The 60,948-nt window shown below is 34.9% G+C and overlaps 2 protein-coding genes, 1 long non-coding RNA gene and 1 pseudogene across 6 annotated transcripts in view; 2 read left to right on the top strand and 2 right to left on the bottom strand.

Moving 5' to 3' along the window:
- Positions 1–8,222: 8,222 nt before the first annotated feature.
- Positions 8,223–22,599, bottom strand: LOC18445777 (V-type proton ATPase subunit H-like; annotated as a pseudogene). Its single transcript, XR_016049308.1, has 12 exons — positions 21,434–22,599; positions 18,243–18,368; positions 17,315–17,416; positions 17,151–17,208; positions 15,664–15,671; positions 15,430–15,502; positions 15,229–15,337; positions 14,057–14,218; positions 13,509–13,634; positions 13,280–13,405; positions 10,058–10,237; positions 8,223–8,708 (listed from the first exon to the last, which is right to left on the bottom strand). The product of XR_016049308.1 is annotated as a V-type proton ATPase subunit H-like (transcript).
- A 4,004-nt stretch (positions 22,600–26,603) lies between these two features.
- Positions 26,604–27,218, top strand: LOC148783128 (uncharacterized). Its single transcript, XR_016049306.1, has 2 exons — positions 26,604–26,945; positions 27,129–27,218. It is a non-coding gene; the product is annotated as an uncharacterized LOC148783128 (long non-coding RNA).
- Positions 27,219–27,522: 304 nt separating this feature from the next.
- Positions 27,523–37,706, bottom strand: LOC18445779 (uncharacterized). Of its 2 annotated transcripts, XM_088858180.1 has the most exons (11): positions 37,223–37,706; positions 32,156–32,285; positions 31,526–31,587; positions 30,778–30,916; positions 30,392–30,604; positions 30,163–30,301; positions 29,416–29,566; positions 29,096–29,205; positions 28,845–28,942; positions 28,641–28,710; positions 27,523–27,829 (listed from the first exon to the last, which is right to left on the bottom strand). In XM_088858180.1, exons 5-11 carry the CDS (start codon positions 30,481–30,483, stop codon positions 27,740–27,742), a joined length of 750 nt encoding a protein of 249 aa, XP_088714306.1. In that variant the 5' UTR covers positions 30,484–30,604; positions 30,778–30,916; positions 31,526–31,587; positions 32,156–32,285; positions 37,223–37,706; the 3' UTR covers positions 27,523–27,739. The 2 variants fall into 2 exon arrangements, with proteins under 2 accessions (XP_088714306.1, XP_006855971.1); XM_006855909.4 differs by lacking the exon at positions 31,526–31,587.
- Positions 37,707–54,379: 16,673 nt separating this feature from the next.
- Positions 54,380–60,948, top strand: part of LOC18445781 (Glycine cleavage T-protein family) — a 13,671-nt gene continuing 7,102 nt past the window's right edge. The window contains exons 1-4 of one of the 2 annotated variants that reach the window (XM_011629325.3): positions 54,380–54,561; positions 54,718–54,858; positions 55,347–55,939; positions 56,243–56,361. In XM_011629325.3, coding sequence (XP_011627627.2) covers positions 55,358–55,939; positions 56,243–56,361 — 701 coding nt within the window. In that variant the 5' untranslated portion in view covers positions 54,380–54,561; positions 54,718–54,858; positions 55,347–55,357. The remainder of the gene's footprint in view (positions 54,562–54,717; positions 54,859–55,346; positions 55,940–56,242; positions 56,362–60,948) is intronic. The other variant, XM_006855911.4, reaches the window with a different exon arrangement.

The raw sequence follows: 60,948 nt of genomic DNA, 5'->3' as shown, positions 1-60,948 counted from the left end.
ATATTGATCACATATACTTTTTCCATTTTAATAAGAAATACAATATATACTTTCCTTTCACATAAATACAATGTATATTTGGTAGTTAGTATAAAAGCAATGTATAAATAATTGATTAAGGAATTTTTTTCATATATAGATGTAGTTTGTATAATTGATTGGGGAATTATTTAGGACCCGATTTCTACGAGTCCATGTAGAAATGAGGTACCTCTTAAATGGATTTTTGGACTTCATTTTTAAGGACATGTAATCTATAACATGGAGATCATGAATATAAAAAAATAAATAAATTTTAAAAATTAAAAATAATAATTCTATCAAGAAAACATTTGGAGTGTTAGTTTCAATTGTTTTAGATGGACCACCTATTTTCATCCATCTTTAAGATGGATGCTTTATACCTCTAGACCGCATGTAAAAATGCAGTCCAACCCGTATGAAACAATTTTGCTTATCTTTAATGTAAGTTATTGGTATTGTCAAAAAATGTGAGATATTATCAATTTTACAAGTAAATACTGAAGACCTTACTATTTTTTTAGATGAAGTTAAAATTTTCATATTAGGATTGGTTACAATGAGACCATTTACCATTAGTACATGGAGGTTACAATTACTTATAACCATCCGATGTAAAATCTGATGTCTTGGGTGTGTCATAAAGTTCGAGAAAATTTATTTTGAACTTTGAGCTTGGTCAATGAAATAAATCCAAGTGACTAAATTCTTAAATCATATTTTTGAAATAAATTAGAGCTAAAATATGTGTTTGATATAGTTTTTCTTTTACCTAGTTTTGTATAACCTTGATTCCTTTAGATGCATTTAACTCATGATTTTGGAAAATGCCCTTTCGGCTGGCATATGTCCAAAAGGCGGTACATGGGAGTCATATTGTGCATGTAGTTTAATATATTGTAGATGCAGTTTAAGTTTATACAATATGCTATCTGCTTTTCAACTGTTGAAAAGTAAAAGTGCGTAAAAAAAGGGGTTGGGTCGTGGTGGTAGCATCCAACCTAGTTACCACATTGTGGTTTCCAGTCAGGCACCACCCATTGACACATTCAAAAAAAGCTAATTCCCTAATCTATATGAAAAAAGGGGTAGAGGTCTATCTTTCCCACTGAATTACCAAAAAAAAAAGTGTGTGTTTGATTTGTGTAAAATCAGTCATCCCGTAACTGTTTTCATATGAAAAATGTACCATGCATTTTTTGTGAAAAACACATCCATATGAAATTTTTAACCTCATGATACCCCATTCTATTTGAAAGAATTTCTTGACCTCAATAGATATATAGCAACTTCTCTTGAAACCAATTCCCAGCAGACTTGATTTTTAGCATTAAAATCCCCCAATCTTTGACGGGCCCACCCGAACAATTGATCATCCCCCTCTCTTTCAAACCGTCATGCAAATAGTCTCTCTCTCTCTCAAAACTGCCCCGAGCACTCTCCTAATTATCTCACTTATTTGTCACACCCAACCCCCTCTCTCTCTCTCTCTCTCTCTCTGTAGCAAAAAAAATTCCAGAAGCTTAAACCAACATATTCTTCATCCTCTTTGCCAAACCCAGTTCCTCCAAGCCCATCGCTCTCTCTCTCTCTTTGTCTGTTAGGCAATGTTTTGTTTTGGTTTTTTATTAAAAAATATGGTGTAATAATCCATGAATTGCTGAACAACTTATTTTCTTAAGGGAAAAATTTATATAGAGTTGAGGCTCTAAACAATAAACTTAGAGCAGACCTCAAAATTTTCACTATAAGAGATTGTTGATACCTAAACATTCTCAAATTGATCATCTCGACATCAAGATGCATGGATATAACTTACTTGATCTACACCATTAATTTATTTGATCTACACCATCTTTGAAGCTTTAAATTTTATAATTAAAGATGAAAATATATTTTAAGGCTATCACAAATATTTAAGTTTTGAAACCACATTTCTCCACACTATTTGAAGGTAGGCTCTTATTTGGTTGTTTAGAGCCTCGGCTCTATACAAACCGCACCCTTTTCTAAAACATCAACCTTTTCTCGTCGCAACATAGAATAATTGCCACTCCCAATAGGCAGATGTCCATCTATAATTTACAAATTTCATATATCAACAAATAAACTTTTTAATTATTTATCAATAATTGATATATAATCAAAAACAAATTTCATTCCAGGTTTTCAAAATACACTTTACCGCAAGTTACGAAACATTGGTTTTCTCGACATATTTTCTGAAAAAGGGAAAAAACAGGCATGAGAAACTCTTTTGAATATACCCGATTTCTATTTGAAAGTAAAATGGTAGCGTACTGTATATCGAATTGTGTATTTAAGACCAATTATCTTTTGTACAAGGAGGCCACAATTGCTCATAGATATTAGCTATCAAATTGGATGGCTTGGGTTGTGCCACGAAGTTCAAGAAAAAAAATTTGGAACTTTGAGTCTGGTCAATACCATGATCATAACCATTTGATTTGAAATCCAAAAAACAAGAGTGATTGTGACCTCATTGTGCTAAAAGTAAATGATCTCTTTATATGCTTTTCCACTATATATAAACATGCGCACAAAAATAAAATCCAAAGAATTATGTGTAAACAATGTGACATGAAAAGAAAGCAAAACCCTGATCTTTCTATTTTCTAAATAACAACACTTAGATTTTTTTCAGCATATAATATACTATGCATTTGTATCATAAAAACGTTTATGTAAGATGTTAACTTTATACTCTAAAAACAAAATACACCTCGAAAACCCACCGGAAAAGATTGTTTTGAAGCCAATAAACCCTCCAATCTATGAGCTCAACCTCAATATATATAAATATTTTAAAACAAAAAAGACAAAAAAAAAGATTTCAAGTTCCAAAAAAATTGAATCTTGTCACCCATTATCTGTATTGTTCATTTTCAAGAATTTCATAGTTAGATATGACAAAGATTTTCAAGTCATGTAGGGGTTTTCAACACTACAATTGCATCTTCTAACAAGATTTAGAAAGACACCTTTATTGTTAAGGTTGATTGTCTTGGGTTAACGCCTTAAGTAACCTAAACCGATTTTCTTAACCATATTCATGATGAGTGTGAATTTGATAGTTTGGTTTGAGGGTAAAAAGTAAAAGGTTATTTCCTTCTAAGAAGTGTCCCAAATAAAATCACTCCCTTAACCCTTTTTTTGAAGTACAAGGCCCAAACAGGAGCTACAAAAGAGTCTGGTTCAGTTCAAACAAGTCTGTCTCAACAATTAAAAAGATAATATTAAAAAAAATGTCAAATTATTTATCAAATTATTAATTGACTATTAAAATACCTAAATCAATTAAGAACTGTATAATCAATTTTTTTTAATATGTAAAATTGGTAAACTTAAAAGCAAAATTAGGAGATTATTCCCATTAGGACCATAGGGGCAGAGAGAGTTTGAGTTATGGAAAAAACCACTAAAGACAACGAAATTTCTTTGTGAATCTCAAAGAAAGAGGGTTAGATTTTAAAAACTAAAAGTGAACAATAGAAATAAAGGAGAAGGACGTGGAAGGATGTGATTTGTATTAAGCCTAGGCCTATACAAAAAAGTAAAGCCTCGCCTCAAAACCTCGTCCGCAAAATACTTCAACCTGAGAAATCCTTATGGTAGTTCTAAAATATATTCCTATCATCAATTATAAAATTTGTAGCTTAAAAAAATAGTACAGATCTATGAGATCTATAAGCACCTCAAATGGACAGTCTGGTTAATGCGTGACAACATACATTACTTTTCCCACTTAAAGTCCTTTTTCTTCTCACATCAATAATAGTCAAGGAAGTAAAGTCATTTTTCTTCTCACATCAACAATAGTCAAGGTCGAAATGATTGATTTTAGAAATTATAACGTTTTTGTAAGATTTAAGATGCAACTTTACCAGGCCTTTATCTTAAAAATTTCCTTTTTCATTTTCATTTCACTGGGTACTTCTCAAAAAATCTTAAAAGATTTCCAAATTATCCTTGTTCATAGTTGAGAAGCATGAACAATCAGGGAACCTCAATAATTTCATCCTCCAAAATGCCCCAACCAAATGATAAAAATGTCCTTGATTGTCCAAAATTTCAAATGAGAAACACACTATTGAGGATTCCTTATTAGGAACAATTAGGTGTTTTTGTCATTTGATACATGCAAGACATTTAGGTGCCAAACATTAAAAATACCCTTAATTGTTCCTCATTACTAACATTAAACAACTATGCTTTATTTATAGCACTAGACAAGCAACAGTATTTTTGTGATTCGGCTGGAACTTCTCAGTAGTTAAATTATTGAAATGCCTCCTATTGTTCAGGCTTACCAATCCTAAACATGATCTTTCTTTCGTCGTTTGAGGAAGTACCTAAATGAGAAAATAAACAAAATAGCCCCTTAACTATAAATCGAAATTATTTAACCCCTTAAATGATATTTTCCCTCAAAAGAAACAAAACTCCCCAAAACACAGGCTTGAGAAAATAGACGAATGAATAGATCACCAAATAAGCACTTCAAATTTCACCTAAAATGATGGTTGATCCAAAACCACAAAAACTAGGTGCTCCAACCACCGAGAAAATAGAAAAATGAATAGATCACCAAATAAACACTTAAAATTTCACCTAAAATGGAGGTTGATCCAAACCCAAAAAAACAAGGTGCTTCCACTGAGATAAGTCGATTACTAAAAATGGTCGGTTCTTGATCCAAACTAGTTGTGAGAATATATTGGCCTTAACTAGTCTAGGTCGGCCAAGCAAGATATAGTCTTAGGGCGTATTTGTTTTTTTAAAAGATATCTTTGAAAGTTGAATGTTTTTAAATCTTTTGAAAAGTTGAATGTTTTGTTTTGGAAGGTTTAAATAAGTTTTAAATATTATGTTTGATAACCTACTAGAATGTTAAGAATGTTTTGAATACTATGTTTGATAATATATATATATAAGGACCTGATTTCTATGCGGCCAAGCCCGCATATGTAGAAATGCAGGGCGATTAATAACTCTATCTTTTAGATGGATATTTTGACTTAATATTTAAGGAAATGTAATCTCTAACATGGAGATCATGGATATGAAAAAATGTGTAAATTTTAAAAACTAAAAATAACAATTCTAATAAGAAAACATTTGGACAGTTAGTTCCTATTGTATTTAGATGGAACACCTACTTGCATCAATCTTTAAGATAAATGCTTTACACATTTTGGACCGTAAATGTAGTCATGCAGTCCAACCCGCATGAAACAATTTTTCTAAATATAAATTTATAACATAATATAATATATTTTAGGAAAAATACCTCCTTATTCTCTATTTTTTACTTCTTTATCTATTGAGACCCAAAGTTTGAAAATAATACTTGGAAGCAAAAAGTGTCCATCTTTTCTATCTTATAACCCCCTAGATCTCTTTAACCACTAATATTTGACCCAAACAAAAACTAAAATGACACCATCGACACTTTCCTTTTCCTTAAACATTTCTCTCAAAACATCTCCCTCTCGCTCTCGTGACCGTCTCTCTCAAAATTTCATTTTTCTCTCTAATAACCAAAATTGCAGAAGTTCCATGTCTGCATCATCTCTCTCCTCTCTTTTTAAAAAAACCCACAGGTCTGAAGCCCTATTGCCCTGTTGCAGCCCCAACCCGTCGATCTAAAAACAGGTGTGAAGCCCTATTGCCTAGTTGCAACCCTAACCCACCGATCTAAAAACACCCATAGTTCTCCAAACATCAACCAGTTACTTTAGAGTTCGCTAGCTATTACCAAGGAAGGATTTGGCATTTCTCATAGTAGCAGGTTCCAAGGCTCACAGCCATGGGCAAATTAGTTGGAAAGCTCGCATACTGGCTTTTAGGTTGCAGAGGCCAAAACTCCCCAGGTGAAGTAATCACCAACTACAAGAACCAAAACCCTAATATTTGCAGGAACAGAGGTGCTAGTATCAAGCTTGAATGAAACCAACCACCTACTATGGAGATTATAGAATCAATAGGAATTGAGTCCATTTTGCCAGTGTCAAGACTCAAGCTCCTACCCCAACAAAGAACCCTTGAAGCAGAGGCCATTAAACCACTACAAACATGGAATCCACCTGCTGAAATGGTTCTAAACCTCAAATTCTTTGGAATCAAGCTTATAACCCCACTCCCAGTCTCATCTCCCCAACAAAAATCAGTCTTGTTCTCTCTAAAAATACCACAATTGAACACTGAACCAGCTACGATTGACCTCAAATCACCTTGAATAACATGAGTTGCAACCATGTTATAGCCCCAACAATCCGCTATAGAGCTCCTTTCCAACCTGTAACTGAAGCTTAAATTCAAATATTCGAAGCTTTGTAATCTTGAGATTGAGCTACCATTGAGAATAGGAGATGGGTTTTCTCTCAAAGCACATAAATGGTGGTCACTTGCACTGAGCAATGAGGAAGAAGATTAGTGAGAGAATACGAGAGTGGAAGGTGAAGGAAGAGGAAAGAGAGAGACAAGGTAGAGAGAGATACATAGATTGTGGATTTTTTAGATCGATGGGTTGGAACTGCAACAAGGTAATAAGGATTAAGAGGTTATCTAGAGAGAGAGGAGACAGACGATGCAGAGAGGAAACTTTAACTTTGGGCATTAGAGAGAGAAATAGAATTTTGAGAGAGAGAGGAAGGGTGATTTGAGAAAGAGAGAGAGAGAGAGGTGCTTTGAGAGAAACGTGAAAGGTGAAGAAGGTACCATTTTAGTTTTTGTTCGGGTCTAATATTCACGGTCAAAGAGGTTCAAGGGCTGTAAAATAGAAAAAATGGAAGCTTTTTGTTTACAAATAATATTTCAAACTTTGACTCTCAAAAGATATAAAAGTAAAAAATAGGGAATAAAGTGATATTTTCTCTACATTTTATTAATGTATTTTTGTATTATATATAACATATAACATAATATTTATTATAATATAAGATATTTATATATTATGTATGTAGTATTTATATTATTATTATTTATTATATTATATAATATATATTTAATATAATAACTATATATTATTATGTTCTATTATATATGATATATAATATAATATAATATATTTACATATTATATATGATATAATAATATAAATATTATATATGATATAATAATATAAATATTATATATGCTATAATAATATAAATATTATATAATATAATAAATATATATTATAAATGTTATATATAATATAAAATATTATATATTACATATATAGTATTTAATATAATATTATGTTATAATAATATATATAATATTATTATATCATTTTAATAATACTACTATTATATATTTATATTATGCATAGTGAATAGTGATCAACAAAAAAGTTATGAAAGATTAAATTCCTCCGTCTCTTTAAAAACTTAATCTTTCACTTTTTAATAAAAGAATCTTTCACGGTTTGTTGAAAGATTAGTTTTTGAACTCTTCATGAAAAGAGTGACTCACAACTTTTTCAAAATCTGAAATAATACTTTCTAAAAGAATATTTTCATATAAACTAACATGCCCTTAATAATGTAAACTCACGTAAAGGTGACTTAAAACTCACATGATTTATCTCAACGCACATGACATATGAAACACTTCATACTATTTATGATTCCATCATATTTCTATATAAGTGGCCTCACGAATACATTTTACATAATAAAGGGCACGGTTTAACACCATAGACATGAATTCACCATGTTTTCGAAGCTACACTTAAAAAATTTGTTTACTTGTGGAATTGAAGATTTAAAAACCATATAAACAAAATTGTTTTCTTATTGAATTTCAAGCTTGGGCATTGGGTTGCAAGCATCAAAACATTTGCCAATCAATGCCAATGCTGGAACACCAAAACATATGGTTTGGAAAAACTTCTCTCTTCAACCATTCCAACTTAACCCTTACCAGAAACCAGAAAGGAACAGAACAAAATGCCTCTATGTTGCACCTGAATTTCCTATGCATACTTGGCTATCAGATATTAGGGTTTCATCTGATGGGAACACTCCAAAATTATGATAATCCAACAAAAATATTGAGTTTCTTTTGGGTAGAAGCTACCTCATTCCACATTAAAGAGAATCCCGTGTTACACAAGTTATAGATCTTTTATATTTCCAACAAAGAATATTTAATAAAAACGGAGAGGGGATCCAAAGAGCAAGAAGAAGCCCACATTATTCTCAAGTAGAACTAAATAATCATTTTCCAGTTTTTGCAACAAAATAAATGATACAAATTGTGTTCTACATGGCTGAGCTTGCAAACCATTGAAAAAATAAGGACATCCATGGCAGTTTTGAAAAACACAAATAACTTAAGAAGTTATATTTATATATGGAACTAAGACCAGATATTATCAAAGACACAACATGATGAATACAAAAAGCTTGCATATTATTACAAAAAACACATCAAGCCTGCAAAAAGCTTGCATACTTAGCCCCAAGGAAGAGCCTTTGAATGCCCAGAAGAGCATTCTTTATTACCTCAGGGTTCTCATGGTTCATAAGCTTCATGACCCAGTCCTTTGCCTTGAGGTCCGAGAGTATGCCCCGTCCAGCCGGATGGTACTGAATGAATTGAGACAAGTCATAACAGGCGACAGCCAGTGCCCTTGGGTCAGTAGATGTGTCAAGAATCGTAAGCAACACACGCACAATCTGTGAAAACACGAATGTAAATTTCAATATTCCAAAAATTATCCCTGATAACTTGCATGCGCAACTAATTGGCTTACAAACATTGAATCTAATCAAGAGGCTTTTGACAAAGAATCCACAGTTTTTAAGCACAGAGAAGTATTTCCAAATTTCTAAAAATCTAAAAGTACATTCCTTCTTGTGTTTCCTTCCGACTCATGATATTCTAATCTAGATAATGACCAAAGCCCACAGCTCAAGTCAAATTCTGGAATGGTCATGGTAAACCCCAATAAAAGCTCCATTTTATTTTTCCAGTGGATAGGTCCAATACATGCTCTATGAAAGTTTGGGTGAATACTTCTACCACTTTCTTAGCCGAAACATAAAAATCTTTTGAAGAAGTGACCCGGACACTATTCAGTACAAAGATCATGCCACTCACACAACCACCTTCTTTGTTAGTTCATTCAAAACTTGACAAGAAAACACATCTTCATTTAATTCATCACAAAAAAATCTAAAATATGAATTGCACGGCCGAAATATCTCATACTATGCATTTTTTTCTTTTATTTAACTCTATTCTCATTGCATGCCTTCCATGCATGTTTCCAAAATTATTATTTTTTTAATATGTTAACTTTTCTATTGAGTAAGAAAAGAGATTACAGGTCACCAAAAATAGGCTTCCGACATGCGGGGAACTCTATACGAAAAATAGGCCTCCAGCTGAGCAGGAGCTCTTTACAAAAAGAAGAAAGGCTACTCACAGACAAGTAGCACTGTAGAAAAAAACACCGAGGGCTGAAATTATTTTTTTTCCCTTAGATTGCTCTTCTTAGCATTGTTTTCAAGAATTGCAGCATTTCTTACAAAAAAACCGACACAAAACACAGAAACTTTAAAACCAATAGGAGACAGGGAAATATGATCTCTTCATCATTACAGTTCAAATAAACTTCAAAGTTTGAACATCATTCTAAAATCAACAATGGTTTTTGTCAAATTCCTTAGATTTAAAATGAACATTTACAAAACATAGGGCTAAGTTCCACAATGTTTAAAGCCAGGAACAGGTTGAATTAGGATGACCAGCACATCCAGACTTTCAGACAAGAAAAATGAGGGATAACACCTAGGTTTTCTGGAAGTACACCACAATCCTAGGTTTTAATTAAAAAGAAAAGAGCAAGAAGGAAAAAGTAAAGGCAACAACCGAAAAGAGAAATAACCCAAAGTAGTACCACACCTTACAAACTTACACACTCTGAATGACAACTAATATTACATTCACTTTTCCCCCCTGCACTTAGTTAAAGTGATGAACAGAAAATACTGCAGTTCATCACCAAGGATGAAAACCATACCTGAAAATCATTTTCCTCAAAGTTTGTAATATTCTCACGCCAAAATACTGGGTCTCTGTGCATTGGTGACCAGTCAAGATGGCCGAGAAGTACTTCCTGTTCGTACTTGTCAAAAGAGCACAATTTCTTGATATTATCTTTCAACCCCTCCTCTAGTTGATTAAGAGCATCCAAAAGATCCTACAAAACAGAATTAGCAGAAACAATTTAAGAATAAATGTGCTGAAATAGTACATGGAGTTTCCAACACATGGTTCTACATCCTATATTACCTAGGGATAACAAATAGGGGTGTGAATTTTGAATTTCCCTCCATGACTCCTTCCCCTGGACGATTTTCCTAAAACCGCTCTCCATGGGAATAAGTAAGTTCATAATTCCTAGATCATCTCTCTCTCTCTCCTGATGCTCTATTCTCAATCTCTATTAAGCACATACAATATAAATTTAACTTTTCAACTATAACTAATTCCAAGATCATCTATTTGGAAGTGTTAGGGAAAGTAGGACTCCCATCTCATCTATAACCTAAAAGTTCAAATCTCTTATTTTATTTTGGCACTTCATAATTTTAAAAAAAATTATTATAAACAGATGTTATGACTTGGCAATAGACCTATGAGGGATCAGTTCCCCAACCTCTTTCGGGTTGCGCATGAAGCTCAGTCTATAGTAGCAAATAATTTTGTGCTTTCAGGCCATCTTAGACCCTGGTTTCCAAACTTAAGGCGACTCCTCAATGACAACGAGCTTGAAGAATTTGGGGCTTTGGCAAAACTCCTCCATTCTGTTTTCTTTCTGGCGAAGTTAAGATTATTTGGGGACATCACCATCGGGAGTTTTTCAGTCTCTTCTTTCTCCCTCACCCACACCATTGCAGATCCCAACCTCTCTAGGCTTCGAAAAGCTTGGAACTCTTTCTTGCCCTCCATGAAAGGGTGTTGACAGTAGATCTTTTTCAACGAAGAGGACTGCAATGCCCTAATGGATGCAGTTTGTGCATGGAGGCTGAAGACCCAATGCACACTTATTTGTCCATGGAAAATTCACCAGAGACTTATGCTCTTATCTGTAGGGTCTATTCCAGTGGACATGGGTCACTCCAAGCTCCATCCCACATTTGTACCAGGCTTTCTTCCATACTCCTTGGCCTAAGGCAGGTAGAGAACTTTGGATAGCATCTGTCTCGGCTACTCTCTGGGTTCTGTGGATTGAAAGGAACCACAGAATTTTTAGAGAGAGATCTTCGGTTGGGGCAATGGCCGACAAAGTCAGGAACTTAGTGGCTTTTTGGGCCACGAACCATAGCTTGTTCAAAGGCATCCCCTACTCTGATTTTCATAGGAATTGGCCCATCTTACTCCTTTGGGCTAAGCCAAAAATCTCAAGGTCTGCTCAATGGAGGCCACCTGTTTTAGGCTCTATCACTCAATTTTGATGGCTGCTCCCTTGGGAACCCCAACCCCTCCGGAGTAGGCGGGCTCTTTCGTTCATCCGATGGTCAGAAATTGCAAGCTTTTTCCTGCCCCATTGGCCATGTGGACTGAACTCTAGCCAAAGCCAGGGCTGTGTTAGAAGGTTTCCACGTTTTTCTCACCCCTTGGGGTCACACGCTGGAGGTGGAAGGGGATTCTAAGAATGTCATTGCCTGGGCATCAGGTCCCTCCCCTTGCCCATGGCATCTAGATGATATCTTTGACGAGATACCCCATTTGACATGAGGCATCTCAATCTCCTAGCGCCATATTTTTCGTGAGGCCAACTTTGAGGCTGACCATTTTGCTAGAGAGGGAGCTTACTCTAATGCCCCAGGGGTGCGTGGATCTTAGTAGATCTCTTTCTCTTCTCCTTGGAGTTATTATTTTGTTTTTGTATCATTTTTTAACCCTTCGGGGATGTATAGAGTGCCCTCTGAGAGGGTCCCATTTTGTGTACATTTTACTACCCAGTAATACAATTCTAGTCACCTTTTCTCAAAAAAAAAAAAAGGCATAATTACTGAAAAATAAAATGAACAAATGAATCATAATAAAAGAACTATGAATAACAGAATATGGTACGACCCCATCTCATATCTTTCCTAAAATACAAATCTCTTATTTAATTTGCTATTTATTATTTTTAAAGGAAAAATTGCTATTTATTATAAATAGGGCATATACTAAGAAATATTTGAAAACCAATTGTTTTATCATGCCATAAATTAATTAAAAAAATAGCTGAAAAATGAAAAAGTAGGATAAAAAGTTTGCAAATTACAGCTTCATTGCTTTTGCCATTAGCTAGTTTCATTGGAAGTGTCAAAAATTACAGAGGCTCTTTCAGAAATCGGTATGGTTGCCACTTTTTTCAAAATGGAAACTGGTCACACTTAGGATGAGAAGAAAACACTTTTCACTATAAGAAGGCAAAATAGAAAAACCAACAAAATGGCAAAACAATTTTCACCACTGTCCTGCTTCCATTTTTTTTTGAGAATATCATTTGGTCTTATTGGTATCTGTCAAAATTGTTTTACGTAAACAGTTCTTAATTAAAATCTGGTAGGAGTTGAATATTATAACACACCCTTCCAAGCGCCCTTGATCATTAATGATATTAAATGTATAAAAAGAAGCCTTCTTCATTATCATACTATAAACTTGTTTGACACTAGAATAGTTCACTATTTTTGCAATGGAAGTTGTAAAAATAGTTATTACGTGCACATCATGTGTACCTTCAAATGTACCCAAGGCAGCCACACATGTCCTTATGGAAAATTGAGAATGGAGATGATCCTACAAAATGTTGTCCAAGTTTTGCTAGGAGACATCTCAGTACATCTGTTCATCTCTAACGTATATTTTCTTGGGGGAGGATGCTGTACTGCATGTACCTTTCAAACTACAAATAATGTGCATGCAATATTTTACCTTTTCACAAAAGGTGCACCTATGGAACATTGCTTATGTATCAAACACACGATATTAACCAGTGATTTTAAAAAACACCGAGTCGGCACGGAATCACACAGTCAGACCTCGAAATCCGTCACCCCGTGCCAATGCTGTCAATATATAGGAAATCGTTCGGTCTAGAAGAGAACCGGCGATTTGCTACAGTAGAACGACATTTTACTACAGTAAAACTGCTGTTTTTCTATAGTAAAATGCCGATTCACCGATCCAGACCAGTTCTTGGCCGGTTTATCAAGAGCTAAGCCCAACATTTCCTTGTTACCTCATCGCTCCATGCTTGGGCTTTTAATATCTGAACTATTTATGGAAGACCAAGATCAACCATCTGTGCCCCAAATGTCCCGTTCGGAAGCAAAGTTTTTAGGGTTAGGACAACAACCTTGACAACCTGTGAGGCAAATGCACAAATCCAAAAAACCTCAATTAGCTATACAATTAAAGTTAATTTGTATAGGAGGTAGATTTTGATGAGATAGCGTATGCAATCATACCTTCTCCTTAATGGAAATTTTGACAACTTCTATTAATCGTGGCAGGGTATGAGTGGTGGCTAGATATTCCACAGCCGGCTCATAGTATGACAAGAACCATATACAAAGGCATGTCTCATAGTGAAGCTGCAAAACAGGATCCACCATCAGTCAAAAGACCATTGAGAGATAGCCACACAAGGCGGTAATTACAAGTAAAGAGACTAAGAACACACAAAAGAAAAAAGTAAAATTGTTTGAGTCTAGGGACGCATGCATTGCCTTACGCACCGACGTCCATCTTAATATGGAAATTAAAAGCAAAAAGGAACCCAAATAAACGATGAAAATATATTCAAAAAAAATACTTCTAAAATTTATTTTTATTTTTTTTTCATATTCAAGATCATCATGGCTTCGATTATGACTCTTTAAAAATTCAGAATTAAAATCCATCTTTAAGATGGAATTTAGAGTGGGGACATACATGCACATGTGAGTCTAGGGACTCATAGAAACCCACTCCAAAAAAAAAAAAATTTAATCAAACAAACAATAGATCATGTCACCTGGATAGATTGCTGGGTTGATGCAGGAGAAATCAAAGGAGTGAGTAATTTCACACCATCTGCTTTTACAAACAACGATCTAACTAAGGGTTCCCTGAGCAGAGTCGCAAGGCAACTGACAGCTGTTGGAACCCCACGATTAGGATGAGAAGGTTTCTTCAGCTGCATTCCCCAGTAGAAATACAGATTAGGCCAAACAAGTAGCAAAAATTACTACTTACTATATTTCCCTCGAAGAACAATTTAATCTAAGAGAATCTTTATCCATTTGCTCCCTTGATTCAGTAAAAGAGTTTCTAGGTTGAAGAAGCAACTATTATGATTAGGTGCCAGAAATTCCAAGACTTAACAAAATTCAAGTCGACAACCTGACGACTTGGGGTCTCAGATTAACTACAACAGCTCTCAAATGATAATAAGCAATGAAATTAGGGAAAAGTTTATATGGAGCTGAGGCTCTAAACAATCAAATTCGAGCCTACCTCAAAAATTTCATTAGAAGAGGTTGTTTTGATGCCCAAATATTCTCAAATTCATCATCTCGACATCAAGATGTAGGGACATGACAAAAAAATGGATTTCAAGTTTTGGACATAGTGTATTTTGTAACACATTTTTGGACCGTCAATTTTCAAGATTTTAAAGTTTTCATAGATCTCTCGATCTACACTATTTTTGAAGCTTTAAACTTTATAAATAAAGATGAAAATATATTTTAAGGCTATCAAAAAGATTTCCAGTATTGAAACCACATTTCTCGACACTATTTGAAGGTAGGCTCTAATTTGATTGTTTAGAGCCTAGGCTCTATACAAACCGCACCCATGAAATTACAGTATCCTGAACTGGAAAAATCAGAGGTCCCGTGTGATCCATGTCCACCAAAACAAGGAGTAGTAGTCCCTAGAATACAACATAAATTGCTTCTTGTTGCCGCAATTTGTAAATTGTAAGCTTTTGTGGGATTTATTCAAGGAAAGGCTTTTTGAATTTAACTTCATAATGTGAGAAGCAACATGGTCAATCTTTTTTCTTTTTTCTTTTTTCTTCTTTTGGTTGCTGCATTATCTTTTTTGAGTCGGTAAGTTCTGATATTTAAAACGTAGACTTCTCAACTACTATCCTTAAACTGTCTCTGACATCAACGAAGAATCAAACAAGAGAAGACTGACCTGAGAACAGAGCTGCTCTACTAAGCCCTTCAGTACATCATCAATTGTAGTGACCTTTTTTTTCGAGGTTTCTCCATTTGGAAGAATATTTTGGGACTTTGGCCTGGCACTGTACCAAGATAAGTATAAGGGAAAAAAAATCTCAATACAAAATTTCCAGGAATTTGCAAGTAAATGCAAAAAGAATTGGGATCGTAATACCTTATTATTAAAGTCAGTATTTTGCAACTTTTCTCTTGTATAAACCAGTTTCCTTTCCAAAGCAACCTGATAACAATGATAATGTCTTTACAACATCGTATGATCCAAGGGAACATATCATAATTATGGTTTCTATTCCACATTATTACACAGATTATAGACAATGTGGGAGACCAAAAGACTAAAGGACTTACAATTACAGTCTTGATTTCGCATTAACAAGGTAATGATGTTAAGGCTCGCTCATGAATGAAAAAGAAAAGCCAGCCATTTTCCATATGCCAAAAGAAACCCCTTATTTGAGGAAAAAAACATTATCATTGATCATAACGTTTGCAATTATTCAGATATCTGCAATTTGTGTGCAGTTTCATTTGGATGTCTGAAAGTTCCAGAGCAGAAATACCTAACATAGTAGCATTGCCTAGTAGTATGAGCATAATTTAATTGTAAAAGGAAAAAAAAAGGACAATACTAGAACCCACCCATGTGGTAATAACAGTGTTTCAAAACATGGACCGCCCAATGCCTGGGCAGCCGCCTACGCAGTCAAAAGGGCCTGGGGGATGCGCCCAGGCCCAGGGGCCAAAAATAGGCGGAAAACCCTAGGCGCCCACCTGAACCCACCTGGGTGCCTGCCCAGGGGCGGAAATGCGGCCCCTTAAGGGGACCGGACGGAAATGCGGCTCCTTGAGGGTATTTTGGGTCATTTTTTTAATACTAAAAAGGTAAAATTGTGGGTTTTAGGTTCATTTGAAACCTAAAACCCATTAGAGGTTATTTTAAAGAGAGAAAACCCAAAAAAAAAAAAAGAATTCTACTGGGCCACCCAGGTTTTGAGCGCCTGCCTAGGCGCTGGGCGGCTTGGACCCCCGACCGCTTAGGGGCCACCTAGCGCTTTTTGAAACACTGGATAATAAACAACAAAGACAAGAATACTCTTATATCATACAAGCCTTCTTATGGAAAAGTTTAGCAACAGCAACGGGCCTTCTCATGGAAAACAAATCAACTTGTTTTCATTGTTTATGTACAAGGTTGCCGTTGTGACATGATATTAGCCTACGCTATGTTCTAATTGTCTTCTGTGAGATGCACACAACAATCCCGGCCTTCAAATTTTTTAAAAAAAAAAGTTTGTTTAATGATAATCCCATCCCTTGATTTTATGTTAGAGAAAGTTGTGGTTAAGCCAAGACCCTACGTAGAAAGAGAAGGAATGAGAAGTTTCCTGATATTTTTCCCCCAATTTCAAGGAAGAATGCCACTGAGTAACCCATAACCAATCACAGTCTTCCATTATCTCTTTATGGATATTCATTCACATAGACTCCTCAAAGAAACAAAATGTTAGCAAAAAAGGTTTCATTATCTCTTATGAATTGATGCCATTTATTTCTATAAAGCCTAAATCGCACAAGAAAAGTTTCCCTTCATCTTTTTTAAAACTATCACTCTTTCTACTCTTTTATGGAAATCCATTCACAGACTTCCAAATAAAACAGATTAGGCAAAAAAGGGATTTATTACACTCGCTCCCTCACTCTCTTGCATAGCATGGGCCATGGACCAGTGCAGCAAATTTCCAAAACCTAAGTAAGAAAGTACTCTATTGTAGAAGCAGCAATAACAAGATAATAAAAGTAATAACAAACTTAACAGCCAGTTTTTGTTCATATCAGACAGTGTGACATGGGAAAGGAACTTAACTTAAGAAAGGCTAAGTATCCTCATTTGCAAAGGAAGGATCATAAAAAAGCCTTGCACATTTAGGATTAGCTGCAAGAAGAGAGAGAGAGAAACAGAGGCAGAGACAGAGAGAGAGAACAATATAAGAAAAATATGAGGCAGAACAGGCAGTTTAAAAAGAGCTTAAGGTTGTTACCTGTCAACATTTCATCAAGAAGAGCAAGGACATAGTCTACTGTTCCGTCCTCGGTAATGTCCCGCAAATGCTGACAAATACCCTTATATAGGCGGGTCCATCCTGTCCCAGTTCACACCATTCAGTATTTCATAATAGAGATACTTTTGAAATTAACTAGTATTGCTAAAGAAATGACAAAATAATCTCCTGCATTGATGCCCCATAACCCATTGCTAGCAAAAAACATGACTATTTCATTGACATTGCAATACACTTTCTGAGATGGATATCTAGAAAGCTACAGACATATTCATTAGGCATAACATAAGATATTCAGAGGCTATATAAGAGGAATGCAAATTCAAGATCAAATAGTAGGTGAACTTGTTAAAAAAAAATGCGGCCATGGGAAAGGAGATGGTACAATAAGCGGTGGGAAAATAAGTGACGTATTCAAGATCCCAAACAAAGCCAATGCTTGAATATCAAACTTCGTGATTTCAAAATTTTGAGTGATAAGTTCCAGATAATAATGAAACTGTCTTTTAACCAGGAAATAATGTATCATACACAAAGTGAGGAAACTGACTTGAAATGCACATTTAAGGATACAACTAATTCCTTCATAAACTTCAGGCAGCAGGATGTAGAATGTTTGGTAGGAAAGCTGGTACGCCTAAATTCTTAAGAGGCCATGATGAAGGAGCAACATTCAATCATAACCATCGGAAACAAAAAGACACCATAATTATATCACAAGAAAGGCATAAAAGAAACAAATATTACGGCATGAGTGTGAAACAGAAATACATACGAAAGAGGACCAGGAAATTTCAAGTTTAACCACATCACATCCAGGAAAAGCAAACAAGATGACAAACACCGAAAGAACCTAACCCAAGCACAAAAGAATCTATATCGGAGTGCTAGGAAGTCATTTACTTACATCATCAAGCAACTGTGCACGGTAGCTCTCAGACCTGTTGTCATATCTTCTCAACAACTGAAGAGACTTTCCACTAATCAATTTGGTTGCCATGTAAGCTTCCCATGGAATGTCCCTTGTTAGAACCTTAGAACAAAATAACATGTTAGATGATTAGCACCATACTTATGAATCACAACCAGTAGCCATCTAATATACCTTCCAAACTTTCATGCTTTACCATAGTACTAAGATATGAGGTGTACTTAGTTTCTCAAGAGTAAGAGCCCCAAGTAACGGAAACATTTGATGTGCACTAGCCATAACAGCCTTCATGATTGGTTCTTAATAATTCTCAAGAGTAAGAGCCCCACGTAACGGATTGATCTTATATTGTGGGAAGAATAGTGCATCTCCAGAGATCACACTAGAAATGTAGTCCCCCGGGCATAAACGGTATCTCCAACTTAAGATTGTAGGGTCAGATCTCTAAAAATAGGATAAATAAGATTTTGAAGTCCTAAAAACATAAATATATCCAACTAAACGATTGGACTTCTTAAAATGTTGTTTTATCATATAAAGTGATTATATTCTTTTTTTCTTTTTTCTCCCTTCTTTATTTTGAAGTTATTTGCAGAATTAGCGACTATAGTATATCAAACAAAAAAGACAATAAATTGGTTTTGATCCAAAAAATCAGATCCAGAAAATTAAGGCAAAATATAGATCGCCAAAAGTTATATAAGTTAAAAAATATGGAATAATTTGGATTTCACTCAAAAAATAGAGTTAATATATAGATAGCATAAAAAAACTAAAATTTGCAGTTATTATGAGAATCCAATAAAGTCATTAAACAATACTTTTATGTCATGACTCGATAGCATTAAGTCCTATGTGACCTTTTTTTTTTCTTCTAAAGTATCATTAAGCACAACAATATTATGGCACAAATTTTATAATGATTCTACTAGGAGCATACAATAAACAACAGTAACAATGCTAAACAAAAAAATTCCACTAGCAAATAGCAAGAACAACCCAAGGTATAGGATTGCTATTAGAAAAGAAAAGAAGCTTTGTATAGAATTGCAGTTAACAAAAGCACAAAAACCAAAAATACATATTCCATACCCCACTGAAATAACAAAAATTCCCCAAAAAGGGGAAATCAATCAAACTTTTGTGTACATAGAGAATGTAACAAGACTTGTATCAAGCAGTATGCGTATAAGCAAGAAAAAATATTAGAGCCAATTTCCGGCCCCATGAATCTTAAGTTGTTGTTGAATCAATGACCCTTCCTCTTTCCATGGATTAGTGAAAAATAAGATTTTTCTTCAAGAAACTCTTTCTGTACCTCTATTATTTTTCAGCGTATATAAAACTTCTATATAGTATTTTTCTAGAATACTTTGATGATTATTTTTGGGGGGAACACAATTTTTTGGGGCAATATATATATTTTGGAATATATTGGTGAATATTGAAGAATTTTTTTATTAACTGGAGATTAATAAACCAAAACTCAAAGATTTCAAATCAATAAAGATGATGGAAGTTTCATAAGAGCTAAGGGCATGAAAATAGGGAAGAAGCTTTTTTTTAAAAAAAAAGAGGTAAAATTATTTTTTATAATTGTCCCCTAAAAAATGTTAAATCTTTGAAAAGTTTATTTTTTGAAAACTTTGAATTCTTAATAAATTTTAAAAAATTGAAGACTTTTTGACAAATTATGTTTTCCAGATACTTAATATGGTTGGTCCCAAGGTTAGATAATGAGGTTACATCCCTGAAATTGAGAGTCCTAAAAATACTATTCTAGCGATTGAACATAAAATATGCTCCAGTGGGAACATATAATCTTTTGGAAAATTAAGATCCTAAAGGGAATAAGAGATATGTTATGTATTCTTTTGGAAAGAGAACGAAAAGCATTTGGGCACTATAAATAATTAGAGAAAAAATTAACCACTAGACTAAAAGAAACACCTTTTGAGAAATCTCTTATTTTTTAAATTCTGAACAGAAAGCATAAAGCTTCTAAATTTATCTTACTCTTTCTTAAGAACATCTTTTTTTGGAGACCCTACAATCTCCCTTTTGTCTATCATATCTTGGTAGGTAGATTCTCTCTTTAAAGAACATCTTTTCTTGGAAGTGGGACGAATTCTGTCTCTTTTCTCACTCATCTTTTGCTTGCATATCCATGTATTTTACAGCAATATTCCCTCTCTCTCTCTCTCTCTCTCTCTCTCTCTCTCTCTCTCTCTCTCTCTCTCTCTCCTCCATGGTTAAATATCACTCTCTTCAATGGTTAAATAAAATATAAGAGGGCCCCTACCAGAAAATAATGCACTCCCCTAACTCCTACCAGAAATTAGACTTTTCCTAACAGTTACATAGAACCTCCACCCTAATAAAGTAACAGATATAAACAAAATGGCCTCAGAATTAATTAGAACATTCACACTAGTGAGTGAGAGGCCATCACAAATAGGTGAATAACAATGAGTTTAGGTGCAGGAATCAGCATAATATTAGGCATTAAAGAAAATAACAATTTTAGGAAATAAATTGGTACATAAAGGGGACAGAAGCCATTTACAAGGCCATAAGCCATGAGTCATAGATTGATTTCAAAAATCCTAAAGTTAAGTTCTTTGTTTCTCATGAAGAATGATTAATATAATAACAAAGATACTGTGAAATCTAGCATCTACGAGTCTAGACTCTCTTTCTTTGACACTCATTACTACCTTTATGCGTGGAATGATCACCACTTTCAAGCAAGGATTTTTTTCCCCCAAAAAATATAGGATTCAAAAGTCCATTAAAAAAGAAAAACAGAGCACACAAATAATCCAATGAAACTGATTAAAGACACAAACAACAAGAAATAAGCGGCCTCCGTAAAGTGAATAAACTTAAACATTACATATTTCACTTATGAGTTACTATATCTCAAGGACCACCATTATATTCAATCTATGCATGTTTAACTATGTATATATCTCCACATCCAATTAACCACCGGTAAAAGTATCATGGTAGAAAATTTGAAGGGTCATTTATAATTAATATAGCATGGTGATAGATAATAATATCCAGTCATATTATCACTTCTCTTAGTCTAAAAACCCTTAATAACAAAAAAGAACAAATGAATCATTGAAATTTTTCAATTGACTCCCAAAAGGTTCACTTACCTTTGGAATTTCCTCCCTCGCATTGATCGGTGCGCCATCAGCCATCTTTCTATCCACTTCAACCAGTTTAATAAATCCTAACCATCATAAATATATAACCACCATAAAGGAATTTCAATCATAACCACCGTTTCAAAAAGCGGACCACCCAACGCCTAGGCGGCTGCCTAAGCGAATATTCCTGGGTGCCTGCCTAAACCTGCCTAGGCGGCCGCCCGGGCTTGCTCCCCACCCAAGCACAGATGCAGGTATTTTTGGGTCTTTTTCTAATACTAAATGGGCAAAATTACAGGTTTTAGGTTCATTTGAAACCTAAAACCCATTAGAGCCCATTTGGCTATTTTAGAGAGGAAAAACCCAAAAAAAAAAATAGTTTTTCACTGGGCCGTCCAAGTTCTGGGCACCCGCTTAAGCGCCAGGCGGCCAGGACCCCGACCGCCTAGGTTCCGCCTAGAGCTTTTTGAAACACCTGTCATAAGTGCAAATAATACAGCCATTCGATTCTTTACCTAAGTAATATAAAGTTAACTACTTCATACACATGAAGCAAAAGGAAACAATGACGATGAATTCCCGTATAATTAGATTAAGAAAACAAACGGAAAAAAAATCCAGATGCTTACAAAGATGTAGTTAGCCTGTAAAATATCGGATTTTTACTTATCAGTACCGTTTTGTTTTTTTTTTTAATATACCTTATCAGTACTTTTAAGCCAGTAAAATATTAATCTCAAGCAAATTATCAAATCATGAATCTATTCTCTCAGAGAAACCCCAAACCAGTTGTTGACAATATCAAATCCAACAATCACTAAAATAAAGCCATTGATGACTGGTTTTATCATCAATGGTACTGAATACTACTCCATGGTAATACTGGTTTAAATCATCGAGATCTGGCCCTATAAAATATCCAATGGCCAATTTTGAATAAGTTTTGAAAATAGCAACAGATTATGGAACTCCAAGAAAAATAAAATAAATGACACAAAGGCAACCCTAGACCTCAGATGATTAAACGTAACAGATTCTGTATGGTCAATAAAAAATAGCAAGCATCGTGCCTATCGATAAATGAATATCTACAACAACAACAAAAGAAAAAAAAAGGGAAAAACATATCAAGCAATCTACTGCTACCGTTACAAGATTGAGGCTCATACCTTGAGAGAGAAAAAATACAGGGTTTTTATTTCCAGCAAGAGGGGGGTGTAGAGAGAGACAGTTGGCGCTTTTGATTTACTGCAATTCAGATCATCGTGTTGGGATCTAAAATTCGGATTTTGACACGAAACCTGGATTCAAATAGTAATTAAGATCGGATTTGGGTAATCCAACCCTCTCTTAAAAATAATAAATATATTTATCTATTTATTAATTTATATATATAATTTAAAACAAATTAAAAGCCTAATCTCGATGTTTACAAATCCTGATCCAGATCTTAATATTCTGGATTTGAACGGATCCAAATCTCATATGCACCACTAGGATCTACATCTGAATCTAGTGGATCTGGAACCCGATATGAAAAATTCCCACCCCTATATGCATCCAATTCAAAATTCGTGTAGGGGTGGTAATAGGCCCGTTGAATAATCCGCCCAGCCTTAAAAAAAACTAAGGCCTGGGAAAAAATAAGTGGCCTGAGGGCCAGGTCAAGATCTGCCAAGCCCTCCCTAGCCTTTTATTGCTGCTTTTTTTTTATATATTATGTTTTTTTTTTTTATCTTGTTATCAGCCCTAATTCATTGTTTTAAATTGAAAATAGTAGGAGCTAACCTGATTCCCAATTGGAATGGGAATGTGTATCTAAATCGCCCATATTGCCTGTTTCCCACCCATTTTAGTTTCAATTTTTAATTAAATTGGTCAACAAAAATTAACAATTTAAGACTTTACCTAATTTTTTAAATTCAATTTCAAAACACCTAAAGAAAATCATATAATATTGAGTTTGAATAGTTTAAAAAAGTGAAAATATTGATTAGTTATAGAGGTATTTTGATAAGGGTAAAATGGATGTTTCTATAAAAAAAATAGTGACATTCTATTAATCATTAAAAAAAAATTAATTCATTTTGTGGATAATGTCACACACCATGTTGGTGATGTTATTGTTCACTATTATTAATAAATTTTTTATTTCTATTACAATTTTTTACTTTACTCTTGACTAATTACTTAAAATACCTGTAGTCAAAAAGTTACTACACTATAAAATAAAGGTATCTACATGTCCAAAAATGTTAAGGATACGAGAATACACTACTAAGTAGTGTAGCCTAACAAAACCCTTTCTAAAAATTTTAAAATCAAATTTATTAATAAATCTTTTGGAACCAAAATCTTATATATAAAACTTGTTCAATTCACTAACCATAATTACCCAACGTTTGAAAATTCAGCGATGTAGATTAGAATTGCCTTATCCAGATCGAAGATCGTCGACACTACTCCAAATCTTTAATATATTGGGATCCGGCTAGGTCCCCTTAAACCGGCCACATCTCGGACATCCTAGAACCAATTTGAGTGAAGAAACTTAGTAAGTACATTTTTTTTAAAAAAAAAAAAATCTATCAAAATGAAAAGTTTGTGTTACTTCACATGTTGTACTCGTGTGAGCCTAACGCGTTTATACAAAGCTTGTGCTACGCCCGATGTGAGACACTTGGGAGCAATAACACGGCGCTCTGTTGCGCGCCCTCTCTCTCTCTCTTCGCGTGCTGTACTCTCTCTCTCTCTCAAGTTTTGAATAAATTTCATTTTTACTTTAAAGAATTTGGTTCATTTATTCCACCTTAATTTCAAGTTTTTAAAAGAATCCGACAAATGTGTCTATGATATTGTGATACATCATTACATTATTTTCTTTCACTCAAGTCTCCGAATAAATATAGGGCATGGTATGTTTAATAAAATAAAAAAGATCACTAGTTTATAGGGCATCTTTAGTTCATATGCTCACTTCAAAACATCTATTTTCAAGTAGCTCTATCTAATTTCCTTATTGCAAGCATAAATGTCTTTATTTATCTTTTTAATTTCATTAAAATAGGATTGTAAATTCATGTTTCCAAGTACTATATTTATGTTTATAGTAATTATTACACCTTAGATCTGCTTATTTGGCAACATATTTTTTTTATTAGCTGAATCTCATGTAATGGAGCTGATTTTTTTCCTTCGTAATTGTAACCATTTGATGAAACTTTAGACAAAATTTAACAAATATGAAATTTGAGGTTTTTTATAAAAAAAAAATAGAATAGGAAAATAATGTGTTCTAAGAAAGCAAAAATCAACTGTCATAGCTAGCCTTTTTCCCGATTGCCATTTTAATTTAATAAAAACGCAATAGCTCATTGTGAGGGTCATAGCTTCTTTTTTTTATCTATCAAATCAAAAGGTGTGCAGCCATCGTATAATTTCTTCTTTTTTTTTTTACTCTAAAAATTTGAGTTAGAGAGATCTTTATCTAACAAATCAAAAGGTGTTAAGCCATGGTATAATTTCTTCTTTTTTGTTTTACTCTAAAACTTTGAGTTAGAAAGAGCTTATTTATTGTAATGAGTTGCATTTTAAATACCATTTTGACCATAGAATGAATGTAATGGATAATAAATTCTAAGACACATGAGATGTTCTTAATACTTACGTATTTTACTAAAAGAAAAAGTTTATATAAGGTTGCAATCTTAAAATGTAGAATTATAGATGTACCTTAAAAATCCATTGAAAAAGTTTTAATGTTAAAAAACCATCTAATTGATCATCTCAATAACGAGATGTATGAATATGAAAAAACAAAAAGATTTTGAGTGCAATACATTAACTAGAACGTTCATGTTCAAAATTATCATATGTTTATAGATCTACTTGATTTTAACCATTTTTTGAGTTTAAAATTTATAATTAGATATAAATATAGATTATCTCAATAATCGTAAGAATTTTTTTCACCAAAATTACATGTTATGATCAAATTTGGAGGTGCGCCTTAATTGGATTGTTTAAGGTTCCAACCTTGTAGAAACCACACCCTTTACTAAAATAATGAAAAATTAAGATGCAATACCAATTTTCTTTTTGAAAACCTTAAAAACTAGATTTTTAAGAAATTCTATTAATTTTTAAAAAAAATTTAAATGCCGGCTCCTACTGGTTCGATCGATTCTCCAATTCAAATTGCCGATCTATCGATCTAACACGATTTTTTGGGTAGCTAATCTGATCACCGATCCGTTTTTTTAAACCTTGTGATTGCCCTTTCACACACTGATTTTCCAGAAGGCGTTCTCGCCCAGCTATACATACTCATAAATGAATAATATACTCATAAATGAATAACTTGAGTAATTTGTAGTACACCCAGGAAGAAAAATGGATTTCCAAACCATCGTAATCCTACATTAGATCTACATCTTCCAAGAAAATTAGATTTACATCTTCCAAAAAAAATGTAGAGGTTTGCCTTACTTGTACAAAATGAGGTGGGCATCTCATACGAATTTTACGATGTGTGAAAAAGTTTATAATATAAAAGCAAGACGCACCTCAAAAACCCTCCCACAAAAAAGACAATTATGATGTTGGAAAATACTTTGATTGATCATCTCAACTTCGTGATGTACAAGTACAAAAAAATTAAAATTAAAATTGACTTATGTCACATTATCTAAACCGTGCCATGCCCCCAACTCCAGTACTCACAATCGGGCCACATGGCATCATGTCATTGTCCAGATTGCTGAGCGTGTCACCAATGTGTCAATGGAAACTGATGTTCAAGGGAGCAAGTACACCACTTGTCCTGTCATAACAAGCATCAAATGCTCGCAATGTTCCGACCTCTCACAGCAAAAAGAACCAGAACTCAAGGGGCCCAACTATCCTTCAGATCCTCAATCTTGACATGGAAGGCCGTCTCTCTGAACAGATGATGTCCCGCCCCTCTGCAATTTACTGAGCCTGAATGACCACAGCACTTCGAGAATGGTGAAGCATGAAGTCATCGATCCAATGACTACCACAACGTCCCTCTCGAGTTGTTGACACGCGCTCCACCGAATCTCGCCTCTCGAGTTGTTGACACGCGCTTCACGAAATCTCCGCCTCTCGAGTTGTTAGACACACTATCCCGTGGGAAAACAACCAGTACAACTATGTAGGCGGTAGAAGAAGAAGCACTCACATCCTCATCTAGCACCCCTCGCCCACCATGAAGAACCCCCCATCATGAACATACCCCTCGCCCATCATGAAAACCCCCATTATAACACCCCACCCTCACCGCCCATCATGAACGCCCCCCCCCCACCCCTACCCTGAGGTGCACCTACTGAGGAATAAATGGAACCACCTGAACTAACGAAGATGCGAGGAAGCTGTAAAAACCCCATGGAAGACAAGGAAGGTCATCCCCGAACAGGCTCCAAATGATATGGAAGGAGGAAGCGCACAAATGTCAGATTCATCCTAAGAAGGATCCCAAGGACGCAAGCTGAAGGTAAGGGCAATAGACTCACCTCTCTCTCCTCAATAGCAGTAGATGGGTATGATTTGTCTTCAAATACTGTGTCAAGTATTTACCAGCTGTGTAGGCCTGTAAATTGGTCAGGCCGACATCTAGCTGCATTTGGCATGGTAGTTTAACACTTAGTTTCTGCGGTGTCAAATTTGCCCCCAACAGAGAGAAGCGTTTGTATGGCACGGAGGATTTTAAGTCGGTCCCTCTTACAAATGAAGCAAATATATCCAATAAGTAAAAGATTTAAAGAAATAGTACAAAGATCGTCTCTTGAGATTCAATGCTGATGGTCGTGAGGAATGTATCTGAGAATGCAAGCCCAATCACCTTAAAGAGTTGCAATGAAAAAGTTGTTTATATCCAAGTATACAAAGCAGGAGCTTTGATGATCTTTCCATTTACTTTGGTTTGATCAATGTATGCTGGAAATAATAATCCAACATAAAATAGAAGGTGATCTCGCTCTAACAGAGTAACGTAGACAAGAAATAACAATCCAATATAGGGAGTGCTCTCTCTCTCTCTCTCTCTCTCTCTCTCTCTCTACCAATGCATGTAAACCAGTCATGAAGGAGATAGATTTGATCACCCAATATGTGTACAATGAACACAGGCAGCAAAAACAAATGCCAAAGCGCACTCCTCACGTATCAAATTTAGTTCACCAAATTCCCTCACATCAAAACCTCTACATCCATTGGCAAAATTGATTAAAATTTTACTCTCCAAAAGGTCAAAAACCTGTGTTAAAAGGGTACATTGGCAAAAAATGCCTAACGATCAACACCTTGTAGAGCGTGAGGAACTACTTCGCCTGATGCCCTCGCAGCTTGAATAGTCCTCACAACATTTGCAACATTTTCCTGAATAACAAAACAGATCTATCATTGACAAAAAGGAAAGTATCCTTAAAACCAGTAAAGCCCCTCAAACCATGGCCAAACCCAATTACCACAGTCCAAAGGTGACCCTAATCTCAAACTTCAATCCCTAAGAAAACATTTGAATAGTCCTCAAAAGTTTCCTAATAACAAAATAGCATGTACCACTGCACAAAAAGAAACAATCCTTAAAACCCATTTGACCCCATCACAACATTTTTGCAGTGTTTTCCTGAATAACAAAAGAGCATGTAGCAATCACAAAAGGAGGCAATCCTATAAAATCTAAAGCTCCTTGAAACATATTCAAACCCTATTATCAAAGTTCTAAAGATACCCTAATCTCAAACTAAATATCCTCGGAACCAATTTGACCTAATCCAGAAAATCCTAATAAACCTATCCCTCTTCACATCCACAATTAGAAAAACACATCGACTACAGGGAGGAGCACTTTTGTCCATTGTGAAGGATTGCTAAATTTTGCAGGTTTCTGGTGATATCATGACACACAATGGTTTTTCTCTCTTTCCCAAACCAGAAAAGTCCCAAAAACAGGTTAGAAAATTTTCTCGTTGAATGATTTCCCAAACCAGAAATCCCAAAACAGGTTAGACAATTTTGTCACTAAGACATTCATATATACTTCACTTTCTCAAAAAGAGCTTTACAGAAACTTCAGAAATTTACCTTCAGATGAGAGCCACAGATCACATCAAGGGAAACCAGAATTAAAATAAATAAAAGAAAGACGGGCTAATAAAGAAGGGCAGAGTAAGAAGTGCTTACTCACCCTCCAAAGGCCAAGTTTATAACGAAGGCCTTCCCACTGCTGCAATCCGAATGTGCGTTCAGTACAACGGCTGCACACAGGCTTATGGTCAGAATCAAAGCAAGGAAAAGGTCTAAGAAAACAATCATCATCTATGAAATACGGCTTAGTAAGCTTGAGTTAACCGTAAGACATATGTAAACAAATACGGTTGTACCAAGTTACCTGACTATTACAATTTGGTTCATCTGGTCCATTTTGCAGTCGAGTAGCTTTGCACTTATTGCCCGAACTACCCAGTACTCCACTTCCCCATCATTCACCTGCAAAAAGAATCATTGCTCGAAACTCTGAAGAGAAAATTTTACTCTACAAACAACAACCACCATAAATAAATAAAATAATAAAATAAAATGAAAACAAAGTCGAGTCAATATTTTAACCAAGTATTTACTGAAGACGGGTTGAAAAATTACCCTTAAGGTGTCCTTGACAAGAGTATAAGGGATCTCACCAAAACCATTCGAACCCAGATCCACCAGAGACATCAACCGCATCTTTGTTATACAGTCTTCATGGACAAGACCTGTAGATTCAGGGTATTCAGTTCTGAGGATGAAATGCTAGGCATTTGAGACCCATTGAATCTCTCTCTCTCTCTCTCTCTCTCTCTCTCTCTCTCTCTCTCTCTCACACACACACACACACACATGCACGCATACATAAACTTACCCAAGTTTTAAGCAAAGACGAATTTGCAGCATGGAAATCCACACACACACACATGTAAACTTACCCCAGCTTTTAAGCAAAGCAGAATTTGCAGCATGGAAGTCCAAGTAGGCATCCAGCCTTTGTGTGACAAATATCTTCAACAGCTGATATACCAGTGCATATTTCCCATCCTTCTCCAACTGAGCAACAGCTGGCATATCCAATAGATCACACTGCAGGAACAATCACACAGGAACACTTTAATGCGGAACAAATTGTCAGCCAACCCAGTAATCAGAAAAAGAATTGAGGAAAATAAGCAAAAAAAATTCAGCATGAAATATATTGTATCCAGGATATAGAATTTGACACAGGCCAATTAGTTCCCATAACCTATCTTTTGCTATTTCTGAAAATTCAAAGTGCACTGAGTCTAATCAGATGGGAAAAAACCACAGCACATCCTCCTTATTAAACATGACGGATTAGGATTTTAAAGTGTACAATTAAAATATAAACTTGAACCAAAAACCGTAGCACATTGGGTAATCATAGCCCCAATAGAATAACAGATGGTGATGGAGAGAATGTGGAATCCACCAAAGAAAAACATGAACCCAATGGTGTGGTGGGTCCGTCTCCATCACATTCCATCGTTTCTTCAAACGGTAACGATCAATCACATCAGAGTTTTTCCAAGTCCATGATTCATAGCATATTTTCACATTTCAACCAAATACAGATAAATGTGCATCAAAAAACCCAAAGTATTACATGAAACAAAGAAATGATGAAAATTAAAGGTCATAAGACCTTACAAGGAGCATACCTGAAACATGTCAGGTGCCTTAACAAACTCTTTAATTGCCCGTTCAGCTTCCTCTTTCGCTTCACCAAGGGTATGTGCATCTTCACCAGAAAAGGTTGCTAAATACTTGGTTAAAAAGGAGAATGAATCCTTTGCTGAGCTGCAAAATAGAATGAAGAGATGCAAATGATTTATGAATGCGACAAAAACCCATAAACAATACTCCTCATCCAAGGCCTTAAAAGTATACCTCTTGTTCTCCTTCAGAATGTTCGAGATGGTGAGGAAAAGTTTTCTTTGATCCACGACTCCAATATTCCACTCTCTCAAGAGGTTGTCCATCTTTTTGAAAGAAGGTATGATGCTCTCTGTAACTTTTCCAGCAACTGCCAGCTTAAGCGCTTCCTGGTAGACCTCGAAACGGCTGAAGGGCTGCTCTAGAAGGTTGTATAGATTGAACAGTCTGGAGGAGAGATATTCATATGGGTATAATATAGTAGCTTATAAAGAACCAGAAGCTTGTCTTGTAATGTATCAGTAACCTATGGTGTCATTTTTAATATGAATAAAATGTTCATTATAGAGAAAAGAAAAAAAATAAAAGAAAAGGAAAATGGCAAAGTTGAGGATTATTACATCTTTAAGCGCAAAGCAGGCTTTTCATTTGGTTGTTCAGTGACTTTCTGATATATCCTTTGTGCTATCTCTCCGGCTTCATCGGGACTTCTGGCTTTTGTGACAAGGTTGCAAATAACAGTATAGATGCAATCTAAATCTGTATGCACAGATATGAAACCGGATGAGACAAGTTTTTTAGTGATAATTAGCCAAAATTACAACAATCAAAGAATCAGTGTGACATTTTAGAAAAGTGAATAAATCTAGGTGTAGGATAAGTCAGCATCATCTAGATCATTGGGCAGTTCTGACTTCACAGCTTCACAATCTATGTTTGACATGACAGGATATTTCAGTCCTGAGAGTAGGTTCAATGCCACTGGGGCCTCCTACTCTTTATTTTTATATTTTTATTTTACCAGGTCCAATGCCACTAGGTCCAATTTCTAACCTTTTTTCTTTATTTTACTCCCTACCTGTGAATGGGAGCTCCCAAAAGTTTATGGACACTCCAACAAGGATACAGAAACACGACTCAAGCAATCTAACCATAGCCTGTAGGTGATTGCCTGCTTTGGAAGTCATGAAAGAGACCGCCAGCTTTAGAGGATGTGAAAGCTGCTAATTCTTAGGGCTATCGACATGGTTAAGAGGTCTCTACCCCAAGAATGAACTCCAACAAGGGCTTGTCACATAAACATTATGATTAACTTCCAGGACAATTCAGATCTGGTGCCATTTAGTATGGAGGAGAGGGAGATATTACCAAGTTTTGTATAGTCTTCTAGGTAAGGCGAATTCCTGATGGACAAAAGACCAAACTTGCTTCTGCAGGACCCAGATTACGTAGGTTAGTTCTTTGAATCCTTTGAGTATGAAGTGATTTTCTAATTAGAGAATGACATGATCGTGGATTTTGGCACAAATTCTGCAGAGCCATGGCATGTTTGGACATAAAATCAAGAGATTAGGGATGCAAAGGGAGCACATTAGAGCACCAAAGCTTCTAGCAAACGTCCCTAGAAAGAATCACAATAATATAAGAAAAAAGGATTCATGAAACGAAACCCCGCAGAAAGACTTCCCTGTCAAAACATGAAGCCTCGCGTGTGGGAAACCAATACGGCAGTGCACAAAAACATTACTTTTTTCTTATTTCTTTTCAAAAAATTTGAGTGTGCGTGCCAGCATATGAGAGAGAGAGAGATATTAGGTTTCGAAGACTTCAGAATAATGTCTGATGACCTGAGATCATTCAAAAGCAATATTTTAGAATGATATCCAATGACCTGAGATCATGCAAAAGCAAAACTCCAATGTTTGTTTATACAGCATGTTAGCTTTCCAAGATTCCAAATGTGTACACGAGAGTGCTACTGCAATTGTATGATTGTACCTTTTTCAGCTACTCGGGAAAAAATGAGTTCAGCTAATGTGAGCATTTGAGATGCCAAATCTAACCATCGACCAGTCACCATATGTTCTTGGGCCTCAAAAAGTAAGCTAGCCACCTGACTCTCCGCGAGCTATCAACACAATGAAATATGTCAACCATTAAGATGTAGAAGACAAAATATAACTAAAGAAGAAAAACAACCAAATGAAATAACTTGACAAAAAACAACTCAATCAATTACTGAAAATGGTTCAACTCAGGTTAAGAAAACTGTTCCAGCCACAATGCTTGGATCATGCAGAATCCAAACCGCATAAAGAAACAACAAATACAACTAGAATCAAATTTATTCATACGTTAATAATACTTCCCAAACCAACAAAAAGACGCTTCCCTAGTGCGCATCATGCAATCAAACACAATCATTGATATCACTCAAATGGAGTCAGAAGTATCATGCCACCACTCTGACACTAGAATAATTTCCAGCATCATCATCATCATCAGAACCTTTTCCCAACAGTTTCCTACATACACTTTCATATTAATAAGCCACAAAACTATGGCAATTAGATTCATTTGAAGTGTTCAATGGACTAGTATTAAAGGGGCAATATGAAAAATTTCACATATGAAATTTCAAGTAACTTTACTTTCTTTTAGCAGCTATCCATACTCAACATTAAATATAGATATGGTAATATAGAAATGTACGCATTTACTGCGAAGAAAATATAGAGAGAATTTCTGCTCATTCAATTAGGAATCGAACACCCATGTAAAACTAGAAAGGGGGAAACTTCAAATCAAACAGAGCATATAAATGCACTTGAAATTAATCTATAATAGTCAAGAATTAATAAAATATGATCAAATTTCTTCATTACCCTTTGTTAACATTCTCAAAAAAAATAAAAAATGATCAGAGGTCAGAATCATAAAGTGGAACCAGTGCATTAATCAAGAAAAGAAGACTATCAAAAGTTCTGAACCATTTATTTAAAACACAGAGAGTAAGCAACCAAAGAAAATGCTGCTCTATAAACCAAAAAACAAAGTGAAAGGATAACTAAAAAGTTCTCCTACAATTTAAATTTAAAACAACACAAAAGATACAGAAATAGAAAATCATCTCGATCCAATAGAAAGGATAGATTCCTCTCACTATACCCTTCGCGCAGCAGTCAAATAGTTGTTAGAAACACCTGAGATTCCAAATCGATTTAGGAATCGAAATCAATGAATCGTGGGAGGCTGGAAGATTCATGTTGTCTAAATCGCTATCCATACATGCATAATGGCAGAAAACGAGACTACTACTTTATCAGAGTCCAGTTTCAACCCAAGAATCGAAATTCCTACCTCTACGGGATTGAGTTTCAAACTGAATGGAATCGAGCTTCACACCAACTGGAATAAAGTTTCAATCCACTTGGAATCAAGATTCCTACCTCTAAGGGATTTGAGTTCCAATCTAGCTGGAATTGAGATTCCAACATCTATGGGATCACACACCCAACTTAGAACCACATCAAAAATCATCAGGAAATTTGCTTCATAAGGCAAAAGTTTCAAGGTTCTCCAGTAATCTTTATGCGAGAATCCCAAAGTATTGGAATTGATGTTTGAGTATGCTTACCCTATGGTTCCAATGGTGCATTGCAATTGAACTCCTCAAAAATCATAAAGACCTGAAAAAGAGTTTCCTTGTATTGAAATTGATGTATTGAGCTTTATTCGTAGTATTAGAATTAAGGTTGAGTGGCCGCAACACTAGATTTGAGTTAAGAACAATTAATAGACATCCACAATCCACTAGGGGATTTGTGATGGTGTTTACAAAACATATAAATATTATCTCATGTATAATTCAGATTTTGATCTCATAGTTATAGTTGAAAATGGAAATTTCTTTGTACCATTGTGTTGCTCTGTGTTGTAAACTGAATCAAACCCAATTCTCTTTCCCAATTATCAATGTTAAAAAGTCGGCCGCCCGAACGCCTAGGCCAATTAGGTGGTCAATAAGGCGGAACTAGGCACCCGCCTAGGCGGCACACAAGGCTTTGGCGGAAATATTTTTCGGGTGGGGGCAAAAAAATACAGTTTACCCCCTTAAAGGGGGGATAAGGGTTTGAGGGGTCATTCTTTTCCCCCAAAACAAATGTAGTGAACTTTAGAGAGAGAAATAACTTGAAAAAAACTAGATTTGAAGATTTTTTGCGAGATCAAATTTTTTTTCGAAATCCTCAAAAGGTCACGATATTAATGGATATTCAACCCCAATATTTTTTAGGCTTATAGGGGTTGTAAAAGAGGAGATTTGGAATCCCAAATGTTTCCCCGAAATCAAGTCCACTTCAAGAAGGTTGGTATATTTCAATAGTTTTCATTAGGTTTTGTATTTTTTTCCCTTAATGTCTAATGATGTTACTTTTTGCTATTTGTATTTGTTCTTTGATACTTTGTGATATATATATTTGATATGTTATTGTCTATTTGTAGTGATGATGAAACTCAAGCTCATAATTGAGTTCATCATAGTGGGCTGAATAAGACTTTTTGTAGTTTATGGCCTTCGTTGTTCGGATATGCGTTCATATGAATATTTGCTAATGAATTTTAAAACTTATGTGACTTGTGATTTGCGAGATTTAAATGACATCTCGAGTTCATTTTATCTTTTAATATTCATTTTGAGTTATAATTATTTCATTTACAATCTAAAGTTGTAAATGTTTAGGTTTGATCTAAGCTTCCGGCAACTTAACAATATATTACATACAAAACTTACTTATTAAATAATAAATTAGACAATTTTACATATATCATAAAATGGGGGAAGGTGTGGGGATCCAAATTTTAAAAAAAAAATCACCGATTTTTTTGGGTATGAGCGCCCGCCTCCGTCTTATTGAACAATGCCAACTATCTTTAAAAGATAGCCGCTAGATCTAGGACTATTAGAAATGTAACCAAAATCAAACCCAAATCTTTTTCCCAGTTACAAAAGCATGTAAGAATTCCTAACCTTATTTTCAAATACCATTTACTTAAAAGATGAAATGAAAGTGAGTACATATAATTAGACAAAAAATAAAATAATATTTTTTTAGTTCGCATTCACATTGTGTTGTAGCATACACCTATGAACATTAGTATTTGACTCTATGGAATCTAGATTCTAAAAAAATCGGATCGAGAATTTATGAAGGTGGAGGCAAGATTCCATGTTGATTGAATCACGGTTTTGCACCTAAGAACCGTGATAGTTGATGCTGTGAAATCTGGATTCCAAAAAAAATCGAATCAAGATTCAATGAATGTAAAACCAAGATTCAATAAATGTTGAAACCGATATTCAAAAAAAGTAGAACCGAGATACCCAAAATATGGAATCAAGATTCCCAAATTATGGAATCGAGATTATTGACTTCAAAGAAACAGGTTCCATGATGATTCCTCGATGGAATCACTGAGTTGGGATCCTGAAGCACAATCACGACCCTAGGGTAAGAGATTTTGTTAACTATGGATTGAACACATATTAGAATGGAGTCTGATCCCAACCCAATACTATTGTAGTTTGAGGTCTCCCCAATGAAACTCACTAAAAATAAGTAACTTGACAGTGAAGTTTGGAGCTAAGAAGTATGTTAAGGATAGCTCCCCCCCAAAACCTGTTATTTTAATACTAGATATAGTCCAGCTTCCATGTTGCTCATTAAAATTCATCAGATGCCATTGCACTGCAGCTCTTTCTTGCAAGACAATATTCAAGTCAATGTTAGAAGAGCAGGCAACACCAAACTATACCTCTTGCAACTCTGTCTGAGCTACTCTCATGCCTTCATAAAACATTATTCACATGGTGAAATGAGTTTTGTGCCAACAACCCACAAAGCAATGCCATCATACATGAACAAGCTCTCTTACCACACGAACTTCTTTATCAACATCATTGGCACATGAACTAACCAGAACTGCACATCAGGGGATCAATTTAAATATATTTTTTTTGTTACAAGTTCTAATCATAATTTCACAGAGCAAAGGACCCAATACCAATACAAGGGATGGAATACCATAAAACTACCAAAAACCACAAACCCCACACTTCTCTAGGTCAATCACTGCATCAATTATTCTGAAATAGCTTACATTGTCTACGAATGCCCCAAAGGTGGGTTTTTCTTTTCTTTCAGGTTTAGGGACATTTAGCTTGCACCAGACGCACAATCTCAGATAAATATCAGAAAGGCATCATGAATAAAATTCATCTGAAATAGGATACCCCCATGCGAGAAATCAACAGTCCAGTACACGATGAGTATGAGTTCCTTATCACTCTTTCAAGGATGGTAACTGAAAAGAGTAGGGATTTAAATATACGTAACGAAGTCAGTTTTCATCTTCCTAATGCATATAACATGACTGGGTTACTCAACTCCTGGAGCATATCTAAGCAGCTTACAAATTACCCATGACCATAATCTCCTTCAACTTACTTCAATGTCAATTCTTCTTGAAACTATAGAGGATGTCGCATTTTTAAGTGTACATCGCCAAGCAATTGATTCAGATCACTATCAAATCAAAGCTCAACAAATGGTGAAAAAGACACGAGCTTTAATGATAAGCCCCAAGTTTACATTGTACCTGAGTAAAACAGTGGCCCAAAATCCAGTAAACTCAGTTCCACCAAAGGGAATAATATATGCAATTCACACAAATCATTCATTCCATTGTTAGAAAACGAAAATTAATCATGAGTTCCCATTTCCATATAAATGCATCAGAAACGATCAAAATGCCATTGATATAAACAATCTTTTTACTCAAAAATAAAAAATCCAATCTACCACTCAGCAGATTGTGTACAAATTATAGTATTCCAAAAAATAATAATACAAACGAAGAGGAAAGAAGTTACAGTAACAAAAAAAGTTTGGTACTAAAGGTTTTGGTATCAATAAATATGGAGAAAAAATCGAATAATTCAGAAATTTGCACACATTTGACCATAAATAGCTATAAAAATAAACGGATGAAAGAGAAAAAAAGTACCTCTGGTCCTGCATCTTGCCAAGCCATCTCTGCAGTAAATCGAACCACGACGAAAGCTGAATCCTCCTCTGAAGTCTCAACAATAGTCGTCATACTTACAGGAGATCTTTTTACCAAAAGGATTTTGCAGAGAAGGTGCAAAACGTCGAGAACAAACCCTAGTTTCCGTGAACAAGATAAAAGAAAGAGAGCGCTTCACTGAAAAACCCTAAAAATGTAAACACAGAGATCGATATGATGGTTCGCGCGAACGGCCCAAACTTCTCCTTTAAATGACAAAACAATCTCTCTCTCGCCTTCTTTTCCCTGAGGTTTGTTACCGAAACACTCCCAAACATATATTTAAGATGACAAAAGGATTCCCTTCGCTCTTCGTTCGTATTGTGTTGCCTCCTGAAGGACCCTAAGACCGCCCAAACTGAAGACCGATGTTGTCGGAACTACATTCGTGACCGAACCGTGAGGCCACCGATCCACTTGGGATGCTCAAATCGGACTGGTTCACTGGTCTCAATTAAATACTTAATAAAAATATCAAAATAAAAAAAAATAAAAAAAAGTAGAGAAAATTTTAAGAAATAAATAAATAATAATAATAATAATAATAATAAAGCACATAATTTCTTATATTCATCCATACTTTTTTTTTTTTTTTTTTTTTTTTTTTTTATCAAAATTGCTTTCACAATAGTCGTATGACCATGAAGCGTCACGGTACTTAAAATACCGTAATGACTACAGGATGTATCAAGTATTTTAACCGTGATAATTTCAATGTTTTGAGGTATCATTGAGATAATGGTTTCAAGGTATTTTATCACGCTAGTTTAACTACCATAATGGTCTCAAGTCTTGGTTTCTATAATGAAACATATGTATAACTTGGGAGCTTTGGATGAAAAAAAGGCTCTTATGAAATTGGGGAGGAAGACGCTTGAGTTTCCTCTGAACCCACCTCATTCGAAGATGCTTCTTGCTAGTGTGGATATTGATTGTACTTTTTTTTTTTCTAATTATCAAGTGATTGGCGCTTCTTATTCACCTAATTTTTTTTTAATCTTTTAGATGTCAAATCCTTTTCACTTTGTTGCGTTGCCATATCTGGTTAAATGTTTTATTCTTGTTGTTGATTTGTGACTAATATCTTGCACATGTATGAATTGGATGATGGAAGTGCTGCAAAAAATTCCACCGAGAGAAGGAAGGCGATTTGTGCGGGGTTCTTGTTGAAAGAAAGGCTAAGGTGATATTGTCAGGGATTTTTTTTTTTCTTCTTTTTCACCCATTTTTTTCATTTTCTTTTCTTTTAACAAATATAAATTACAAGTAGTTCTATTACAATAAATTCTTGCTTCATAAAAAATAAAACTAGCAAATCTAAGATGTTAAAAAAAAATTGATGCACTAAACCAATTTTCTTTAAACAAAGAAAATAACCACAATTCTTATGCTTGAGAATATAAAGATAATATAATTAAATATGACAATAAACAAAAAGAGAATGCCAGAGATTATCTCAATCGGGTTTATTACACCTCACAACGAGTCACCACCAGCCGATGGTGCGGATCAATGATCTACCCTCAATATCAACGGGGAAAGCAAAGCTTAAGTCCCTCAAATGAAACTTTGAACTCCTCTCGATCACAAATCTCAAACTTAGATACAAACCATAAAACCTAGTTCAATAGAGATAACACCTACTTACTGTCACACAACCCTTAGGATCTACATAACACAATATACACGAGAGAGAGAGAGAGAGAGAGAGAGAGAGAGAGAGAGAGAGAGAGAGAGAGAGAGAGAGAGAGAGAGAGAGAGAGAGAGAGAGAGAGAGAGAGAGAGAGAGAGAGAGAGAGAGAGAGAGATCAATACCAACTGGGGTTCAAGCGTGCCCCTTAAGATAGTTTTAGCGAGAGAGAGAGATGATACAAGTGGGGCGTACCCCTTACCAAAAACTAGAGAGAGAGACTTTCTAGGTTGGGGCGTTCCCCCTAGATTTACTAAAAGAGAGAGAAATATTTAGATAGAGAAGAAAGATTTTAGTGTAGAGATTTATGGGCATGGGTCATCTATTTATAGTGCAAAAATAAGATTAGGGTTTCTTAGGGCTTTCCGTGACTTGCCTCTTTTTGTGAGATTGATTATATACCATTGATATTGGATGACTTATGGATGAGAGATTTGAGCTGTCCATTCCATAGATAGGCCATCAAGATCGTATAAAATGTGCTAGAACATTTATCTCCCATTTTTTAAACCATTTTCTCATCAATAGAAATTAAATAAATTAATTTCAATCATAATATTGTGCTTACCAAAATTATGCACAAGCCTTTTCATGTTTTCCAAAAAATCCATTCAATGCTTCCTCAAGGGAAAGGCTTTTTTAAAACATCACTTAACTTTGTCTTCAAGCCAAAGCTTTATCTCACAAAATGGAAAGCTCCTTGGAGTGGGGCGTGTCACCCTAGGTGGCACTCATGGGCCACACCCACATTGCAATGGTGGGCTCATATGCTTATTGGGCTTCCCATGCAAAAATAAATAAATAAATTTATATAATCTTTAGAAATTCATAAAATCCAATTTGAATAATTAAATCAATCTAAAATCAATATATCTGTTTTTATAAATCCAAATTTGATAAATAAAACATCCAAAGATCTAAAAAAATTTAAATAACAATTCTAAAAATCATGTATCATTAAAACAAACATAATTAAATTCATTAGATGGGAAAAAGATCTATATAGTCTATGAATTAAATAAATAAACACTAGGGTACTCCACCTTCAATTGTGGATTACAGTCTACATTTGCTTTCTCAACCGACCCAGTATTGCCCATGACACACAGTCAATGCAGGGGTTCAAAGTCTAACCACGGGGTCGTAATCCCAATTTGTAGATTTCAGGTTCTCCCCTAGACACATACCGATGCCACCTAGACGTGATGTGACGCATAAGCGTCACCCTGAAAGGTTGTTCTCTTTCTTGAAACGACTATTATATATGCATGTCGTGTGATGGCAAGCGGATGAGGCTTTGGCCCCCATCTCTGAAGGCCACCATCATATACAAAAGCCATACAATCACTCGACTTGCTCATCCAGACATATTCCGACCTCATCAATGGATCACTCATTAAAACCCTTATCGATTAGGTTTTTATGCCTAGATAACATGGGTTTTTTCCAACCATCCTGTCTTGGTTCGTAAAGCTAAGTTTGGTGTCAGCAAACGTTATTCGTTTAGTATGGTTCATGAAAGACCACACTTTCATTGGGTCTATGTTTCATTATTCCAAAATATTTATTACAACCACTCATAAGGCCGGCCACACTCACCCATCACTTTTTCCATGATGCTCAAAAAGATCTAAGAGGGCTACAAGACTTTGGTTGAGAGCAAAGCAGTTTAAGTCATCCAAGCAATGTGTTGTTCCAGAGGCAGCCAGATTGGGTCATCTACAATGAGCTTGTGATGACCACAAAGGACTAAGGAAAAAAGGCAACAAACATTTTTCATTTATTTTTGTAATAAATAACTAAATATTAAAGTATCTAAAAAACCCTTACCTGGTATAATCTCTCACCGAAATGTCACCAAAGACATTGCTCTAGACCCTTAGGTGGAGAAGAGTGAAAGCATCTAATTCTCTCTCTATCGTAAACTATTTTAGCATAAAACCCTAAACATTCATTTTTCTATTTTACCCTTTGGTTAAACGAAAAAGACCATTGCAGCCATTTCTTTCCTCGAGAAAAACAAAAAAAATTAGAGGGCAAAAAAATGTTTTTTCTACCTCCTAACTGAACCCTCATTCAAGGGCAGGACTAGACCAAAAAAATGCACAGGTTCACAGGTTTTCGGTTCGGACCAGCTGATCCAACCCTGACAAGATTCAAAAACTACTCTCACATACAATTGACAAAGGGCAAGCTTCTATGCTTCCCCTAAGGCATAAAACTTATATACTTTCTCCTACCTAACCGTTCATTTTGAATGGACGGCTAAGATGGCCCCAATCACAATGTCACGCCTCTACATTATATTATCTTTAATATTTTTTATGCAAAACATTTTCGCACCAAAATTTGGATGTCTCTCCTCTCTTAAAAATAATATTACCAATAAAATAAAATGACTAAAATGCCCTTAAAAGCTTCGTAGGGTATTTTTGTCGTCTTATTTTATCGAGAATACTATTTAATGGTATTTTTAGGTGTGCCCCATTAAGATAATGATACATACTAAATTTCACATTCATATAATTAGTTAGAAAAAGTATTACAAATAAAATTCTCTGAAGCATTGGATCGAGATCAAATGGTCATTTGATCAGAATTGGATGGCTAGATGGGAGGGGGGAGTATATATCTTCCATATAGTAGGGAAGTATAGAAACGTTTCACATGACAAAAAGCCCTCTCCCTCTGGCTCATGACCCAAAGAACATGTAACTTATCCTGAAATATAGTTAGCAAAAACTCACTTTAAAACATGATATTTCAAATAACTTTGCATTTTAGAATTTTTTTGAAAATCATGATTATAAACTAGTGATATGAAAATGCATTCCATATGATATTAAATGTAAATTATCTAAATAACTTTTCATTCTTGCAATAAATTTTAAAAAATAAAATTGGCTGTAGAGAGAGAAATAAAGAATTTGCGAGTTTTGTCTTTATATAAGGGATTCTATTAGATCATAATTATTTAAACATATTTTGTAAATTAGGTTTAGATTTTGTAAAGTATAAAAATAGAGAATAAATATAATAAAAAAGAAAAAGAAGAGAAAAAACAATAATGAATAAAGAAAAATAGAAGGATTTACTTTTGTATTTTCAAGTTTTGTTTTTTAAATGAGTTTTCAAGAATTTTAAAGTAATTATTTATCAAAAAGATAATTCTTTTAATTATATTATTTACCAACCATAATTTGTATTTTCAGTGAATTTTTTCCTTTCTTTTCTTTTTTGAATATTCAGTTTTATTATTTAATAGCATAATTGAAATTATTTTTATTTATATTAATGAATATATTATTTAATTATTTAATTTTATTTAGAAAATAATTAAAAAAGAAATATAAAAATAAAAAACATAGATAATATTATTTTCTCTTATAGTCTCCATAACATGTCCCATAAATATAAACATATGAGTACTATTAATACTAATTATTGTTAAATACAATGACAATGTCATAATTCTATTTATCATATTAATATTTTTTATATTATTAACCATATAACTATAAAATTCAAGAAGTTTATTCATCAATGTTGCGTAGGTAATATCAAAATTTAACTTTGATAATTGATACTTGCTGAGAATTCTTTTAAACGAATTGATTTTGTATAGTCTGGATTTATGGCTTTTAATTTTGCGTAATATGGGATTTTTTATATCAATGATTCATATCTAATTTGGCTTGGAATTTTATTACTTTCGATGCTTTGCATGTGGTTGAGCTATTCATGATTGGCGTTTAACGCCACATTCTCTATCTTTTTCTTTCTATAAGTTTAGAACTTTCTATACTTTTGGATAACTAGCAAATTAATCACACATTTGTTTCCTTGAATTGAATGTTTACAGTTACTATGGATTCTTCCGAGTCTTTAATGCTAGCATCTGGCTCTGGGTCTATTGAAAAAAATATGAAACTGATACTGGTCTTAGCTTTGGATTTCTAGTGAGCTTTGGATTATTCCACAATGCAGACACTGCCACTAATTTGAAAGAGAAAATTATGAATATATCCGCTATTTTTAGCATTATTATGGATATGCTAAAAAGTTTATGTTATTACATCTATATCTTTTTTCCTTCATAACAATCTTTTAAAAATGACAGAACTGTCTTTTTCGGTTTTTCAATAACTTGATAGTATAAAATGTTCGAGTTTGAATAACTAAATTAATTATATTTTTGGTATTTCAATAATTGAAAGCATTTTTTTTTTGGTTTTTGAAGATCCAAAATTCAGGATTTCTGTTACTAAAAATCCAAATTATCGGTAATTGAATTTTCGAAATTTTCCATGCTAAACTTCGTGCAAAATAACAACACATCATTCAATCATTCCTCTATCTTTTTTAGAGTTCCCACTAGCATATATATATATATATATATATATATATATATCCTACTCCACTCATCCTCTCACAGTTTCTCTCTCTTGCCCATGAACTTGAACGGATTTGCTCTCTATCTTGCTCTCACACAGGCAGGCAATCTAGGCTTCTTTCTCTAATTGAACTTTCTATGTGATTGATACGTTTCTTACTCAAGCTCTATTGAATAAATTTGAGTGAATTAATGCAATACATTGTGTTTCTATTGATAGTTTGTTATTTGTTTATGAAGTGAATAATTTTTTGGGTAAACATTGGATTTAATAGTTGATTTACTTTGAATATTGGATTGATCTACTAGTACACAATATTACTCCATCTTGCCCTATGGGCGATGCGAACTTGCCAGATCTTGTATGTAAAACTCATATTTTATGATCCCTTAATGAATGTTCATTATATTCAGTTATGTATTAAACATACCCCATATTTTTTTGATGACTTGTTTTATTTATAAGATCAAAACAGAATGTTGTGAAAATGAATGAAAGGAGTAAAAATCAAATATTTTAAATGAATGAAAGGAGTAAATATCAAATATTTTTTGCATGATGGCTATATCCATTGTAGTAATACAGAGGACAAATACACAACATATTCATAAGTGGAAAAGAAAAAAAATATGTCTTTGATCTTTTTTCATATTACTCTTCATAAAGGTATTGGCACACTGGACATGAATTTTTCTGCTCGAGCCACTTAAATATGTAACTCTCATGGTACCTGTGACAACAAGGGAGTACCCTCGCACGACCATTGACCATTGATCTTGGACATGCAGATAGTGCAAAGAACCTCTTCTTTCACCCTGATAAACCACCCTCACCAAAGACTTAACCGCTAGCCTAACCGCTAATCTCAATGGACAATCCTCCCATGAAGAAGCCTCAAGCACTCTAAGAAACTCCATATCATCTTTCTTTTCTTTGAACCTGCCTTCGAAAATATATGAAGGACCCTCATTCAATCCAAAAACCTCATGTGGAAAGGCCTCTTCGTCCAACTCTCCATCTAGATTAGCTGCCACAAACACACGCAGGTGTAGCTTTACGTGGGTCTCGCATAAGCAGTAGGCCTCTTCACTCACACGATCAGCAATTTCCAAACAGAGGCTCCGCATGATCTGTGAGAGTATGTGTGAGCATTGCAACTTGTCCAAGATGAAGAGAATGTGCTTTCGATGGTTCGTATGTCTTGGGTGAAGGAGGCCGCGGTAACGATACTTGATAAATCAATGCGAGTTGGTAAATAAAAATCCCTTGGTTCTGAAGCGTTTGTGAATGTCATCCTCTATCTGATAAAAAAATCTAAAGTCTCAGTTCTTATGGTGTTGCAAAGGGTTCGAAACTAAATTTGCCAGGATTGAAGTTTTGTAATTATTAAATCCCATTGCTAGATTTTTAAGAACTTGCATAAGGACGATAACAAGAGTTTGCAGAACAAAGAGAGAGAGAAGAAGGAGAAGATGTAATCGTCACTAGAGAGAGTGTATAGGAGAGAGGAGAGGGAGAAGAAAGTCGAGAGAGAGAGAGATGCAAAACAGAAAAGGAGAGGTGAACGAAAAGACTATCACATACCTAGAGAGAGATAGAACAAAAATATGATTGAGCAATAAGACGATCAGGATGAGAGAGAGAGAGAGAGAGAGTTTGCATAATATAAAGAGAGGGAGAAGAGACGAAGAAGAACAGATGTAGTCCTAGGCCTTAGAGAATAATCAAGGTGTAATCATAGGCATCCATTTTAATTTAGGAGATGGAACTAAATGACACAAATTTAAATGTAAATATATCTATGCATAGCTGTTATGTTTATTTCTTGAAGAAAAATAACATTTAAAATAAAAAAAAAATTGAGGAGGAAAAAAAAGTAAGCGTGGTGCTTTTATTTTTATTTTTGAAGAAAATGCATAATAAAAATTGAAAAAAAAAGCATGGAGAAATAAATGAAAGAACAAATAATAAAAAAAATAAATGAAAGAAAACGCGAAGTGCAACATAGAAAAGACTATATATATATATATATATATATATATATATATATATATATATATATATATATATATATATATATATATATATATATATATATATATATATATATATATATCTTCCCAACGCCTATAGGTGAAAATAAACAATGATTTCGTCTACTCTCATCACCGTCCAAAATTCATTGCACAGTCACGATTGTCCGGTAGTACTTTATTTTTCATTTTTCATTTTTTTTTCTATAAATTAGAATGATCTGAAATTTGAAGCGTGTGGTCATAAAAAATAGGCGAATCTATGAAAAAATATCAAAAAATATTTTACATGAAAAATATTGACAAAAATACCCCCAAAAAGTTTTGGGGGTATATTGGTCAAATTTTTTCAGAGATTATTTTTTTTTATATTCTTATTTTGGGCGTATAATATATATATATATATATATATATATAAAGATACTACAAAATGCCTATAGGTGAAAATGGACAATGATTTCGCCTACCCTCATCACCGTCCAAAGTTCATCGCATTGTCACGATTGTCCGGTAGTGTTTCATTTTTCATTTTTTACAAATCGGAATAATCTGAAATTTGGAGTGCGTGTTCATCAAAAATAGGCTAATATGCGAAAAATATCAAAAAAATATTTTACACGAAAAATTTGAACAAAATACTCTCGAAAAGTTTGGAGGATATTTTGGTCAATTTGTTTCTCAAATTATTATTTTTTATATTTTTATTAGGTGTACCTCACTAAGATATACACATGATCCAAATTTCTGATTATTCTGATTTGTAAAAAAAATAAAAAATGAAATATTACAGGACATTCGTGACCATACGATGAACTTTGGATGATGATGAGGTTAGGCGAAATGACAACTAAAGTGTCAGCCAACGGCCCGGATTGAATCTGGGTCCAATCTAATGATCACGATCTCATTTCGTATTTGAATTTTCATTTTTTTTCTACAAATCCAAATCACTTGAAATTTTGAATGTTTATTCTTTAAAATTTTGAATGTTTATTTATTTTTATTCTTTAAATCACGAAATCGATTACACACAGTGATAGGTGAAAAATCTATTACGAGAGTGACGAGTAATTTTGATTAGGCAATAGTCTTAAATTGGGGTTTTATCAGAGATACTGAATAGAGAAAATGTGCTCCAACGGATGCATAAGATCGTTTCAGAAAAGCAAAAAGCAACTCAGTGGTGAATTACTATAGAACTTGGTAATGCAATAAGGGGCCATTTGGGTACTTGGAAATCTAGTAGATTACAAGGAAATATGACATTTCTACTACAGTAAATGGAAAGAGATTACAGAAGATTTTTTCAAAAAATCAGGAAATCCATTAAAGTGATGATAGGTGAAAAATCTATTACGGGAGTGACGGTAATTTTGGGAAATCTTTCACGTGCATTTTTGGCTACCCTATACCAGATTAAAAAAATCTTCTAAGCCCTCTCTCTTCATAACTAGGCATTTTTAAGCTCGTCCCCTTATATGAAGGCATCAGCTGTCATATAAAAACAAAAATAATAAAAATAAAAATCAGTAATCAATGATAAATTACACAACACAGTCATAATAAAAAATTTCACACAACATAATGTGATCCCTCACTTTTTAAGCTCGTCCCTTCATCTGAAGGCATCAGTCTCATATAAAAATAAAAATAATAAAAATAAAAATTAGTAATCAATGATAAATTACACAACACAATCATAATAAAAAATTTCACATAACATAATCCTCATAAAATATTGCTAAAATTTCAATTGAAATAACATAGCTCTTTAGTCTCCTCCAATACCTCAAAATTTTATATTGCAATTACCAAACATTCTAATTTACTAATCAAACTTCTTCCCATTTTTTAACTCGTACCTACCGATTTTGAATTTAGTATCATAAATTTATTGCTTATTTGAAATTATATAGAGAGACATTTGAAAGACTTCTACAAAAAATAAATAAAAATAAGGCTTATTGTAATAAAATCATGTTATTCCAATCACATTGTTCCAATGACATATCATGTTGAAACCAAAGTCATGTTAGAAAACATGTGATTGCATATAAGTACCAAAGGCATTTAAAATAAGTAGGAAATAGTGTTATGACTGTAAAATGGTACAAGTTATTATTAGAAAATATTTTTGGAATGGTGATAATGTTATTATTAGAAATTTTTTTGGAATGGTGTGATGATTATTTTAATTCAGTATTTTAGTGGAATTTTGTGATAAGAAAGAAGGAAATGATAATTCTGCATTTTAGTGAAATTTTGTGACAAAAAAGAAAGAAATGATAGTTTATAGGCATGTGCTGGTAAAATGTTGGAAATGCACTTCCTATATTTCTTCTAGACATAGCCAAACAATAACAATATATTTCCCGGGTTGCATCTAAATACTGCCCAAACAGTAACAATCCATTTACAGGTAAGTTATTATGCCAGTAATATATTTCACAGACAATATATTTCAAGGAATCCAAACGGCCCCTTAAAGTTTATGAACTATGTTGATTGTCTCATTGCATAGTTTCTTTTGATTCTCATTTTAAAAATTCTTAATTCCCCTGGCTTGAACAAATCATTTTACTTTTGTTTCCATCTTCTTGTTGTCCTTTAGAACTTGTGCGACTTCCTTGGTCGCCTTCTTTTTGTCCATTGTTCTTTATTGCATAGGATATCGAAAGTAAATTTAATTTTGTATCTTGACTTTTTGATAGTTGCATCTAAACTTTGCTTAGGGAGTTGTATATTGAGGTGCGAACTTTCCTTAGTGAATTGTATATTGAGGTGCATATGTGTTTTAGATAGATCATGCATTTACAATGATTTTAATATAGGAAGAATGTTTATTATAAAGTTGCAACTTTATAGTGTAGAAAAAAGGCACGCCCAAAATATCCATTGAAAAAAATTGTTTTAATATGAAAAACCTTCCAATATATCATCTTGACCTCAATACATAAGGATGTGAAGAAAGAAAATTTAACCAAAAAAGGTAGACTATCCATTCTTCAAGATTTTCACTTGTTTCTAGATCTACTTGATCTGTATAACTTTTTGAGTTTTAAATTTCATAATTAGATGTGACATAGACTTTCACATCATCGTTGAAACTTCTAAGACCAAAAGTACATCTATTGACAAGCTTTAGAGGTGAGCCTTACTTGGATTGTTTAAGGTAGACACCTTATATAAACCACACCTTTAAATAAACATATTATGATATGAAATTAATGGATCATTCATTAAAGTTGCCAGGCATTCAAATACACAAGCTCATATGGTTTTTCAAAGACCCCTTTTAAGTCTTAAGTACTCAAATTTTTCCTTTTCCTTTTTATATATATTATTTCTTGGGGAACTTTACTTGTAGCTCATGACGGACACTTTATTTTCCCACATTAATACCAATCGATGTTGCTAATATGTAATAACTTTCTGATATAAGGGACTATTGACTTTGATTGATTTGGTAGATTGTATCAATCTTTGTATCAAATTTGGAGTGGAAAGTTATAAGAATTTTAGTACTTATATTTTATCTAATAATGATATTTGTTACCACTATTTTGTATGGCTTTTCTTAATCTTTTCCAATCTTTTTAATTTTCCTGTCATGTTATGCTAATATTGAATTTATGCTATTGTGTTTACTTAAAGGGATGAAGTTTATATAAGGACGAGGCCCTAAGCAATCAAATTAAAGCGCACTTTATAAATTCACGAGAATAGGTTGTTTCAATGCTGAAAAGCTTTCAATTCGATTATCTCAACCTCAAGATTTATGGACATGAGAAAAAATATATTTCATTAGAAATAATGCAACTTATAATGTATTATTTAGAATGTCAATTTTCATGTTTTCCAAATATTCACAAATCTGCTCGATCTACACTATTTTTTAATATTTAAATTTTATAATTAGAGATGAAAATAATTTTTTAGGTCGTCATATTTATGATATTAAAACAACATATTTCAACACTATTGAAAGGTGCACTGTACTTTGATTGTTTTGGGCCTCAGCCTTATACAAACCACACCCTTAATTAAATACTATATATTATTTTGCTAGATCATTTTCTTGGTGAAATTCTTCTTATGAGTTAGTACAAGTAGATCACATGACAATATTGAGAGAAGTTATTACTAGACATCCAAAAGTACCAAATAAGAAAACCTCACATCTCAAATTATGGGCGGCACCTCCCCTCCTCCCCCTCTCGGGTTTTTTTTTTCCTAGTTACCCCCTGTCTTGTGAATCGAATACTGGACAAGTGAGTTTTTTACATTTAAACGAAAAGTAACTGTCCGATGTTCGAATTACCAGACAGCTCTTTAAGTTTTTTTTTTTATCAGGAATTTTTTTAGGGTACCTCCCTTCTGCTTGCTACCCTCTATCTCCCCCCCCCCCCCCTCTCTCTCTCTCTCTTCAATATTTTCATTCTCTAACAATCAGCACTCATCCTTCATCACATCTCTCTCAATCGCTATTTTGCTTCTCTCTCTCTCTCGAAGATCTAGAAATCGCATATCGAGATGGGAAAGGTTGAGCAATCTTCGGCCCGGCGACTACGAATACATCGATGTTATCCCTTTCAATGACAACATCGCAAGGTACATAATCTACCTTGACCTGGTCGCAAATTTTGACATTGCGCGAACCATGAGCCACTTTATCGGAAACCGGCAACTTATTCCCACTATCTTCATCGGAAAACCACAAACCCTAAAACCATCGTCAAGCTCCTCTGTGACGAAACACAAAGGTCGATTAGGGCACAAGATATGCACCTTCTGTTGAATCCGGCACGAACCGCCTCTTTTGGACTCTTTTAGAGTGAGAAGGAAAAGTCTTGTTGGCTTCTAGTCTTTTGGATCATAATATTATTGCTTTCTGGTTTTACATTAGAGAGAGAGGAAAGAGAGAGAAAAGCAAAGGATTCAAAAGAGGGTTAATGTGCCCTCAAGCCGAACCCTTCTCCATGAAACCACCTTGAAACCTTAAACCTAAACCCCTGAATTATCTGTTGTTATCCAACCCCTCAATTGACCACAACAAATAAAATGCAGCAAAATCTTGACCCTAGAGAGGGAAAGAACGCATGGAGCTTAAAGAGCGAGAAGGAAGAGATTCCCCATTCTGCAAACCGGGGTTCTTGAGTTAGAGAGAAAATGTTGACGAGAAAGAGGGGGAGAGAGGGTTGCAAGCAAAAGGGAGATGCCGAAAAAAATTATTAAAAAACGAAAAAAACTTAAAGAGCTGTCTGGTAATTGGAACACTTCACAACTGTTTTTTTGTTTAGACGCAAAAAAAACCTCCTGTCTAGTATTCAGTTTACCGAACAAGGGGTAACTAGGAAAAAAAAGGTTGAGAGGGGGATGCCGCCGGTATATTAGGACAAACATGTTCCCATTTTGAAATTGACCCCCCTCCCTCCAATATGCACCCCGGTAAATTTCTCTCCAAATTTTGAGGACTATTTCTCCAACTTTTCAAAAAGGTTTGGAATCATAAACGGTCCAAATAACTTATTACAAGATACATTATTTTTTGGATTCAATTTTTTTTCCCTTTATGTCCAATACATTTCGAGGTCGAGATGATCAATTAGAGAGTTCTCTCATGCCAATCTATATACGTTGGGTTTATGTGGCCTTTAAAGGCCTTATGAGTGTATATTGAAATACTTTTATTATAGTGAAATATAAACTCAGTGGGAGTGTGGTCTCTCGAGGACCATACTACGCGAATGATGTTTGCTTATACCGAATTGCGCTTATCGATCTAGGCCAGTCGGTTGAAAAACCCAAGGTACTTGGACATAAAGAATTAACCGATAAGGGTTTTGGGTTAACCCTTGATGAGGTCGAAGCTTATGCCTTTATGAGAGAGCCGAGGAACTGTGTGACCCTTGTGTGTGATGGTAGGCCTACTGAGACAGGGGTCAAAACCTCATCCATGTTCCATCACACGACATGCATATTGATAGATCATCCGGTAAAGCCAGATATCCACCTTTGGGTGAAGCATATGCATGTGCAAGAGACACCCCTATACAACATAAAGTTGTGGTTGTATTAAGTCATGGTGATCTTGACTCGTCTATAGGGGAGCACCTGTAATCCACGGGCTGGGATTGCGACCCCTTTATTCATCAACCTAACTTTGGTGACCTACTAATGAGTCCCTGCTTGGACTGTAGGACATGAGAAACACTGGGTCGGTTCGATAAAGCTAGTGTGGTCTGTAGTCCACAGTTAAAGGTGGAGTACCCCATTATTACAGATTGAATTCCTAAAACCATATGGATCATTTTTCCATCATATTAATTTAATTATGTTCATTTTATTATTGAAATGATTTTAGTTTTATTATTTGAATTTTTATGAATCTCTCAATATTTTAATTATGATTTTTGGACTTATAAAAATACAGTTATTGATTTTATAAAGTTGTAAAGAATCAAATATATATTAATTCGTTTTATTTAATTTTAAAACTTTTTTTTTTATAAAATTTCATAGGGGCCCAAAGTACATAGGGCCTATCATGTGGCATGTGGGTGGCGGCCCACATGTGCCACAAAGGGGTGACACGCCCCACCCTTTGCATTCTCTTTAATTGCTTTGTGTTCAAGACTTTAAGTTAAGGTAATTTTGATTAGAGGCATGTGGTCAAATCTTAGAAAGGATATAGCGACCATGGCATATTTTGTAATATGATAAGTATGCTTTAAAAAGGGATATGGTCAATTTGAATATATGGTAAATATTGACTTTATCTTGTTTAAAATTTTTGGTAGTATTTATTTTCTTGATAATGTTTGACATATCCTTATGGAATATGTGATATGATCATGTCATTTTTATGAAATGCAAGATATCTATTTTATCTAAATATAGTGATTGGAAAATGGTTTAAGGAAATGGGGATAATGGTCTAAGCACATTCCATAATATTGATGGCCCATCTATGAAATGGATGGCTCAGATCTCTCACACCACAAGTCATCTTGATCAACGGTACAGATTCAATCTCATGAAAGAAGCAAATTATGAAAAACCCTAAAGAAACCCTAGATCTTATTTTCTCTACAAATAGGGGAGTTCTTTCCCATAATTAAAAAAAAAAAAAAACAATCTCTCTCTCTCTCCAATTGTCTCTCTCTCCTTGAGGGATACACCCCACTCTCTCTCCTTTGAGTTTCTCTCTCTAAACCTCTATATCCTAAAGTTTCAAAGGGGGGCCATGCCCCAACTCTAGCTATTACTCTTTTTCTCTCTAGACTTAAGAAAAAACTAAGGGTTGTAGAAATTAGAGGGAAGCCTAAGTTATTTTTGGAGGTTAAGGTTTTGTGAAGAATTAAGGGTGGTTACATAATTTGGTCGAAATCAGTTTTCCCGATTGGAGATTGAAGTTAAACCGCAGATCCTGCGCCATTGGATGTGGTGAATCGGTGTGGAGTGTAAAAAGCCCGGTTGAGGTAATCTCCAACATCTTTATCTTATGCTTACTTGTTCTTTATTTCATATTCTTAAGCATAGTATTAACTTGTGTCAATGGCATCAAGTAGTTGAGTTTTGTTATTTTGTTATGGTATTCTATTTTGGAATATCTGTTGATTGTAGTAAGATAATTTGTGAGTGATCTTGTTGCTAAAAATTAAAAGGTTATTATTATTATTATAAAAAAAAATTTGTAATTCCCTGACAAAAGATCACATACATCTTTCTTTCAATATAATGTCTGAGCAGGCTTAATATCTTCATTTCATTCCGAGCTTCCGCACTATTTTTCCTTGGAAAAGCAATCACTTCGGCATCATGTGGAGGCGTGTAAGGGTGCACAAGCACCTTATTAATGGTTGAGATATCTTCTGACAAAAATTAGTCTTTTATTTTTTTTAAAATAAGATATCGATCTTAATTTTGTTGTGTATATATATATATAATTAAATAAAAAAACTATAAAATATTTAAAATATAAAAATACCAAAACATCTCTAAATTTATTTTAGCCAATATTTTTTATTCAAAATGCGTTTTTACTAATTTTATTCAATCTTATTTATAAAAATGAACTTAAAACCAAAATTTCAGATTAATATTATTTTTAAATAAAAATAAAAAATAAAAAATGAGATTCATTATGGGCCCTTGGATGAGCATAGTTCTATCTGAACCATTAAAGTGACCGTGCACCTTTTAAGCGTCCAAATGCTTTGGACGCCATACCACCCCTTTTTGCCTTTGCTTCCACCTCTCGCTACCAGCATTTTCTCTTTCAAAATCATTTTGCAACGGCAAAGATACTCTACTCCTTCTGGAGTAGAGTGTTTATTTACTCCCTCTTGTAAAATCCCACCTGTAATTAGTTTTTAGATCCCAAAATTTGGGGTTATAACCTCTGGATAGATTAACTTGGGTAAAGAAACTTTCCTAATTCCACCCTCTATGAGTTGAACAAATAACGGTTTGAGATTGAATAGAGACGACTTAATTTTTAAATACAAAATCATAGTGTTAAAAAACTTAAATTTTAAATTTTTTTTCTTTTTTAGAACAATCATCTAATGATTGTTAGGTGATTCATACATTTTAGATTTAAAAAGTTCTCCTAAGCAAGTTATTAACACCAAGAGTAAAAGTAAGCTATGCTCCCTCAGGGGCGTAGTATACATACTCATCATTCAAGGTGGTCACATTAATCTTGACCATTGAATGTAACATTGGATCGCTGCAATTATTCCATTGATCAATTTTTTCAAACTTTACTACACATCCAAACTATCAAATTTAACATCTACTTGTTGTATAGAATTGTGACCACCTTGATAAATAATATATATTTTTTCTTTCTTTTTCTTTTTTTGGACAATAAACTCATCACTCAATATTAAATAACACTAGGTTCAGAATGGGGTGAGAGAGAGATGTCACAGTCAAGCATGGATAAAGATACAAAACTTGCAAAATCCTAAGAAGGGTGGAGGAAGAGGAACAGAGATGGCCACTCACTAAGGATGGCAAATTATATCCCGTATCACAGATGGTTTGGTGGATATGAACCCTCCGCCACCCACTAATGCTATAACTATTTCCCCTCCTCCTTATTCTTCCTTCTCTCACATCCCCAGAATCGCACATCCAACCAGCAAGAAACAGGTCAGATACATGATCCATCGTCTCTCTCTCTCTATCTCTCTCTCAATTTATGTCCATTACATGAATTAGGAGAGGACCACAATGTTAAAAATTTGATTTTTAATTTAAGAATCTGCTACAGTCATGTAATGTATGCTTACATTTTTATCTTTCCAGGTGCTTTTCCTGGGTTGTCATCGTACTCTCATTGCTACTTTTTGATTGTTCTCTCAAACTCCTTTGAAATTTCTGAGACCCATTTGTAGAATCTGCACGGCTCTAAGGCCAATAGTATCATAAGACGCGGAATCTGCATTGGTATGATCATTTGAAGAAAATCAATAGAACTCCAATTGCTTCAGTATTGTTTGATAGATGATTTTCTTTAAAAATTGTGGAGACCCATTTGTAGTTTCTGCATTTACCAACTCAAGGCCAATGGTTTTCGTTTATTGCAGAAACCATTGAAGATACTAGGATGTAGTGATTATAGGGAGATGAACCAACTCTAGTGTTGCTTTGCCCCCACTTTTATTCTCCTTCCATAGCAATTTTTGTATTCTTTCTCCAATATTCTTTGAAATAGTTGAAACCCATCCAAAGATTCCCTTTGTTTTGTTTTTTTTTTTCTTGGGGGTGGGGTTGGTAAGTACCCATCGAAGAATCTGCATTTACAGTCTTCAAGGCTAGTTTTCTTCTCGAATGTTGCAGAACCTGCATTTGTAGAAACCTTGGAAGGTATTAATAATCACTGATTACTTAGAGAGGTTAAGTCCTTGTTTTTTTTTTTTTCATTTTCTGGACAGGTTTATGCAAAATGAGGGGCCCATTATGGCAGCTTGGGCAATCATTAACCCGTTGCCTCTCTCAGGCAGCTGGGAGGAGAGAGAAAGTCTTAGGTGACTGCGTATTTCATAGGCTTTATGCAACAGAGACAGGTGAGCTAAAGAAAACTGTGCTTCATGACTTTCACATAGAGAATGGGGGAAAGATGGTTCCGTTTGCTGGTTGGAGCATGCCCATTCAATACAAGGATTCAATTATGGATTCCACTATCAATTGTAGAGAGAATGGGGCCCTCTTCGATGTGTCTCATATGTGTGGCCTTAGTCTCAAAGGGAAGGATTGTATCCCCTTTCTTGAAAAGCTTGTAATAGCAGATGTTGCGGGCCTTCCTGATGGAACTGGGACTCTCACTGTGTTCACCAATGAGAGAGGGGGTGCCATTGATGATTCTGTGATTGCAAAGGTGAAGAATGACCATATATACTTGGTTGTGAATGCGGGTTGTAGGGACAAGGATTTAGCCCATATCGAGTCTCACATGAAGGTTTTCAAATCAAAAGGCGGGGATGTCGATTGGCATATTCATGATGAGAGATCACTTCTGGCTCTGCAGGTTCTCTCTCTCTCTCTCTCTCTCTCTCTCTCTCTCTCTTTCTCTCTCTCTCTCTCTCTCTGTCTGTCTCTGTCTCCCCTCCCTTCCGCTCTTTCTCCCTCTCTCCCCCAACAGACTCACATGTCATTCCTGCTTTTTCTCACTGTTTTCAGCTCTCTCTCTCTCTCTCTTACGCACACAAGCATGTCATTCCTGCTTTGTATCACTGTTTGCAGCTCTCTCTCTCTCTCTCTCTCTCTCTCTCTCTCTCTCTCTGCCCCCCAAATTTGAGGTCTCATGGCTCTTTAAACATGTGGGATGCAGGGTCCACTTGCAGCTCCTGTTCTTCAGATGTTTGTCAAGGATGATCTGAGCAAAATGTACTTCGGTGACTTCCGAATGTTGGATATCAAAGGGGTACCCTGCTATCTCACTAGAACTGGGTATGTCACTCTCTCAGATCATACCTCATTTCCTGCATTCTGCTATTCTAAGGTACCGATCGTGTAACACTACTTTTTTTGCTGTGCTTGTGGTTTTTTTGTGGTGGGCCTATCTTTTTGTATAACTGTCTTTTCCATGCTGAGCGTCTTTGGAATTTGATCCTTCACTTATGTTGTAATTTATCCATCAATCAATTTGTAGTGACGAGGAGAGATTGAAGCTGTTAATACTTTCTACATAGTGGAGTTATTAATAAGGAGATCCTATACTCTTAAGCTTTCATGGCTACTCTATTGCTCATTGTCCCACTCCTATGAGTTGTTTGTTACATATTAATGGTATTTCCGTGGCAACCTTGATAAGGGATACTTTAGGGTATACAAGCACCTTAAATGCTTAAGACCAGGTAAAAGTCGAATAATTCATAAAAACATAAACACATGGGAAGAACTAGGGATCTTGATGATGTGAGTTCTTGACATTATAACTTTACTTGGTGCTCAATGAATCATGATATTATATATTTTTGGGAAATGAAAGAGGATGTATTCCCTTTGTGCAACCATGGGAATCCTTGCCTCTTGCGTGCCCTGTAATTTTCTTGTGGTTGGTAGCTATCATGTGATTCTGATAAGGGAGAGTTTGGTAGCTATTATATGATTCTGATAAAGGAGAGTTTACAGAGGTGCTAGATGATTCTAGATCCATGTGAAGTGTCGTGTTTAAGGTCATAGTGTGGAGAGGTTCACATTTTCATAGCGTGCTTTTTCGTTATGAGTTTCTTCTAGAATCAATTTGTCCTGTCGCGTATGGGTGTCCTTTTGGTCAAGGTGGCTTAGGAGCCCTCTAGAGAGACATTTATTCACACATTGAAGTTCCATTATTGTTTAATTCAACAATGCATCAATCACACATGAACCATTATTTTTGAGTATGTTACATTGCAAAATGGGTTGGTTTCTAACAATGCCTAAGTTATCACCATGATTGCTAATTTATTTGAGCAATCATTTACTAGTTGAGTAACATGATTTAGTATAATAAAGTGAGTTCCATCCCAACTTTTAAGCTCTCAAGCTTCAAAAGTAACGAAGTGTTTTTCCAAATGCAGCTAAACCTTTGTGTGCGTGTGTGTGTGTGTGTGTGGGTTGTTGTTTTCTTTTTTTCCTTTTTTTTTTTGAGGGGGGAGGGGTTGGGGGGATGGGAGGCGGTATTGAATAATGTTAGCAATGCTTTGGGTGTTGGAATCCCCAAGAATTAACAGTTGGTGTTGGTGTATTTGAAGGAATAACCATGGTCCCGCAGACTGGACATACCTGTGATTGGGGCTTTTGCCCGTGGCTCCAGAAAACTGATTTTCGAGCCAATAGTATGAGTGTGGACACCGTCCTTAATTACTTGTCTTGGCTGGGGTAAGGACCATGATTGATGATCCTCATGTCTTTGAACATGGAAAGGCTGTCATGTATAGAGAACAGGAGGACGGTGATTTGACCTTAACTATTATGTGCAGCCTGAAGGGGACCTTGGATAGGCCCTCAAGATACCTTGATGAAAACAAGGTTCGTGCAACCCTTGGTGAAAGTCCGGGTAATGGAGTCTTGAGATTCATAACAAGCACATCTTTGACTTGGTTTATGAGTAATCGTGGAATAGTTCGGACTGGTAGCACCCTAGAGATGTTTGGTATTGCGGTCCGTTTGTTTTTTTAATTTCAAATCAGACACTGAAAAGCTTTTACAGATTTTAGAGACCTGCTTTTCTGATAGGCAAAACCACCTTAAATGGTGTTGATTTTGTAGATGTTGTCGATAGCATTCCAATGAGTGGTCGTTCACCAAAATTGGAGTTACAAGTAGAAAATTAGGGATTTATGGATTGGAGTTCTTAGTATATGTTTGCCATTTGGTTGCATTCCGATTTCAGATAACTCTTCTCCTGCTGCAGTGGTTACTGACTGTAGGGTGCTTTTTGACAGGTTGGTTTCACATGGGAAGGAGCTTCCCACTGCCAGTTGTGGAACTTAACGTGCCATTCGGATACCTAGATAAGTACCCAAACAATGATAGTGCTACTCCCACTATGATGAAATCCTTTTTAGGTTGTCTTGGTAGGAATTTCCGCTTCCTGCCAGTGATACCTGTTCCAGTAGAGACTTCTCCCACCTCTCAGAGAGAGATTTAACCTACCGTTTGGATGCACAAATAAGTGCAGTTTTGTACATAAGGCCACTCCGACCACTAAAGGCTCCTATTGGTGAAATCAAAGGCAGTCTCCCAGCACACAAGCACTTGATTTCTTCCAGCTTTCGGTCATCAAAAGAAGAAACGGTCTTTGTCGAAGTGGCTGGTCCAGAACTGGTTATCCTATTGGGATATAGAGTCAATGATTGCTAGTATAACAAGAGGCAGGTTAAGTTGGGCAAGTTTCACTTCCATGAAGCAAGGGGAGGCCATATGGACCCTGTGTCTCTTTCATCGAGGGCTAACAAGGAAGCACAAGGAACCTCCTAGAAGTTACATAGTGGTGTGACAAACCCACATTATGAGCTTAAGGATTTAGACCTAAGAAGGTTGCATGTTGGGGTTTGCTCTAGGAACTCTCGTTCAGCATTCTTGGTTAACCCCTGGATATAGAGGGAGCGTTGAGCGTAAGTACAAATTGGCTTTGCCTTGAACATCCCTCTATGTAGGCTTGAGACCCTAGAAGGATTCCGGACTGTCCAACAGTGCACTGTGCAGATTTCTCACTCTAAAACTTAGATTTTATTGTCTCTCACTCAAAAAAAAAAAAAAAGGATTTTATTGTCTATATTATTGTTTGCATGCAGCAGAAAATAGGGAACTTAGGCAAGTTGGTTCTTGATGATTATAAATCTGATTTCAGTGAGATATTAATGAATAAGTGATTGCTGCCTCTGTGTAACTGCAATTTTCAGGCATCTCCCATTATTTCTATCTCCAACGCCCAATAGTTGAACTGATTTTGTGGTAACAAATTTAAAGGAAAAATGGAGTTATTCGTAATTGCACAAATCATCATCATCATCATCATAGCCTTCTCCCAATTAATTGAGGTCAGCTATTAGAATCTTGGTCTGTCATTCTGCTCTATTAAGGGCCATACCCTCAGTGAGGCCTTAAGTCCTCATATCTTTTCTCACTACTTCCAACCATATCCTTTTGGGCATACCCCTTGCCCTTTTTGAGCTTTTCATTTGAACTAACTCGCACTTGTTAGCAGGTGTTGTACTGGGTATGTGCCATACATGGTCAGCCCACCTAAATCTACTCTCTCTCATCTTATCGCCTATTGATGTCATACCTAAATTTTCTTGAATGGATACATTTCGAATTCTATCCCTTTTTGTTTTGCCACTCACCCATCTCAACATCTTCATCTTTGCTACACTTATTCTATGGATGTCTTGTTTTTTGACTGCACAACATTCCGTCCCATAGAGCAAAGTTGGTTTCATAGCTGTCCTATAGAACATGCCTTTCAGCTTCATTGGTATGAAGCGATCACATAAAATTCTGGTTGCACATCTCCACTTCTCCCACCCAACTCTAATTTCGTGTGCGACATCTTCCTCAATCACTCCATTTTCCTGGATTATCGACCCAAGATATTGAAAGTGCTATATTTTTGGTATTTCCTAGCCATCAATCTTAACTACTTCATCGTCTCTACTCTTTATTATTAATAAACTTGCATTCCAAATACTTTGTCTTATGCTAGCTAATCTTAAAACCTTAGATTCTAGAGTATCCTTCCAAAGTTTTAACTTTATGTTGATGTTGTTTTGGGTCTCAGCAATAAACGATGATATCTGCTAACAACATGCACCTCGGTACCTCATCCTGTAGGTGCCTAGTTAAGTTGTCCATAACTAAGACAACATGCATCCCTCCAAAGTTCTAACGTTGTAATTACACCAGTAACTCTCCAAAAGTTTGTACAACTCTTAAAACTCATACTTTGATATCATGAACCTGTTGCTCTGATTTCATATTGAACAAAAGCGACTAGTCTAGGGTTCCTCGAGGGGTGTGTATGTCACATTGGAGGCAATAACTCTCTATTATGCCCCCTTGTCACTTCTCTCTTTTTCTCTCTTCCATTATGGAGGCAAATGGTGAAGCAGGGACTTGCAGCTTCTGCACCATTTTGATAAAACGTGGATGGGTTTAGGAGAAGGCTCACTGCTGGAGTCTGTCTTTTTCATTATGATGTAAAACATTGGCTACATAAACAACTTGGTTGGAGCTTAATTGTTTACGTTGATAGTATGCCATGGAACATACCTTGAATTATAAACCTCCATCATCTTGTATTTAAGATAACAATGTATGAGAAATACTATAATGACATCTGAAGTATCAAGTCTATACAGAACTATCTAAAAGAAACTGTCAAAGATGAGTTTTGAGCTATCCCTTTGAGTTGGCATTGTTTATCGTTGGACTTCGGATGCAAAGTTTGCTATAAGTTACTATTTTACGAGTTTTAATCATTAGAGAGTTCTAACTTGTTATCTGAGCACACTAATTCAAGAATGAGCATGTGAAGAAATGCCACAATTA

This window comes from Amborella trichopoda, chromosome 2, assembly GCF_054954075.1.
Source record: "Amborella trichopoda isolate Santa Cruz 75 chromosome 2, AtrichopodaSantaCruz75HAP2 v2.0, whole genome shotgun sequence".
NCBI lineage: Eukaryota > Viridiplantae > Streptophyta > Magnoliopsida > Amborellales > Amborellaceae > Amborella > Amborella trichopoda.
This window is presented reverse-complemented; position numbering and strand designations above follow the sequence as displayed.

What these genes read in the sequence shown, in the direction of transcription:
- LOC18445779 (XM_006855909.4), bottom strand. Translation starts at nt 37,315, where the DNA reads ATGACGACTATTGTTGAGACTTCAGAGGAGGATTCAGCTTTCGTCGTG. An exon ending in GGCAAGATGCAGGACCAGAG is followed by an intron (nt 32,286 to 37,222) that starts GTACTTTTTTTC and finishes TTGTGTTGATAG; the next exon opens with CTCGCGGAGAGTCAGGTGGC. An exon ending in CCTGCTTTGCGCTTAAAGAT is followed by an intron (nt 30,605 to 30,777) that starts GTAATAATCCTC and finishes TCTCTCCTCCAG; the next exon opens with ACTGTTCAATCTATACAACC.